The sequence below is a fragment of the Juglans regia genome, chromosome 7 (assembly GCF_001411555.2).
Source record: "Juglans regia cultivar Chandler chromosome 7, Walnut 2.0, whole genome shotgun sequence".
NCBI classification, from domain to species: Eukaryota; Viridiplantae; Streptophyta; class Magnoliopsida; order Fagales; family Juglandaceae; genus Juglans; species Juglans regia.
Window position 1 is genome coordinate 30482891 of NC_049907.1, and position 72089 is coordinate 30554979.

Sequence of the window (72089 nt, forward strand, 5' to 3'; positions counted from 1 at the left end):
GATGGCATTCAAAGATAAATCACTATCAAAATCTTGAAGGCACACCAACCATCTATCAAAAGACCAAGGCCTTCCTTGGATGATCTTCTGCCTGTCCTCACACTTCTGAAATTTTAACAAAAACTTGTTTTCACCCATGTCAGAGAATTCTATCCAGCCTGATGTATTCCATATCTTCGACATGGTCATCTTGAAAGCTTCTCGGTTGATAACTTTGTCTGCAATGACCATGGCTAGTAAACATGACCTTCCTCTTTCCTTTGCTTTGAGAAGGGTAGATGACTCCACCTTGATTCCTGACTTCTCCTGCTCAATAAGGCTAAAACCTTCCCAAAGCTTTGTCAAGTCTTCAGCCATCTCCAACTCTTCAGGCAAGGAAGCCCAACCTGAGAGACTCTACTCTAACTCGAGAGAAAAAACCTCAACCCCGTGAGGACTCCTTGCCATATGAAATATAAAACTGAAGAGTCATATGATCACACGTTCTATGAACATAAAACTGAATAATACCATACAGTATTTTTAGTATCATATTATATATAACTTATAACAACATTGTTTTGCTAGAAATATAATTAATTTAACTCCAAACATCCACATATTACTTATGGAAAAATCTACTTATCATCATTTTTATCATTATTATTTGATGTGGCATTAAATGATAGGCTCACAAGTGAAACATAATAAATAGTCTCCAATCATTTAATACCACATCATGGGATGATGAGAGGATGATGGCAAAAGAGATTATGAGTAGCATTACCCATTACTTATATGTCATTGGTATGGAGGGCACATGCAAAGCACATTCTTGATTCTCTCAATTCAATAAGTATCTATTTGATGTGCTAAACTTATTCAGTGGGTAAATATTTGAGAACACAATATATTTGTCTGTGGTTAACGTTCAGATTTAATTGTGTTGTCCAGTTTATAATTGTGTGCATGTATAGCAAATAAATCCCAATATAAGAATCAAAGGTGAATACAATCTATTAGACATTACCGTTTATTGAGCCATCACTAACATATCGATTAGACCCTTCATCATATGGATGTAATTAACTATAATAGGGATGATTGTCCATAACAAATTCGGAACATCTTGGCTTTCTACATAAGAACATAGATATCTCATAAAAATCCCCAATCCTTAGTGAATTGAGTGCATCTTTGGAAGGATGCAGTCTAAATTTGACGTAAAACCGATTTTCTCCTATCACAAGATGCCACGTAAAGAATGGACAAGTTTTAGAAATATATACATCACACATGATTATTTAGATCTACAATAAAACATGATAAAATGTAAAAGCATAAACCCCTAAAATTCATGTATAAACTCTTGAAATTCCTAAATTCATCAATGCATCCCATTAATTCATATATCATTAATTCATATTCTTTATAAAGCTATGCCTATAAAAGAGTTTCTTCAGAATCAGTTATACAACACAAGAAATTCAAAGTTAATTATATTGAACTTCTGAAGAGCTAGTTTTATATATATTGCAATTTTTGTCTTGGTACTTCTCTTTAATTTCACAACACCTTATCAGCACGAGATTCTATCCAACCATTGTGTTCTTTTAATTTTTGGCAAGATACTTGCGTAAAAGTTTCCAACTACTGTAAGTCTCTCTTATATAAATATTGATATCTACTTATTGCAATATAAGTTATTTTATAAAGTCTTGATATGATTTATATGATATTATATGGAGTAGAATGTTATCATATCAATGTGATGTATATTCTAATCTTCTACATATTTGTTAGTTTTAAATACTTCTTTCTCATTCAATATTTAATATATTTGTTATAAATCATGTCGAGTCTTATAAAATTCAAATTCGTTGCCCTCGATGTTTTTTGAAACAATTATTTATTATGGATCGTTGATGTTGACATTCATCTTAATGCAATGAATCATGGAAATATTATTAAGGCAGGAAATCAAGTATCCCTAGAGGATTGCGCTAAAGCAAGTTTACTTCGCCACCGTCTGTATGAAAAACTGAAAACTGAGTACTCACAATAAATGATCATTTGATTTTATGGGATAGGGAGAGATACGAGCACCAGAAGACTATAATCCTTCCAAAAGTTCGTTATGATTGGATACACTTGAGGTTGCAAGATTTCAAGACTGTTAGTGAAAATATAACTTTGCATTTTTTAATAATTAGTTCATAGTTGAAATTGTATCGAGAAAAAGTCATTGATGAGGATATGTTGAAAAAAGCATATACCATTTTATGCCCCGGATGTACTCTTGCAACAGCAATATCGAGAGCGAAAGTTCACTAAATATTCTTAACTAATATTTTATTTACTAGTAGCTAAACGAAATAACGAGTTATTAATGAAAAATCACCATTCTCATCCAACCGGTTCTACTACATTCCCTGATCCGCATAGAATCTTATTTCATCATAATAAAGGAAACTGTTGTCATGGATGCAGACATGGTAGAAAAAACTATCAAAATCAATGGGAACATACTTAACAATTTTTAAATAGAAATGATATATACTACCAAAAGTGGAACCACACCGTGATAAAGCGAGATGAAAACAAAGGCTTGCAGAATAAGCATATAAAAAAATATGAAGATAGATGTCACATTTGTGTTATGAAAGAGCATTGGTCACATACGTCTAAATATTTGGACCTATATCAGGTATCTATTAAGGAAAAAGAAAAATGGGTCGAAATACATTTTACCAACTATAAGGATCCAGAAGATCATCTAACTTATTTTGATAATTCAAATGGGATGGACCTAACTCATCTCAATATTTCTGATTTCTTTGTGGATCCTAACGAAACAATGATATTTTGATTAGTGATACATATGACCATAACAATTCATTTTCTTTATTTATTATGTAATCACATTTCATTTGAGTTGTTATCTTTTAATATATTTTGTTAAACTTTCTTTTGCATTAATAAAGTTTTGTACAAATTTTTGTTTATAAGGAGATATGGGTGTTATTGATGCATTGACCAATTCCAAGATGATTGGTGAATATTTATATACAGTTGTACAACACATAGGATAAAAAATATTTTTAATATTTAATATTAAATTATGCCAACGCAATACAATATCCAGGTTATGAAACTTGATTGAAGGCTCCAAAAGAGCCAATATCATATTATCAAACTGAACAAGATTTTGTATTGGAGATGCTTTTTATTTTTCAAAATCTAGAAAACATTTACGTAGTTTTACAGATATTCGTCGTAATGGTTATCATGTTGAAACCACTAATAAAGAAAGTAATGAATATCTTTACTTTACAATAATAAATTTGGGTCAAAAGCTCATATTTGAAAAACTATTAGCTTTCTCTTCTACGTTATATTATACAACAATAAAAACAATTAAATCACATGTTGTAGTGCACCAAAAGTGCTCTGATCCAAAGATTTTTATATTTTGGCATGATCATCTCGATCATCCAAGGTTCATCATGATATGTCAAATAATTAAAAATTCATATAGACATCTCTTAAAGAATCAGAAGATTAGTTTATCAAGTGGTAATCAATGTGTAACATGTTTCAAATGAAAATTAATTATCAGATCATCCCCTGTCAATGTAATTATTGAGTCACCATCATTTCTCTAAAGAATCCACGGAGATATATGCAGACATATACATCCACCATGTGAGTCATTTAGATATTTTATGGTTTTAATAGATGTATCAACTAGATGGTCACATGTTTGTTCAGTCTCTATTCAAAATATTGCATTTACTAGATTTTTTGCACAAACTATTAGATTTTAGGCTCACTATCATGATTATACAATACAATATATTCGATTGGATAATGGAGGAAAACTTACATCCAAAGTTTTTTATAATTAGTGTATATCAGTTGTGATTAATGTTGAACATCTTGTTGACCATACATATACTCAAAATAGTTTAGTTGAGTTATTTATTAAATGTCTGAAATTAATTGCTCGACTATTACTTTTGAAAACAAAACTATTTGTCTCTACTTGGGAACGTGCAATTTTGCATTCTACATACTTGGTTTGAATAAGGCTGACTGTCTATAATAAATATTCTCCATTACAACTTGAATTTGGCCAACTATCAAATAGTTGTCATCTTCATAATTTTGTTGTACTATGTATGTTCTACTTGCACCTTCCTAACACACTAAGATGGGTCCTCAACGTAGATTTAGAATTTATGCTAGTTTTTATTTTCCCTTCATCATTAAATTTCTTGATCCTTTAATTGTGGATATTTTTTGGCACTTCTTGAAGATTATCATTTTCGTGAAACAACCTTCCCACCATTAGGAGAGAAAAGTCACTCGTACTAGAAAAAAAACATAAAACACTTAGACGTTGTCTCATCTTGATCATCGTACAAATTAATATAAACTAGAAGTTCAGATGATCATTTATTTACAAGTTATTGCAAATCAATAACTGAATGCTTTCACTAATAATAATAAAATAATGAAGTCTAATATTCAACTACTAATATTCTAGTAAAGATCGATGTCCCTATAAGACAATCAAATAATATAGCAACTTATGAGTCTAAGATATGCATCAAGCATGGAAGATCTATCGGTGCTAAAGATAAGACTCTCCGGAAGTGAAAAGCACAAATAAAAGGAATTAGTACTCCTTAAGAGGTCATACCCATAAAACAGCCAACAATAACATTAGATCCATTTTAACTTTCTGTACAAATTTCTCGAAGAATAAAATCTCTTGAAGCGAAATCTTCAGAAGAGGAACATGTACTTGAAAATCACGAAATCTTGATACATTATGTTAGCACGAGATGATTATTTGAAAGAAATAAAGTTATTTTTTACAACATATTTTCATTTAAAAATGCTCTAGATATCACCAAAGATAATGATGAAACAAACAAAAAACCATCGAAGAATGTCGTTGTAGAAATGATTGGCAAAATGGAAATAAGCAATTCAAGCAAAATTATGTTACTAGCAAAGTGTGAAGTATTTATACTTATAACCCAAACACCTTAATGTACGATGTTTATTGGATATAAGTGGGTATTTATATGTATACGTGATGGGAGAAACAAAATTATGAGAAACAAAACATGACTTGTTGTACAAAGTTTCTCGTTTGAACTTGGTATTGATTATGAAGAAACATATTCCGATATAGTGAATGCAATTATATTCTGATTTTTTATTAGCTTGATAGTCACAAAATATTTGGATATATATTTAATGGATGTCGTTATTGCATATTTATATAGATCACTAGATAGTATAAATATATATATATATATATATATATATATCCTTTAAGGAAATAAAACGCCTAAAACATTTCATTCAAAATTCCATAGTATTTATTCTATCAAGTTACAAAGATCTTTATGTAGGTTAAAGCAATGTAGACGAATGTTGTACAATTGTCTCAGTTAATATCTAATAAAAGAAGAATTTGAAAATAATCCAATTTACCCATATGTTATCATTAAAAAGTCAGATTTTGGATTTGCTATTTTTCCAATATATGTAAATGATTTAAGTCTCGTTGTGACTCCATAAGAGTTCATGAAAACCACAACTAATTTTAAAAAATGAGTTTGAAATAAAAGATCTTGGAAAAACAAAGTTTTGTCTTGGTCTGCAAATTGAGCTCTTTTCAAATGAAATTCTTATCCATTAATTAACATATACAGAAAAAGTTCTAAAGCATTTTTACATGGAATAATTTCATTATTGAAGTACTCCAATGATTGGCCAGTCACTTGATGTGTAAAATGACTCATTTCGCTCTCAAGAAGATGGTGAAGAATTCTTGGTCATGAGGTTTTAGTGCAATTGGTGCTTTAATGAATCTTACAAATTGCATACGACTAGATATTGCATTTTTAGTCAACTTACTAGCAGGATATAGTTCTGCACTAATTCGAAGGCATTGGAATGAGATAAAATATAACCTTCATGGAACAATTTACATAGGTTTATTTCATCAGAAATGACTGAATCATTAATTAATTAGTTATACAGACTTAGGTTACCTTTCCAATTCTCTTAAAAGAAGACCACAAGAAAATACTTTGTTCACTTGTGGCAATATTGTTATTTCATGAAAATATGTTGAGTAAACATTAGTTGCTATTTCTTCCAACAACTCAGAGATTGTTGTAATTCATGAATCAAATCGGAAATGCATTTGGTTAAGATCAGTAATTCAACACATTTAAAAAAAAATTGGTTTATCCACAATCAAAGATAGTCCAACAACATTATATGAAAATGATACTGCTTAAAACACACAAATCAAGAGAGATTATATCAAATGTAATAGAACCAAGTATATTCTTTCAAAGTTATTTTATACTCATGAGCTCTAGAAGAGTTTCGATATTGATTTCAACCAAATATGATCCAATGATAATTTGGCATATCTATTCATTAAAGTATCACCAACTTTGATATTTAAGAAGTTGGGACACAATATTAAATTGCGTCAACTCAATGATTTTTCATCATAAACAATTAAAACTCTACATATTTTTAAAAGAGAGAAAATGATTATACGGATTGTATTCTTTTTCCTTTATTAAGATTTTTTTCACTGGATTTTCCTTTATAAGATTTTAACAAGTCAATCTTAAAGTCTAAGTTATACAAGAATGTTGTACTCTTTTTCTTTCACCATTAGTTTTTTTTTTTTTCCATAGAGGTTTTTCCTCAGCAAAGTTTAAATGTGGCATATTATTTTTGTTTGGTCATTGAAGTGGTTATAAATGTATTCATGAACTTGGTGGATGACTATTTAAATTCCATCTTTTAAAATTTTAATCCATTCATGTATTAACACTTGGAATTCTTAAAGTCATTAATATATCTCTTAAAGTTATTAATATATCTCATTAATTCATGTATCACCATTTCATATTCTTATAAATTGGTGTCTTATATTATACAAAAAACCGAAAATGGATGATATTGAGCTTCTATAGAAGTAGTTATATATAAATTACAATTTTTTTTTTTTATTTCTCTTACTACTTCTCTCTAATCTTGTAAAACCCATTTTTATATAAAATTTGAAGAAAAGTAACTCAAAAGTGCCTCCAATGGATCATTTATTTTCAAATCTATTTTACATTTTGCTACAGTGTTTAGCTACATTTAGCATGAACTATTTACAAATGTAAAAATATTTTATTTATTTATTCTCTTTTCATGTACTTTATCTCCCACAATAATTTCTCTTTCCTTGTACCTTTTTTTCAACAAATTATTAAATAATGTAATATAAAGAAAAAATAGATAAACTGATGTATGATATATTATAAAAGTTAGTATGTAAAATAAAAATAAAAGTAAATTTTAATGATATATTTTAAAGAATAAGATGCATAAACCATTGAGAGTCCTCTAAGAGCATCCTCATTGGATTGGCTAAATCCATCTTCAAAATTTAGTCAATATCACACTTTTTTACATTTACCTATTCCATTTAAATTCAATCTCCACATTGGATTAACCATTCACTATCCATATAATAATAAAATATTATTAAATTAATAATTTTTTTATTTAATTTATTTGTATCATATTTTATAATTCTACCAATTTAATATTAATAATAATTTAATATTCTAGTTGGAGTGAGAAATTATTATTTTAATATTTAGTAAACTAATTGTTGTTCTCTATATTTGACTAATCAATGTAATATAAATTCAAATTATTTTAGAGATGGCTAATCTAATATAGAATCTTTTTGATATAAATTATTTAAATTTTAACTAATCTTTTTATTTGACTAAATTAATGAAGGTGCTCTTACAAATATAACAATTTTTTATTTAACAACATAAAAATATCTCCATCAACACGTGTCAAGAAAACTAAAAAACAAAAAGACTCGAAACAAAAAGAAACCCATTCATTGCACGAGAAATATTAGTCACTGCCAACAGCGAAAACAACGAAGGGGCAGGCTTTTGCTTTGTCGTCATCCCCAGAAAATAAACGTATATGTTAACAAGTTCATTCTCTCCCATTGGGCACATTCTTCAACATCACGTTCGTTATTACTTTATTATACATTAAAACTAAAGAAAAAGACAACTGAACAAGTCGCTGTGTTTTCATTACGAGACGATGAAAGGAAAAAAAAAAAAGAAAAAAAAAAGGGAAACGGTGAAAAATGAAAAGGGAATCGCTGGAAGAAAATTAAAAATCAGACAAAGAAATATAGTTTTTAATACATAATGTGATGCCACTGATATTTTTGCTGTGTCTGTGGTGGATATGGCCGCTCGCATGGGCATTGACTGATCTCAAAAGCTGTAGTCTGGTTCAGAAAGTCTCTTGGTCAATGGTTTGGTCCCCTCTCTCAACCCCTTCAACCCGCCATTATCGCTACTCTTTTCTTCAAATACCTTATCTCCTTGATGTTTATCCTCTTCTTGTATGCCCTCGAAAGCAGGATGGTTGAGAATGCTATTAAGCAGCTGCGTCCCTCTCAGAGCATTTGTTAGTGGCAGATGACCCTCTGGTGTATCATCGTTCAGCTCCCAAATGAACTCTGTGGGAAAAGACCTGTAATTGTACTGCTCAACCTCCGTGTCAAGCTTCTTCATCCACCCAGCCTTGAGGAAAAACTTGGAGAAATCTCTATCTGCTTTCTCAAATATTCTCTTCTGGACGCTGTACCCGAACTTGTTATCGCTGTGTTGTCTCCAAAGGTCATCAATGGTTTTGAGGTCTGTTTCTGAGATGAACTGGACCTCTGAGAAGAACACGTAGCCACGTTTCTGGGCGGGCTCGCCTGCCAGAACGATGAGGAGGCGGCGGGTTTCTTCGTCGGCTTGCCGGAACTTCTTCTCGGAGAGGTGTTCTCGGAGGAGGTCGAAAGAGATTGCTTGGGAGGTGGAGGGCGTGGAGGTGGTGGGGGATAGAGAAAAGGGTACGAAGGAGGAAGAGGAGAGAAAGTAATGGGAGAGAGAAGTAGTGGTGGTGGTGGGATTGAGGAAGAGAGAGGAGGAGAAGGTCGTGGAAGGAGGATTAATGTCTGTGATATGGCGTTTGAGGAGAGAATGGCGATGGTAGAGAGATTGAAGAGAGTTGGTGGCCATTTGGGCTGATCTCTCTTGAGAGAGAGAGAGAGAGAGAGAGAGATGGAGAAGAAGAAGGAATACGATGAGGTGAAGTGTGTTGAATCAAAGTGTGAAGATAAGATATGAATGAAGAGAGCTGTACAAAAGCTCATCGGGAGAAATACCAAGTTGCATTTTGATTGGCTACATTTGGGTGAGGATGCATACCCTCTCTCTCTTTCTCTCTCTATCTCTATCTTTCTAAATATTAAGCTTTTCAATTAAATTGAAGCTATATTGCCAAGATACTCAGAGAAAGGGGTGGCAGGCAAGATAATCACAGGCTTATTATTATCTTTTATTTTTTTAAATATTTTTTTAACATTTTTAATTATTAAAAAAAATTAAAAAAATATATAATTTCACTAATAATATCTTTAATTATTAAATAAAAAAATTTTAAAAAATTAAAATAAATAGTAAAAAATAGTAAGCTGACAACAAAAGTGAAATAATCATATCACCTTTAAAATTGAATAAAATAAAGTATATGTATGTGATAGGATAGTAGTTTCTCAATTACTAAACGTAACTTTTCTTAAAATCACATTGTTCCTTATTGTGCTATTCAATTTTACTTTTTACTCCATGAGTTGTACGATTGATCAAATTGATTCCTTCTCAAGTTTTTGTTGACATATTAATTTGACATCATGCTACATGTCAAAAACTTTTAACTTTTTTAAAAAATAAGTAAATAAATAGAGATAAAGAATAATAATTAGAATTATATGAAAATTTATCAAATATAATACTTTTACGAAAAAGTCTTAAAAAACTCTTTAAATTAGAAAATTAAACATAAAAAAAAATTAAAAGAAGATTCAACCCTCAACGGTTGGCTTTTGATAGCCCAAATCGGGTCATACAACTACAAGAGATGGCTACCATCGACCGTACATTGGATGGCCCGATCGAGGTAACCAAATACAGGATAACTAGGTCATTCATGGATAACCTAGTTCGTTTCTTGGTCATACTTGATTTGTTGATATTCTTGATGTTCAAACTTTTATTATGATGACGAATTGAGACTCATTTATGTTTGAATTTGAGTTTACTCCATTGTTATGATCAAAATTCATAAACATGTATAGTCAATAAATAAAACCTTCGGATCAATGGTTGAATCAACTCAGCTCTAAATCTGAAGAAAACATGATGCATGCTCTATACCATTGCTCACTCTTACAAGAGAGCTGGAAGAAAGTTCTTCTTGACCTACAAATTGGTGAGCCCGATACACAGTTTGTGGATTTTTCTAGACAAATACAAGGGAGTAAAAAGGAGGACTTGGAGTTAGTGTTCCTGACTGCATGGAGTTGCTAGTATAAAAGGAATCAATGGATATTTGAAGGTACTAAACACTTGTCAACAGAGAGTGTGATCAATCAAGCTCTTTCTATGCAAAAGTTGTTTAAGCAGTGTCAAGAAAAATACAAAATGGATTCCACCTCCTCAGGATGTTGTTAAACTTAATGTGGATGGGGTCATGTTTCATGAACAAGGTTTTGCAAGTGTGGGGCTGATTCTTCGAGACAACAAAGGAGCAGTACTTATGGCAGCTAGAGAAAAGGAAGTGGCAGGGCATTAATGATTCATTTGAAATTAAACTGATTGCTATTCTAAGAGGGCTACTCATAAACTAGCAAGATATGCATGGAATGTCAATTCCATCAATGTTGGGTGGGGTTATGTCCCTAGTTGTATTCAACAAGTCTGTTGGGTTGATCAATATTTGTAATGTTTTTCTGATTTAATGAAAATGTTTCACATATAAAAACAAAAATGTTTCCATTTGTTAACTTTAAATTTAAAAATTAAAAATAAAATTCTTTAAGGGAATAGAAAATAAAAATTTTATATTTAAAAAAAAAATTAGAAAACACCCTAGAAAAGCCACTTAAGCGGCTGCAACCCTAGCCACCACATTTGGCCATGTTCTAATGACTAAGAGATGGCCAAAACTAGGCCACCCATGTGGTGATGTGTGGTAGCCCTTCCCCTCTTTTTTTTTTTTTAAAAAAAAAAAAAAATGGTTTTTTCCTTTAAAGACCAATTTTTTTGTAAAAGGACTTAGGTCCCGTTTGGTTTCACATATAGTTTCAACCCATTTTATTTTATCTCATCTAATCTAATCTCATCTCCATATCTAAATACCATTCAAATATAAATACTTTCTAATTTCCAAATTTCAAAATTTCAAATTTTAGCTTTTTCATCTAATTATTACCTAATCATTACAACTTTCTCAAACGTCCAAATAAGACACAAAAAATAATTTAATTTTTTCAAATTCTAAAATAAATGGTCAACAAAGATAGAAAGGAGATGCTTTACCTAGGCATCTTAAAGAAAATGGGGTGTTTGACCAAAATTTCCAAAACACATATAATTTAAAATTAAATGGTCAGCGAAGAGAATAGACAAAGATGTTTGCGCATGGTGAAAGAAATAAAGAGGAAGAAGTGGAAAAAAAAAAATGAAGTGGGGTTTATATGCTAGTAGTAGTGAGTGGAAAACACTTTGGCTGTTATAATGGATTTTTAGTTGGCTGTTGGCCGCTTCTAGGCTGCCAAGTCCGCTTCTTTTTCATTATTATTATTATTATTAAAATTAAAATTAAAAGTTTTAAATCTAATATGTTAAATAAAAACTTTTCCATGTGACTCACGTCCCATGTCAACTTTTTCTATTAAAAGACTAAACAAAGTCATAATGGATGAATTATTTTGACATGACCCCCCCCCCCTCCCCCCAAATGCGGATCTTTCAACCCACCACCCGTACTTTGCCGGACCACACTCCAGATAGACAAACACATAGATTCCACAAAGACCCAATTTCAGATTTTCAAATCCAAATCCCAAAATGTAAATCAAACTTCAATGCTAAATCTAACTAGGAATTTAAAAATAAAAAAAATAGTTATGCAGTGAAAAACATCTTACCCATAACCACGTCTTGGTCGTGGGTCTTTGGTTGTGGGGTTTTGCAAGCCAGGGCCATGGCTTGGTCCTAGGTCTCTAAACTCCCATAACACCACCCATGGCCAAGTCGTTGTCGTGGGTTGTAGTCTATAGAGACTGATAGCCATAATCGTAAATCTCTCAGCTACAACCATCTCGAGTGATCCACCGCCATGGGTCTACAAGAAGAAGTCTGGAAGAAGGAGGAGCAAGATGAGAAGGATATAGGAGACTTGGCTGCTGGAAGAGACGAACAAGAAGCGGAAGTGAGCAGAGGGAGACTTGGGAGAGAAAAGAAATGAGGGTCAAACTAGGGTTTTTTCGCTATATAGGATGAGGGAAGTAGGCTGGTTATATATAGGCAGATGGGTGCCCATGCCCTTCCCTACCTATTTTTATGTTGAGAACTGCTAGCTGCAGTCCGTAAAGGCAATCCCCGCATACACTATTGTTTTTCTTTTGTCCATATCATCTAGGTCGAATGACCAAAATGAGCCTTTTAGTACTTTGACGAAGAGAATTCACAATTCAAAACAGGAATCGTTTTGCCGCTGCCCAGCCCTACGCCTTCCAGATTTTTTTGTCACATTTGACTTTCAGCATTGTCCTCATCTCCTCCACCATTGGTCCACCGGTGTTGTGCTCAACTCCTCCACCACCATCAGCTGGTAACGTCGACCCATCTCCTCCACCATGATGCCGCCTGCTTGCCACCCCTCATTTCTCTTTCTTATTTGGTAATATTTGATTGAACAAAATGAACATGAAATGGTGGTTGATGGCTTGAAGGCTGGATCTTTAATTCCCAACTGTCAAATACATTTAATTATGGCGAAGTAAAAACTTGCACTCAAATCAGGGGAGGAAATGTTATTCATAATTAGGTGAGTAAAAGAACCAATGTCCCAATATATTGGCGTGAAAATTACTCTCCTGAAAGAAAGGACATATATGAATGTGTGTGTGTGAGGATTATAGTACACATTGACTTCCCTTGGGGGCAAGTCCCACAAATTCCAGGATCCTGACCTGCAAAAGTGAAAAACTCAAGACTGATCTAATGATCAATCGCCCTTTCCAAAGTTGAATGAGAGAAAATTCTTGCAAATTCAGACATGTGATAGGGACAGCGCTGTAGCAACCCTTTGGCACAAAGGAAGGGGATGACGCATGAGTGGGTGAAATTAGGGCTCGGTATCGGAGATGGACGACGAAGCTCAGGAGGAAGGGAAAGGGGGGAGTTCAATCTCAGGAGGAAGGGGGAGCAGTCTCTCACGAAGGGAAAAGGGGGATGGAAGGGGAAGGAGAAGGGGGAAAGAAGAGTTTCAGCTTTTCAAACTCAAAGTACTGAGACGCCGTCGTGCTGAACCTAAATGAAACGGGGAGTTTTTGCCGCATTGGGAGTGCGCTTCAGTCCCCGACTGCAACAAGAATTTCTCTCTAAAGTTTTAAGGTTTTTATTCGCCAATTTGGCTGGTAATACCAGGCGGGAAGTCTGTTCGATAGCCTGTGGTGCGAGTAGGTGGGCCGGGTATGGGAGCCCGCCCACCAAGCCAAGTTCTCATCATGGATTGTATGCATAGCTCTTTTGTCGACTAAGCTTTATTGCCATGTGTCTTTCCTTATTCTTCAGACTCAGAATCAGTTATTGGGCAACCAATGTGTTCTAACCAAACACATCTCAATATAATGGTGATCCACATATCCTTTGCATATAGTGTTTCATACAGGGCCATTCCAATAATGGATTAATAATTTTTGTAGGTGAACTCAACAAGCAGTAGATGATCATATCAATCTTTCTATATAATTTTTGTAGGTGAGAACTCAACAAGTAGTAAATAATTGTCAATCTTTCTATATATCTCATATTATTGATGGAAATAAAGTGGACACTCTTCGTTAACTGATCAGTAATCACCCAAACTAGGTTTTGTCCATTGTTACTTTATTAGACTAATTATAGAATCTATTGCTATGTCCCATTTTCATTATGGAATCAGTAGAGATTGTAGCATACTTTCCGCACGTTGATGTTTAACCTTAAGCAATTGATAAGTGGATCACTTACTCAGGTACACTACTATATCTCTCTTCAAGTCTCCACACCAATAGTTATACTTTAGATCGTTATATATCTTGGTTCTCCTTAGATGGATTGTATAAGGACAAAATGAGCTTCCTTATCATATATCAACAATCTTTCTCATGTGACCCAAACGTGTTCAAGTTCTTTCTCCTTTGCCTTCTCTATCAACTCAACAATGTTGGGGTCAGTTTTCTACAAATCTATAATATTGAAAACACTGGCAGGTCTTACCTCTTGAGCGTCCATTAGTATCTCTTCCATGGTTGGCACCTTTTCTATCCTCAATTTGCTTGATTTCACTGATCCAGCTTTCCATGTCCACCAGTAAGTCACCATCTCTACCTACACTTTTATACTTAATGCATCTACTGCCACTTTTACCTTTCTTGGGTGGTATTTGATCTCGTACTAGTGGTCGTTAATTATCTCTAGCCATCGTCTTTGTCTCATTCAAAATTTTCTGATTGGAGAGGTACTTCAAACTCTTGTGATGTGAGTACACTTCACAACTTTATTCTTATAAATAATTACATATCTTTTTGGATGTAAGCCTAAGAGCGCAACTTGAAATTCTAATGAATCTAACCCCCTAAACCATCCTTTCATAGGGTGGGTGCAAGTGGATTTTATGTGAGGGTGAATGTGTGTGCATAGAGGGAATTAGATGAAAATTTGTCTGGGATAGATACCATCCCAAATTTAACCAAGTTGCATTCTTTGGTTGGCAACATCTTTAAAAAGCATGTTCGTCATTGCATCAACTTTCCTATACAACTCTAAGTAGTTCAAACAAACAAAAAAAAGAGAAAAAGACTTGTCTAGCAAAAACCTGAAACATCCTGCTACTTTATAGAAGTGACAACGATCAATGGGGGAGAAAATTCAATTAGAATTTTCACTCTTTTCTTTTTCATTCTAATATTAGAGCTTATTCAACAATGATATAAGTATTTATGTGGTGCCTCTAACCTCGTTTAGGATTTGACGGAGAACTGTGGCGCCGAGAATGTGCTCCACACAGGTCACACCCCTCCCCTTGTGAATACTTATGTCTGCTCATAAGCTCGACACATGAGTGTGAAATTATTCATGGAAAAAAGGTAATAAGTAGGATATGAATTGGACCTACATATTTAGTACTAGAGATATCAATAGTCACCAAAATCAATGTCATAAATATCCATAAGTCACTAGATCTCAAACGTAACCAAAGTTATTACACCCCAACATGGGCACCAAGATATTTTAAAACATGACAACTAATTTATCTACAAAATCTTTGTCCAAATGGATATAGGTCCTCGTCTCACTTTGTGGGTTAAGATGGGTCCTCCTGCTCATATCCTCCCCCAAAGCATACATCTACATTAAAGTCTACGGTTCCAATGAGCGAAACCAGTGTGATACTACCATGGTGAGATTTCAAAAAATCTCTGCAAGTAAGAACCGTGATGATAAATATAACATATGTGATGATAATAAATATGATGGAACACCTCGAGCAATAGAAAATAAATTTTATATGCATGCCTTTAGATTCAAACATGGTGAGAAAATTGAGCAACACCATTCATAACTTTAAAGCCTTTAAGAAATCGAAAACAAAATATCGTACGTAAACGAGTCATGAAAATCTCAAGCAATTATAACTAATACAACTTCAATACAGTAAGACGTCTCTTGAGCACCCCATTCTTAACATAAATCCAAAGCTCATAAATCCTAGAACCCTAGGTCCTCCCATTAACTAAAATCAACTAAGGACCCCAAGCCCTCCCATTAAGCATCCTAAAACATTCTTTTTAATGTATGCACCAGGCCTCCCCTATAATGATCATGCACACACCCTGGCTCCTTTGTCACATCACAACTAATGATCGCGTGTGAGATTTAATTACAAGAAGTGCTTGGCTTCACATACTTATCCTTGACAACAACATTCTCTAGCCTCCACCAACAAAGTGACAATGACTATGGTACGAGAGCGTTACCGTTTCATTAGAGCATGTTGAGGCGCAACATCAACCTAGGTGACATCTTCCATCATTACACACTCCTAAGTGTTCAGGGAATCTCCACTGAGATAATGCCCCATTTTGGCATGGGTTGTGAGACAAACACACCAACACACTCTCCCGTGAAAATAGTCGTCACCCCTCTTGTACATTGTAACACCCATCTCCCCAGGTTTAAGAATAAAATCACTTTTAGAAATTCTCTGGGAAGCCGGAGTGCTACTGAACTCGACTTAAAAATATTTTCATTTGTTCTAAAAGAAGTGCCAGGTACAAAGATTCCTTATAATACAATCATTATTAAATACTTAAAATCCAAAAGAGAATCTACGAAATCACTTATTTAAAATCAATAAAGTCTCATGTACTTTTCAAAATAATTTATTAAACTGAAAATCATAAAGCTAGCATAACATAAACTATATAGGTCTTTGTCTTGCCTCCCTGGGCCAAGTCCTATCCTGCAGCTCCATCCTCATACATACGAAAGCCTTTTTGTATGTAGGTTTAAGACGTAAAAATATACAAAAATGAGTTGAATACTCAATAAACAACACATCATACAGTAAACATAATAAACATAGAATTTCTTGAGAAAAAAATAATCATACATACATACGTAAATAATATCAACATGAACTTATCTTTCACTTATCATAGGCCGGTACCCACTGTTAACCCCCGTGAGTTAGGTTTAGCGCATCTAAGTAGATTCTGATTCCACCCGTACCTATGGATTATGAAATCCATACATGGAAGGCACACTGAGTACACTACCAACATATGCAACCTGGCAATGCAATATGCCCATAACATCTGGTACCTTCTTCATATCATAACATAGGCCGTTATGTATCTTATCATTCATACTTCATCATAATCATACTTGCATACTTGTCATAGCATAGATTTCAAGTGAAATCGCATATTTCATAAAATATCATGATACATGTTTCTTCACATAAAATCATGATTTTTCATAAATATCTTAATGCATAAATCTTCATCTAAAATCATGCATAACTTTTCATAAATATTTTAATGCATAACTCTCACATAAAATATGACTTTTCATAAATATTTTGATACATAATTCTTCTCGTAAAATCATAAATTTTCATAATTTTATCATGACTTGGATACATAAAAATGAGCTTCCAATGGAGGGCGTACATGCAAATATTTTTATAAAAGACATGTTGTTTACTGTACATACATGTAAGGGTATGATCATGCTCCTTACCTCGTAGCATTAATCTAATATTTTTGGCATGAAATCAATCATGTGAACTAGAAGGAGAGAGAAAACATAAGGGATGTTGGTGGACTAAAGGTGCTCTGCGTGATTTTGGGTAAGCAGAAACTACACTAGGGCTTGAAGAGGAATGAGATACACATAAAGTGCATGGAGTTGAGCGTATATATAAGGAGTCAGTTTAAGAGTTTTAATGTGAAGATGATTTGTAGAATTGTAAAAAAAATTTTTTGGGGCATGAATCCTAGTGGAAGGTGGAGACGTGCACGACTTAGAGTTTGAGAAGGTAGTCGGTTAAAGGGTTTTAACGTGAAGATGACTTGTAGAGTAATATCCTTGTTGGAATAGGATACCGACGAGTTGGAGTTGGACTCGGTCACAATCATTCAAGAAAAAAGTTTGAATTTAAAAATATAATCTAGTAGTTCATTCAATGTAGGATTAGCAATGACTGAGACTGCGTAGGGGACTTCAATTAGTGATGATTTTAAATTGAAATAAATTTATAGTGGCCAATCTTTAAATTCTAACAAGGTCTAACTCGTTCAATAAATAATAAATAGAATTTAATCTAATTATTGAGCCTAATTAAAACTCATAATCAACCTCAATAATTTATCGCTCGTGGGCTTATCTAATATGGCCTATTAAATATAATTTAGGCCCAATAAAAATTATCAATATTCCAACCTTAGAATTATTGGGCCAGGTTGTTACATAAATATTAACATAAATCAGAGATATAATACCAAAAAGTTTTGTGGAAATTCAAGTAAAATACATGGGAAAGCTTTTTCATAAACATAAGTAGGAAATGTTATGAAAAATGCTTAAACAACATTTGAGTGAACATTGTATGAGCAAAATCATATGCAAATCAGAGTTGTAGCATGAGGGAATACTAGATAACAAGGAACCTTCTTAACATGTATGTAAGACACACATTTTTTGTAGTCATTCAGACATTTTGTAAACATCATCATGGCAGATACTTACTTGTTTAGTGAAGAATTTTCCTAAGCTTGGTCATTGTCGGGTTGTTTTTAGTCTGATGTTGACCTCTAGCATCCAAGTGCATGTTTGAGCTTTAATTTTAGGAAGTTAGGGAGGGGGAGAGAGAGAGAGAGTTCTGAGTCTTCGAAAGTAAGGACAGTGGGTAAAAGTGACGATCAGTGAGGTGAATAAAAAGGGAAAAGAATTCTTCATGGGTTCTTTGTAGCTTGCTAGGAGATTGGTCCATTGGTTGGCAAATTTCTGACTGTTCAAGTGTACATTGGATTGGGATGGTGGTAAAATCCGTAATGATTTACTCAGCCGAAGTTCAGGAGCACAACCAATGAGTGATGGGTTCTCCAAACGAAGTTGGTCTCATAGTCTGCTGTGGGTGAATGTTGTCCACATTGCGATCAGAACTGCTACAGGTACCCGCCATGGGGTACCTTTTGAGTAATCGGCTGACGTCAGTCGATATTATTTAAAAGAAAAAAAAACTCGATTTCAGACAGATGAAAATGCCCTCACGAGCGCCAAAACCATATCAAAATCAAAATATACCCCAGTGTGTTGTGAAGAACGAAGGTCTACTTGCTGGTACTTGCCATCGTCTAGTTGAACCAACCCCCATCATGGCATCGAACCCATCCCAGAAGAAACTGCATCGCTGTGCCGTCGAACCCACATCGCGCCGTCGAACCCTCATCTGCACTGGTGGTCGATTTCTGTGTTAGAGAGAGTGCCGTCATGGGTCTTCCCACAGTTTGATTCTATTTTCCTCTCTTTTATGCTTCTATTTTTCTATATCTTTGATTCTTTGAATAAAAGGTAGACCAAGGTTTGATTGTATTTTCCATTCGTAATTTTCTTTTTCCGCCTTTTGGCCGTGGGTTTTGTTCCCACTGCAGTTCTTTTTCCCACTGAAATGCAAGCAAAAATTTGAAAGTTCACATTAAAGTGAGAGGGGACAAACAATTTTTGCACCTAGACTGTAAAGTAAAAGCGAGAGCCACATTTTATTTTGTTTTATTTGTGATGTTTTGCACATACAAGCTAGTGCTTTTGAGCTAAGTAAAAGGATGCATATAAATATTTCATGTTGATTTGGAGAGCAAGAAAGCAAACACAGCAACGCAGCAGGTAAGTTTGTTAATAGACCTTGAATTTCATTAAATTGAACTACGAGCTCATGATTCACCACCACATCAGCCTATCTGAAAGATCTTTAAAAAGTTAATCGAAAAATAATTCTATCTGATCATCAAGCCCTGCACAGCCTGTGAATTGTCTTCAACGACCCTGTTAGCTTGAATGGTGCTGATAACATTTGCAATATTAGCTTGCAAATAGAAACAAGTAATGAAATTAATTGTCATATGCATTTATAAAAGAAAATATATAAGGATAGAATGACCATCCAGTCAACATGAAAACCAAGTGTCTCACATGATTCACTCCAGCAGAGCAAACACAAGACCTTCAAAATTGTTTCTACTTAATGACAAATTATAAAATTTCTCCAAGATAAATATGATTTTTCTTTATTAAACAGACATCAAATTGACATTTAATAGAGAACATCAAATCAGAAGCAAACTTCTTTCCCTTGTACAACAATTAAATAACATACTGAGCATATCTATTTGAAAGAAAGCAGGGGCGATATTTTTACCCGCCATGTTCCAAAAGCAACAAAACATTTTCGAGTACTAGAGATATTTTTAATGTCTTGGAATCATGGAATCATGGTATTCAAGAAATGATTTGGTTGCTTAATGGAAGCATAAGAAAGTTTTGTTTATTTTAGAGTTTTCATTCAGGATGGACTACTTGTATGGCCAATTTTAATTCCTCTTGTGGAATCATGCAGTTCATCCCCGATACAGCATGGAAAAATGAGAAGAACACCCATCTCTGCTAATACCATCTAGCTCAAATCCCCAATTGCGGTATGTTATATTTATATTTGTAAGACTATGTTGAGTTGATATTTATTTCCAAAATACATGAATAACTTGTGTAATAGCATGTTTGGACATACCATCAACTTATCCAAACTTTGAAAATTACATGCACGGTTACTATTGTGTTCTTGTATTTTTGTTTTTATAAGTTAGCCTATTTTTTATTTTAAGTTTAATGTCATTGATTTTTCGCTCTTTTTGCAGAATGCTGGTTACCCGACTCCTCTCATGACTATAAGCTCCGCTACGACCAGAAAAGTTGACAAATGCATGGAACCATCTGACTGTAGGCATAGTGATATTCCATGTACCTCTTCTAGAGTTGTAGAAAGTAAAGAAGATACAACAAATTCACAGGAAACTGAGGATGGCATTGTCGGGACATCTCAGTTAGAGGATGTAGTTGATGGTGATACGATTGAGGAGCCAAAGTCGTGGATGGAGTTTAATTCTTTTGAAGAATTAATGAATTATTATAAGCGGTATGCTAAGAAATGTGGGTTTGGGGTGATGACAAGAAGGACTGAGAAGGAGGATGATGAGACTGTTCGATATGTCACCCTTGGTTGTGCCCGTGGTGGGAAGGCCCGGAATAGGAAATTGAATGTCGCCAGACCACATTCGACAGGAAAAAAAGAATGTAAGGTAAAGATTAATGCCTTAAAAGTTGATAGAAAGTTTCAATTGACAACAATTCATAATATCCATAACCACGGCCTCAGTCCAAATAAATCTCGCTTCTTTCAATGTAATAGAGAAGTGAGTGACTCCATAAAAAGAGTCTTAGATATCAATGATGAAGCTGGCATCCGAATGAATAAGAGTTTCGGATCTCTCGTCGTTGGCGTTGGTGGATTTGAGAACCTTCCATTTTTGGAAAAAGATTGTCGAAAATATATCGAGAAGGCAAGACATCTACGACTTGGGAAATGTGGTGCTGGAGCACTTCAAGAGTATTTTTGTATGATGCAGTACAAAAATTTGGGTTTCTTTACGCTGATGGATTTGGATGATGACGGGAGGTTAAAAAATGTCTTCTGGGCAGACCCCCGTAGTAGGGTAGCATACCAATACTTTGGTGATGTGGTCACATTCAATAGTACATACTTGACAAATAAATATGGGATGTCATTTGCACCATTTGTTGGTGTAAACCACTATGGGCAATCAATTCTGTTGGGAGCAGGATTGATTTCCAGTGAGGATACGGAGACGTTTGTGTGGTTATTCCAGACCTGGTTGAAGTGTATGGATGATATAACTCTGAAAGCTATTATCATCGATTAGGATAGAGCGATGAAAAATACATTGCTAATGTCTTTCCAGAAAGCCGACATCGACTTTGTTTGTGGCATATACTGAAAAAAGTTCTTGAAAAGCTTTCCTCCTATGCTTCCTACAAAAGTGGGATGAAAAATACATTGATGAAATGTGTTTATGACACCCAAAGTGTTGAAGAGTTTGAGAAATCTTGGGATCAGTTAATCACCACTTACAACTTGTATGAGAATGCCTGGCTGAAAAGTTTATACACTGAGTGTGAGCATTGGGTGCCGACCTTCTTGAAAGAGTGTTTTTGGGCTGGAATGAGTACAATGCAGCGTAGCGAAAGCATGGATGCTTTTTTAGACAGTTATGTTCATACTAAGACAAACTTAAAAGAGTTTGTAGACCAGTTTGATAGTGCCTTGATAAAAAATTGAGAATGAAAATAGCTCGGACTTCCACTCATTTAGCGTTACCATTCCATGCATATCTAGATCTCCAATCGAAAAAAGATTTCAAGAGTTGTACACAAATGCTAAATTTAGGGAAGTTCAGTTGCAACTTACCGGCATTATCGATCTGGATCCAGAGTTACTTAAGAGGGATGGTGCAGTAAAGACCTATCTGGTACATGATGAAGTTCGTGTGGAAGAGTTTACTAAGTTGGTTAAGTATTTTGTGGACTTTAGTCAGAAAGATGCAGATGTAAAGTGCTCATGTGGTTTATTTCAGATGAGGGGTATATTATGCAGGCACATTTTGGCCGTATTTAAATGTAACGGGATAAAATCCCAACCAGAGAAGTACATTTTAGACTGATAGAGGAAGGACATCAAAAAGAGATACACATTAATCCATAGTAGCTATGATGCAGGGGATCAGCGGCCAGATGCTAGCAAATATTCAAGTCTATTGAAAATCTATTATAAAATGATTACTTATGCAGCAAGTTCAAAAAAATATATTGAGGATGTCATACATAAGTTATATGCTATGATTGACTTATATGGTGAGAATGAAGAACCCCCATTGATGACCCTCACTGGTGCCAATGTTGGTTGTACGACAAATGAGACAACCACAGTGGGTAGTTCAAAGCAAATACTCAATCCAGTAGTTGTTAGAGGGAAAGGCAGACCCCCATCTCTCAGGAGATCATCCAGGATGGAGAAAGACATGCAGAAAGTTAAAGGAAAGACGAAAAAAGTACCAGTAAACCGGAATCGTAAAAAGGTGCACCTTATTCAATTTTAAATATACATGTTTAGGCGGGTTATTTTATTAATGCAAAATCTTACAAATGGCCAATGCTACTTGTTTATTAGAGAAATGGAGGAGATACAGCAATGCTGAACATGTGCAGAAATTTATTTGGCCCTTCAGAGATAGATATGTCCAATGTTGGTTACGTGCAAGTATATTATTTTTTTATATTTATATTTGAGTTCTTATATTTATGTATTGATTTTTGTTATTTATCATCAGCATATTCAAGACAGATCAATTAATGTAATTGGTGGAGCCCAGCTCCGAGAAACAGTGGTTGGGAGTCAAGAAAGTTTAATATTTCTGCACTTTTTAGATTCGAATAGTAACATTGACATGACACTAATATTTGCATATTAATCCTTACAGATATAATTTGATTTGGATGGATCACAACCGATGCAAATTGGGTTGGACGGATCATAATCGGTGCAAATTGGACTCCATGGATCACAACTGGTTCAACCGTGGTTGGAAGGCCCAGAGAACTAATTTACATAATATTTGCATATATAGTTTGTGTGGTTGGGTATTTAAACATTTCTGTTGAAATTAAATTGGATATGGGGCTGCTGAGCCATGTAATCACTGTATGTAAGTTGATTTTTTGTAATCACTTTTTGTAAAATGGGACCTAGATGGATTTCCAGTTTATGAGCCATGTAATTACAACTTGTAAGTTGATCTTTTGTAAGTTGTAAATGTCACTTTTTGTAAATTGACAGATTAATGCAGATTATATTTTTACACATATTCATGTCACTTTGCAAATGTCACTTTTGGTAGATTATATTTCGGTGCATCCATTTCTTGAACAGATTTCCCCCAGGTGCATTTATGAGCCATGTAATTCCATTTCTGAACAAATTTCACCCAGGTGCATTTATGAGGCATGTAATTACAACAGATTAATGCATATTATAGTCCGGTGCATCCATTTCTGGACAGATTTCACCCAGGTGCAGAAAAGAATTAGTTTCAATTCCATCGGTCTTAGTAGTATTCAGTTTGAAAGATTTGTTTTCTGATTTTTTTCAAACAAGAATAGATTCACCCAGGTAGGGAATGTGCCTACACAAGTCATTAACATAAAAATAAAAATAAAGTTCTGACTTACACTTTGAAAATATTTTGAGTGTCTTAATCTACACAATCAGACTAAGTTCTAACATCACCAACATATAAACAATTTAGATACACATAGCAACTAACTTCTAACACTAATCCTAAGTCACTTATCGACAAGACAAGTAACATGCTACAACAAATGCAAAAGCCCAATACACCCGGAGTAGTGTGCATGAACGTCTTAATTCAGCTTTGTGTACAACAAGCGCCATCTCCTTGTTCACAACCTCCTCATTTCTATGGGATAGCGCCATCTCTCTCATCTCGATCTCATCTGCTCTTTTACAGAGATCAATCTTGCTCTTTTTGATATCGTCGAGTATCTTCTTCAGCTTTTTCTTGGTTCTTAACAGTTCATTGTAAATTTCTCGAAAATTGGACTTATTGTATTTATCCCCCTCTACCCACTTGAAATACTTACAATATAGTAATCCCTAATCATTTTAAACATATTTTGGAAACATGTTAGATGCACATAATAATAAAAATTTTATTAAACATAAATGTAGTTACCTTTGTGTTGTACTTAGGACACCCTAAGAAGGGTCGTCCTGGATTTCTTGTAGTATATGAGTATCACACTTGGGCTTCAACTTCACAAAAGCATAATAGTTGGCCCATATTTCGTTTACCAAAAGATGAAGAAGAGTATGTGGTGGATGATGACATATTCTTAAATTTAATCCAATAGAGTTTTTAGAAAAATAGAACAACCAAGTGAATAATTAATCACCATTTTAGTTGCTTGCTACCATAAATACAGTAAGCAGAAAAGATTAAAAAATCATTACATCCCAACGCATATTATATTAAATATTTCATCCCACCTTAACTCAAACACAACATAGCCCCATCCCACCATTTAGAGTTGACCATATATATCATAACAACATGATCTAAGACAACAAGAAAGAAGCAGAAGCTAATTATAATATACTCATAGTATCAATTTCGGCCTTGATGTTTGGAACATGCACATAATAATATAAAATGACCAAGAAGGAATGCTTCCATTATGGACAGCTAAGCAGTTCTATAAGTATTGCATATAGAGTTCCATAAATTTAATAGAATATCAAATGCTTCAGACTACAAACTAGGGAGAATAAAGAAAAACTTTTGGACTGCATATGCAATTGTTCAAAGTCTTGCATTATTCATGTACGTCACTACAAGAAAAATGACATTTTGCAGCGCTTATTTTCGTCGCAATTGTCCATAACACTTGACTGCCTAAATATAGCCTCACATTCAACACCACATGATTACACAAGTTATTATATCGTAACCACGCTCATTTTTTATATCCTATGTGACCAAATTTATATATTAACGAAGTTCCCAGATCTATGAGTCATTTACTAAGTTCATAGATTTTTGAGACTCAAATTGTTGCGATAAGTTGGGTGAGGTATGGTTTCTGGAGATACACTATTGGTCAATAATTACTACGCACATGAGTTATGCTTATTTGTTCCAGGAAACACTCTCAGTCAATATCACAAAGGAAAATTCAGATACTATGTGAATGTTAACACAAGTCTAATAGGACTTTTCAAGGGAACACTCATCTATTCCTATACAAAACAATAAAACCCACATTTGAAAAAGGAAGAAACAGATGCTTATCAATTAGTACTAAAGTCTCCACATGCCAATTAGACTTGAAATCATTGCTACTACTAATCAAACTAAAGGGAGAAGAATAAATGAAAGGAAACAATCAAGAATAATAAAAAAAAAAAAAACAGAGTATATATCGATTAGGGTTAGGGTTAGGGTTAGGGTTTCGAATCTAAACGAATTTCAAAATCAAATGCAATTATAATCTAAATCAAGTGCTATTTCGAATCTAAAAGAATTTCAAATCTCCCTTTAGGGTTAGGGTTTTTGTTTCCAGTAAACCTCCTCATGTGTATATACCTATTCAGTGATTTTGGGAACATCGAAATCGTTGGTTGAAGAAACACTACCAATGGCTGATTCGGTTTAAGGCATGCGAAGAAGAAGATGAGATCAAGAAGATGAGAACAACCTGAACCTCCCTTCGTGATTCGTCTTCTTGCACGTCGGCGGGGCAGCTTGTTTTAGCCGAAGAAGATGACCACCCATCGTACCTCCCTGTGTGATTTGTCTTTATAGCTTGCTTGGGAAGCTTACTGTGTTCCGTGCGGGGTTCCATGGCCATGTACCTTGTTGAGGTGAAACTGAGGTGTTCAATCGAGTGAGGGAAAACAAACAAGGAGGTGGGTTTCGAGTTTCATGATCAGCCAAATCAGAAGGAAATGAAAAGGGGGGGTACCGTTTCATGAGATGATGCGAACGCCGAACACACCGTTTCACTAATGCCATGTGGAGCCACGGGTACGCGAGGGTACCCCTCCCAGGTAAAAGTAGAATTTTTGTTTGCCACAAAGTCCTTTAGGTGAAAACAAGGAACTTGTGAGGGCACCCAGCACTCCCACATTGCCTCCAGGGACTTCCAACTTTCTGGGCAATCGCCTAAACTCATATTGCGTTCTTTGCCCACCCCTTTTTGTGTTTGTGCTGCACTTTGCTTGCCCATTGTATATTCCTTACTCGTACCACATTATACACATTTGTTATTTGCTCGCCCACATTATTGTTTTTCCCCAACGGCATATTACTTACGTTACTTAACCAAATATTGCTCATTTGCCTTTGCTCGCTTGAGTCTTTACTCGCCCAGATGACGCATTTACATATTCCAATTTGCCAAGCCTTTCCTAACCCAAACTAACTTGTTCGCCCAGTAAGACTTTCCCTAACGTTCGAGGAGGCTACGAGAGTCTATGCGGCCACGCGGCAACTGCGGAAAGGGTTCCTTCTAAATTCGGACGGGCTCTCGCATTTTCTCAAGTCTTGCACAAATTCAGGAATCAGGTATACGATAGCGGAATACCATACTGGCAAAAGGTGTATTTGATTTATTTATTTATTAAAAAGCGCATAATATCTTTATAAAGACAAAATTAATGCATCAACACGTGTTTTGATGATTTTATTTATAAAAAATAAAAATTAAAGAGAGAGAGAGAGAGAGAGCCTTTTCCCTATAAAGAGAGCCTTTTTTACTCGTGCAAAAATATTGATGAGTTCTGTTTTTTATAAGTGAAAACTACATGAGTTCATTTTGGTAATAGTTTCAAATTCACTCGTAGTCCTGTAGAGAAGTCCTCAATTTTTCACCATGTATTCAATCTTAAATCGAAAAAATAAAAAATAAAGGCATCATCTATAAGTTAATACAGCAACAAATCTAAACAAGATATTCAACCGAGCTCTTTTAGGACAACTATGAAGTTGATTCCATGATGTCACGTCTTTGATATCAAATATGATAATTCATGACAATTAAAATCTTTTAAATATAAGGAGTAACTTTTCAAGATAGCCATGCATTGGGGCAATATAATGCAAATCTACATGACTAGTCTCAAAGTCAAATGAGACAAGGATACCCCACAAGGTAACCCCAAAAAAAAAAAAAAAAAAAAAACCATAAGATGGATTGATGTTACAAGCATGTCCAGAGGTTTTTCAAAAGATAGGATCATAAATTGTATGCCACTGTGCTCTAACCTAATCTCTGGTGATGTGAAAATCACGGTTTAAAAGATGGGCTAGTTCTTTGAGTTCATACACAGATCATCTAACTGCACTGATGCGTTAACAGATAGCCTTCAATTATAACGCACTACTACCTTTAGACGAAAAGATCTATAATATGCATTTGCTATACCCTGTACAACTAGTCTGGCAGTTACTCACAAGGAAAGCCTCTCAATCTTCTGCAACACGCAAATTATAGTGCCGTGCTAAGCGACGAGCAGTTCCATCAGCCATGATACTATCTACCATCTCATACTTCTTGTAATTTCCTTTAAGGGTGTCCAGCTGCTGCTTTGCAAGTTTCTCTTCTTCTTGTAGTTGTTGCTGTGTGAAGAAATTCATGTAATCAATAAAGATTAGAGGATAGGTTGCCTCCGAGACACTATCTAATAAAGAACTACAACAAAATGCCATAAATTGCATCAAACTGCCAAAACTTACCTTCTGTAAGAATGCAGCTTCAGCAGCATGTTTGTTGGTAAGACGCTTCATTTTCCTAGCTACCTCAAAATCAGGATCATTTTCTTCCAACCAACGACACTGTATCCTTCTACCAGGCTTTATTGGGCGTTCATCAAACATCTCCACTTGGGCAGGTCGCGCCCTCACTGGCCTGGGCATCCCAGATATCATAAAAGGAAATTGGCATATCTCAGATAGAACAGCTTTAGCCTGCCTCACGTTCTCCATCTCCACCAATGCACACTCTGCAATGTTCCTCGGTCCCATGTAGTTTGGAATAAACTGAACATTTTTTACGGCCCCAAACTGATTTAGAGCAGTTCTCACAACAGGTTCAGTGACTTGTGGTGAGAGGTGATCAAGATAAATCGTTCGTTTCACCTTCTCTAAAAATGCAGCATAATCTGCTTGGGCCGCTGAAGATCCCATGTAGAATAAAAAGAAAATCCTAACAATAGGTCAATTTAAAAGGTTAGACAAATTGGCCAAATTATAATATTAAATGCAAACATTTATACAAATGTATCAGTAAAAGACAGAACATATCCACCAGATAACCAACCACTCAAGTAAGAATATATTTTAAAAAAGAACCTCAACAAGTAATATTTAATATTATTGACATACATAATGCTGCAGCAATTGTACTTATCAAAAGAATTCTGCAGAAATTGTAAGCTATATATGAGAACAGAATTCTGCAGCAGTGGTTCATGACTTCTTTGATGTGGTCTACTACCGATGAGAACGGAAATATTTTTTGAAGAGGTCCCATGAGTCCCCTCTCATATGGATATTGTCTTCTAGATCAGGACTTCATGAGAGCACTCTCTCACACACTAGGATCTCCTCTTTGTTAGTTGGCTGCTGTTTGTGGTTAAGTTCTTCATTGTGGCTGTTGTTTGGTAGTTGTCCTTCCATCCTTCGTGTTGGTTCATGTTATGTTTGATATGCCTATCCAGTGGAACCTTTTCTTGGCCATGTAGTAAATTTTGTATAGCAGTATATGGGGGTATGCCCCCACTATAATGTACTTGGGATCCTTCTTTAATGAAGCTGACCTTACCCAAAGAAAAGGAAGGACCTAATGGTATACGACATGCAGACAAAAAAGGTTCGCCTACAAAATAGAAGCAGAACACAGTAGGTTCACTTTCACAAAACTTCTCAACTCATCTCATCTAATCATTACAATTTTTTCAAATTTCCACACAAAATAAAATAAACAATTCAACTTTTTCAAATCTCAAAACAAAAATAATATTAAAAATATATATTCTAACAATATTTTATTCAACTTTCAATTTTTATCTTAACTCATCTCATCTCATCTGCGAAAACAAACGAGGCCCTAGGTCTACAAAATCTACAAAATCTACAAATGAAATCTGGATGCAGCCAAGATCTCCCCTATCCCTATATGGTAACTTCTCATTCATTTTCTTCAAATGTCTTCGGTTATTTGTGTCTAAATACATACTTGTCTATACATACCCACATTTTTTTCTGATAAGTATAAACACACATATCAAAAACAAAAAGAGACTAACTTAATTGATAACTGTTGCGGAAAATGTATCATTAAAAATGAGAAACCAATCCAAGAATCCAATCAAAAACTAGGAAAGGCATTAAGTTAAGTTTAGTTTTTAATGGCTTCATGATCCCCATTTTGAAAAACTTTGTTCTCTCACTTTCCACACCAAATGCATCATTCATTGTCTGATGGCTAAAGTACAAATATCTAGACATGAGACAACTTTTATGATGAATAACTATCATGCAAAAACTAAATTTATTTAAAACCCCACTTAACCTAACTCCTTGCCGAGGGCCTGTGCACCCCCGAGATTAGTCAAGACGTTGTTCCCGGACAACCGGTGTCAATAAAAAAAACTCAATTAACCTGAGGTATTTCCACTCTTCTGCCTTTTTTGTTTTACATTCCCAAAAAAAAAAAAGTTGCTCTTCTACTACATATATAAGAAATCAAAACCCAATTGGTAAGAAAATAGAGGGATACCAAGAGCATTCACTAAGGCTTCGTTTGGAAGTTTAACTCATCTCAACTCATCATTACAATTTTTTCAAATCCCAACATAAAATATAATAAACAATTCAACTTTTTCAAATCTCAAAATAATAATAATAATAATAAATAATAATATTCTAACAATATTTTATCATTTCAATTCAACTCAACTCAACTCAGATCAATATCCAAATGCAATCTAAGGTTAGCTTAATTCAACTAGTTTCAGCAATCCAATATCTTTTCTTGTTGCTTCATTCTTCTCAATAACCAAACAGGGAAAAACCAGCAAGCAACAGAAAGATCCAGACTTTTACCCTAATCAACAACACCCTAGACTATAAAAAAGAGAAAAATCATAAACCTAACGATGATTTGACTAAAAAATTGAATAAACTAGCGAGAGGAGTGAGAGCCCGCTGAGTTTTCGTTTGAAGGGTTTTGGGTAACGACGAAGAAATAACTGGGGATGCTCTTCGGATCAGAAGAATCCCCTTCCGTCTTCCGTGTGGGAGGGCGACAGACCGCAGACGGTCAGAGTGATGGTACGGCCACTCATATCTGAGAAAGAACAAAATAGCCAATGTTCGCTGTGTGTGTGTGTGTATATATATATATATATATAGAGAGAGAGAGAGAGAGAGAGAGAGAGAGTTAAGCTTACCGTGGGCAATGGGTATGTTAGAACCTTGCTAAATATTTTCTTCCTTGCGGGTTGGTTGTATGCAGGATGACAAATGGATGAATATGGTTACGTGTGAGAGTAAATGTATGGGCACAAGCTGTTCGATAAAAAGCAGTAGAGCCACACCATTCATTGATAGAGGTCCTTCGAGGGAGGACCAACCTCCATACAGAAAATACTTCAAGCTACAAATATTCCAGATCATTCGCACTCTACCCTCCTCCTACCTATATACCATCAAGCAACTAAGGAAAATATGAAGGACATAGGCCGGACCAAACTCTAAGGCCATGGGCCAGGCCAACTCTTAAGTAATTAAAAAGAGTCCAATTAAGTCCTATAGTAAAGAAACTATTGTTGTAAATGAACTAGGACAAAGGAATATTAAGAAGCTCATCGAGCAAGCCCAAGTTAATTGGGTTCATTATAGGGTAGAGTAGAGCAGTGGAGAGCGAGACTACTGGGTGGGTGCGGTGTTAGATTGTAACAACAGACGACGTGGCTACGGCTGGGCCGTGTGTGGCTGGAAGTGGTAGCCAGAATTGTGTTGGCAGTGGTATTTCATCAGTTTGTATCATCCACCATACTCTGCTTTCCCCACCACTTCACCATTTTTTTATTTTCATTTTCGATTTTATTTCGAGCTTTACAAATTGTTTATGAAATTAAACAATTTGAAAATAAACAATTTGAAAATATAAAACATGAAAATGAAAACATAAATAAAATATCCTAATAAAATGATGGTAAAATTATGGGTGCTATCCACATCTGTTGGGGCTGGGAACCCCCTTCCTGCATCTTGCCCCCTGAATGGGCGGGGGTGGGATTTACCCCCTCGAACCCACCCCCGAACACTAGGGGCGAGGTTCCCTGTCCGGATGCCAGGGGCGGTGGCGGACACCTTATCTGTCCACCTCCCACCCTGCCCAAATGGGCCCAAGGCCCATAAGCCTAGAACATGTTTATGGGCCATTTTGGGCCCATAAATGCCATTATACAAAACTAAAAAGTTAAATTCTTATTCATGATTAAATTTAAAAAAAGTTAACATAAGATATTACAATAATACAAATTAAAAGCTTGTATTCTACTAAGTTGCAACTAATAATCCTAAGCTATTACAATAATACAAATTCATCTAAAACTATTACAAATTAATTTAAAAATATTAGAAGCTTTCATATAATTTAAATGAATAATAATAACACAATTAAATAACAAATTGTAGCAAGATTACAATGTACTCTTTCTTGTCATTTGGGGTGGTCACGGTAATGGAAATTGGAAAGTGAGTGAGCTGTGCTATGAGACTGTGAGATTATAAAACCCGAAACATTAATAGGAAAACAAATTAGAATTACAAACTAGAAACAAAAATCATAAATAAAAACATTACATAGGTATGTAAAACTGATAAACATTAAAAGTACTAACCAATATCAATATGAGATTGAGATCAAGATGGGATCTTTGGGATTAGGATTGGACATATGATAGTAAGACTATATAAAAGCTAAAAAAAAGTACAAGAAAAACAATTAGAATTACAAATATTATATAAATACAAAAAATAATTAAGAGAGAAAATATACAAACCAATAGCAATGGTGGGTCCAATACACACGAAGTCACATTGCAACCGATGTAGAACTACCCTCATGCATTGCAGTTGACACTACAAAAATTAAATTTGAAAATTTGAAATTAATACCGGTTAAATAAATATAAATAAATTAAAATAATAACAAAAGCAAATCAATGAATTAAATGCGATTACCAGATCCAGGCTGATCACCACCCTCCTCCTCGTCGACCTCCTCAAAGTCCCCCATATCTGGAATATGAATTAGAATCCCTTTTAATCCAATTATGATTACAAATAAATGTCTCTACAGTGGTTGGAGACAATGAACTCTGGAATAGATCTAAAATGTGCCCTTCGTTGCTAAGGCTGACTCTGAGGCTGCAATACTAAGCGGGATGGCCAAAATACTGCTGGCTGTCTCTCCAATGACGAGATACTTGACAACATTGGTTTTCCACCAACGGGTAAATGGGTGCAAATTCGATGCCAAGTATTTATCCAACTCTGACTAGGCCTTTGCAGCATGACGAGCCAGGGGGTCCTGCACCAACCCTTCACCCCACTCCAACCTAAGCCTTTTACCCATCCAAACTTCAGGAGAAGGCGGTGCGATAGGTGTAGGTGCCGAAATATTACCACCCATGAACACATCAAACAATCTACCAAGGGTTTTCCTAACCCATGCCACAATATGATCCATCCATGTCTTCCCGTGCTCCAATCCCAAACCATACACCATGCCACCAATTTTGTACTGAGAGTCAAGAACAACAACCATATATAGGAACTGTTCATCCTACTCAAATCTCTCCAATATTTGTTATACTTAACCCTCATGCTCAATGTCATTTCCCGCAGCCTACTTTGGTCACTCTTGCACATGTCATCTAATTCTTCTTTCACCTTACATATTTGCTGACAGAAATACTTGGATGTAAGGTACAAAAAACTGGAAAGTTTGGTTGTGACCTTGTAGAAAATTCTCAAAAAGTTTAGAAAAATCTCAACTACCTCCCAATCATCATTAATAGGCTTGCCTAATCATCTATCATCTTCAAAATGTTTGACATATTGAATGTTTTCATCACTCAATAAATTAAAAGCACCCTTATACTCTTGGGCCGTCTCCAACATCAAGAATGTTGTGTTCCATCATGAATGTTGAGTTCCATCTAGTAAGAACATCAAGACATAGACCCTTCTTAGATTCAATACTTGTAAACTTCACAACAATCTTGAATTTCTCAAATCTAGTAGGTAAAAATCTCACTAACCTCACCGCACTTCTAACCCCTAAATCATCAAGATTTTTCAAAGCATCAATCACAATAAGATTTAAAATATCTCACATGTAAATACTCACTACTCATGATTGACTTATTGGCATCTCTAAGATAGTTCTTAAGATGCCCCAAAGTGATATCGTTAGAAGAGGCATTGCCAACTGTTACTGTGACTACCCGCTCCAACCTCCACCCCTTTATTGTGGCTACCAAAACACTCTCAGTGGTCTCACCCTTGTAATCGAAAATTCTACAAAACTTTATAATTGTTTTGTATAATTTTCAATCACAATCTATAAAATGTGCCGTCAAAGACATATAATTAAAAGTTTAGACAGATATCCATGTATCGTAGGTGAGGAAAACTCTTTGACCCGCCAATTGGTTTTTCAACAACTCTCTTTTCACACCATAATGCTTCCTAATATCCTTGGCCACCATGTGGCGAGACAGAAGGTTAAACCTTGGTTCCAAGTACTTTGAATATGTTTAAAACCCCAAATTGAAATGGTAGCTTGTTCATTATGACCATATGGGCTAGGTGTCTCCTACACTTCTCCAGATCATACTTTGTAAATCCCTTTGACGTTCCCCTACTCTCATCAGCCTTTTTTTTAAGTCTAATCTCTAGTCTAGATTGACTTTTCTCTTATAAAAATTTTAAAATTTGACTCTTTTTGCATTGTTCTTCTAAGTGAACCTTCAATCGGGATGTACCACGTCGTCTATAGTGACATCTATACACTTTACCACAATAGTTATACTTAGCTTTGAGGTTATTGGAGTCACCACTCTCTATTTTGATGAAATGTGACCATACAATTGAAACTTGTTTCTTGCTTGGTGGAGGCATGGGGTAGCGGTAAGAGTAGGTGTAGGGTTAGTGTTTGTGGCACTAGTAGGGATAGGGGTTTGTATAACAGCCCGCTAGAAATTCACTGATGGAATTCCTATTGATTTTAGCAACCTCGTGAAAACTCCTTAAGTTTTTACAAATTGACCAATCGCGCAAGTTTTAGTCTGTCAACATAGTCAGTGTTATCACTTACTATGATACTAGAAATATGAGTTTAATTATTTGAGATAGTTAGAAGTGTTAGAATGTGTTTTGGTTTACGCCATTAGACTCAGTTGATTATTTAGGATTTTATGGCGTAATCGTCAATTTTCTTAATTTCGGACGAAACAACTGTTCGAAATTGTGAAATTATTTTTAAGGGCACTTCGGGGTTGAATTTCGGTAAATGATTTTCACTATAGGTTAATATGAATATTTAGAATTTTTTAATACTAAGTTTATTATTATTTTTTAGAGTGAATAGTAACCTCGATAAGTGCATTTAGTGCAGTGTTTTCAAAATCAAGTGTGAAATGTCCAAATTAGGTTATAGAAGTTTTATTTAGACACTTGGAAAGATCTTAGCCACACATAGTGAATAATATTAGAGACTTGGCACAAAGAGGAACCATTAGATGTATATGTGAAGGAAGTCAAGGTGTGAGAGCATGCCACCTAAGCAAAGGTTTGTTTCATCTAATCAACCAAATTGTACCAGACCAAATAAGGTTTCAATCCTAGCGAAACCCTAAATGGTTGGAATCCAATTGAAATCCCAAAAGTTTGGTTAAAACCGAAATCCTAAACGGTTTCCCCAAACCCTAAAGTTGGCCTCCAAATCATTTTTAATCTGATTTCTAGCATTGTGTTTAATCACTTGATTAGATCACTTCCACATGCTATTAGTTAATCAAATCCTTGTTATGACATCATTATCCAACCTTTTAAACCTTGGAAATTTGATTGGGCCAAGAAAAATTGGTCTTAGGCTTAATAGCATCTCAAACCCTAACCAAACCCCATTTAAACCCCAAATTGAAGCTCACTTGGTTGGGGCCCACCAAGGCCCACGAAATTGGCCACCTTGGCAACCCTTCTTGAAGAAGTTTCCTCCCCCACATGGCAGACCATCCACTGCCATTGGCTGCACTCAATAGTGCCTTGATGTGAAGAAGAAATCCACTCCATCAACCTCCATCTCTCACAGCTGCTGCAGGCAGTCCTTGCTTCTCTCTATTCTCCACTTTATGTCACATATCCACCTCCAATCAAGGGTCATTCAAGCCCATAACCTCCCCCTCCAGGAGTTTAAAGTTGTGCAAGACACACTTATCTCCATTTTATCACTTCTTTCCCCCGTTCTTAGAGAGAAACCTAAAAGAGCTCTCTCAGACAGATTTCTGGGTCTTTTTGCATGGCCATTTTCGACCATTTGTATGTATTTCCTCACGATGATACCTTCATAACCGTTGTTCTTCTTTGAGTGTAGTTTTCATGGATATCTTATTAGTCTCATTTCATGCTCATGTGATTGGTCAAAAGTATTTTTAACAATGGAAATGTCATTTTGGGTATGAAACTGGAGAGTATGTTATGTTTTGGAAGTTTTGACCAAGCTAATGGACATATCTTGGTCCGAAAATTTTATGGAGTGTTGTTAACATGTGTTTATCAATGTTCATTAAGGTTTTGTTGTATGAATAAAGCTTTTGATGATAGATTTATTTAGATTTAGAAACTTAAAAACTGGAAGTGGAAAAACAGTTTTTGTTTTGTGAAAGTTTGAATATTTTGTGGTTTAATCTTATTCCAATGGCTTTGCTATTTTTATATGATGATCCTAAGCCTCTTATATACATGTTAGGATATTATTTGGAAGATATTTAATATTAGTTTTAAAGATATGAGTTTCTATGCAAGAGGATTTTGGTTAGGCCTAAGATTTGATGTTTTTGGGTTAGATCCATGTTTTGTTGAATTTTAGCCATGTAATTTTAAGTTTGATGGTTGGATCTTCTTTAGAACACATTTTTAAACCATGTGATGTTTTATTTTAAAGATCACATGTCTTTAAGCCATGGATCAAGAGATAGATCAAAGTTAGTTGAGAGAAAGTTTCTGTTTTGGACTAAGTTTAAAACTCCAATTGTTGTTTTGTGATTTTTGGTGACTTTGTTTGATGATTTAAAGCGTGGTTGATCTTAGGATGATGTTATGAATATGTTAGAAGTAAGATTTGATTTTTTTGGACTTCTTGGATATGTTTTTATTAAGGTCAAAACTTGTGATTTAAGGATTTACTTTTGTTAAAAAGTTTGGGTCCTTTTACAAAACGTTTGGTGTTGATGATTAGATTTTTCTTAATGGATTCTTTAAGTGTGTTTTTAAACTTAGGATAGGAAGATATTTGTTATAAAATTTTGGTTTAATCATGAGTTTTGAATTTTGAAAGAATTGAACCAAAATCAAGAGAAATTGCCTATGTAGGTTTCGGCCATAGTGAGTTTTCCATAGTTGTGAATGGTTTTAAATTTTTCTGAATTGATATTTGAGTTCAGGAAAAAATTTACATGAGGAATGTAAATTTTGGTAATTTTTAGAGTTAGGATGTGAAATCCTTAAGTTAGGGATGAAATGGTCATTTTTCCACATGTAGATGGTAAAATGACAATTTTGCTCTAAGTTGCCACTTTTCACATTTCTAATTGTTTGTAATTAATTTCTAACTTTTAGAATACTCTCTTACAATTCCTCGTGTTTCGCGCTTATTCTCGTAGAATGCGACTATCGAGGTAAGTTAACTCTTAACTTACTATCAGTTTTACTGTGTATTGTGGGTAAGGGAACTACAGTTTATGTTTGTATGTTGTTTTATATGCCATGTCATGCTATGCCATCCCATATTTATCTTTTGCACGAATTATTATTTCACGAAATACTTATCTATTACATAATATATTCCGTCTCATGTTACTATCTGTTGCAAGTATGTCACATTATGTATGTTATCTGTTACATGTATTTCATGTCATGTAATATTCATTGTCACATGTTATGTCATGTTACGAAATATTGTCTGTTACATGTTATGCCAAGTTACAAAATATTGTCTGTTACATGTATGCCATGTTATGAAATGTTGTTTATTACATTTATGTCTCAAAGTATGTCATGTCTGTTGTCTTACGTTCATGGCACGTTATGCTACGTCAGGACTTCTGTCTTTTATGTCACGTTCATGTCACGTCACGTTACGAAATATCATGTATGCCAGTTATTCATGTCAATCACGACCCTAAGCACTAGGATGGGGTAATATCCTAGTTGAACTCTTTTGTTCATACTGGAGTGTCTAATATAGGTGTGAAATTTCCTGGATTGATGAAGTACAATCAATAGGTTGCGAATAGGGCCTAACTAGCTGGTTAACGGAGCGCGCTAGGCATTAACGCCGATGGAGCCACACATTATATTACGTGTGTCCACAACAAGTGTTGCACAAACAATTCATGGGGTCACAACAACTGTGGAGCATGAAGTATGGGTCCACAACAACTGTGGAGCATACATTACGTGAGACACATTAATTGTGACACGTAGAATACGTAGGGCCACAAAAACTGTGGAGTATGTATTAACGCACTCACAGCTGGTATAGACACCTGTGTTATGATGCAGTAATCGGTAGGGACACACGACTCAAGGGGACCCGTGTAGCACCTGTATGGTCACTTTACGATCAAGTCTATTGAAAAAAATTCCAAGTTCATGTATTTCACGTTCAAATCATGCTTCACGTTATGTTATGCTCAAGTTCACGTTCACGTTATGTCATGTTCACGTTCACGTTATGTTTCAAGTTCACATTTATGTTATGTTGTGTTCCGTTCATGTTATGTTCAAATTCATGTTCAAATTATGTATGTTCACGTTCATGCTATGTTTCAAGTCCATGTTAAGTTTCAAGTTTACGTTCATACTATGTTGCTAGTCCATGTTATGTTTTAAGTTTACGTACATGCCATGTCACGTCAAGCTAAGTTTCAGTTTCAGTTCAAGTTATGTCATTTATGTCATGCTACATGTCAAGTTATGATATGCTTACTTATGACTTTGATTATGCATTCATGCTTCTACTACCATGCATGCATCATTAACCTATGTGAAAGTTTCCTGTTAATCAAATCTCACCGTGGTAGTCCCAACTACCATTTCTCCCGAAAGGTAGGCGATGTGTTAGGATCAAAGTAGGGAGTAGACACTGGCAAACTGGAGGAGGTCGACTAGACACTATAGACGCAACACAGAACTTGCAGCCTCCATAGTTAGGTCTTTGGATAGTATTCTGGCATCGTTAGTTGAGTTACGCAAGTTACTCAACGAACTAGCCCAATAGTGTATTTTGGTAATGTAATTATAGAGCCAGGTCTCTGTTGTTTTGTGATTATAATCTTCCGAGGCCCGTGCTGTAATCGTGGATGTTTTAAGTATGTATGGTTTATGTTTTAACTATTTGGGATATTATAAGTTTGGTGTATAGTATTACTAAAAAAAAAAAATTACGTGCTGCGAATATTGCATAATGCTAGATGTATATTAGGAACATTGCATCTTATATGTCATGAACGGGGGCAGATAACCTTGTGTTGCATGTCCCGACGCTTCGGATGTCTGTCCGATCCTAAGCGGAATCTGGGGGCGTCATAGTTTGGGTAGGGGTAGGAGAGCTACCACTAAAATCTGATTAACTATCCATTCCTGTTGACTCACCAAAATTTGAAATGGTGCAAAAATCTCAACAATTAAAACCATACAATCATGAACATCATAGCAGAATGGGGTTTCAATATCAAAACTCCAATATGTATTGGGTTTTCAATATTGAAACCCCTAAGTTAATTTAGGGTTTTAATCTAAAACCCTAAATTTACATACTACACATTACACAATTTATAATAAAAAATTCACACAACAAACAACCCAACCTCCACAGCACACAATTCACAATCTCATCCTCTAAATCCTCAATTCAATCTCATCCTCCATAACTCAAACAAAACTCAAAAAAGAAGAAGAAGAAGAAGAAGAAGAAGAAGAATAGACTCAAGATACTTATGGCGATGTCGATGGCATGCGACAGACAGACAGAGAGTGAGAGAGGATAGATCTGAGAGAGAGTGACTGCGTGAGAGACAGGGATGAGAGGGAGAGAAATATCGAGAGAGAATCAAGAGAGAAAGTGAGTAGCTCACGGGGTAGTTTTAGTTTATAATCAAAATGACATTGTTTTGATATATATATATATATATATATATATATATAGGTTAATTGTGTGTGTGTGTGTGCTCGCACTCGCTGGGAGGCTAGATTATAGAGGGCGGATGGGGGAACCGCCCTGCCCCACCCAGGTGGGTGAGAGGCCGGGTAGACCGGGGTGGGGTAGCGGGGTGGGGAGTCCGCTGCCCTCCCATAAGTAAAATGGTGGACTGGATAGCATTTTCGTTTATCACATAGACATTTTAGTTATGGACCATGCTACTTCTCCACCATTTGCCCAATATTTGATAGCTTCATTTGCTTTTTTTTTTTTTTCCATGTTTTGATTATTCTGAGTACATGTAAGAAACTTGAAATGTGAGAAAAATAAAATCAAAGATTAAATAATGGTAGAATGGAGGCTAAATGGCATTTTCCAATTTAAATGAGATAAAACTAGCCTCACCAATTTGAGATGGGTTGAAATCAACTCAACCCATCTCAAATCAATGATTGATGGGATCCACTACTTTTTCAACTTTCCATAAAAAAGTTAAACACATCCCAACCTAATTCATACATTCAAACACATATCTTAACTTATTTACATTCAAACACATCTCAATGGGATCCACAAAATACTATTATTTACGTATCAACTTAGACATGTGAGATCAGCTCAAAATCCAAACGCAGCCTAAATATCTTTCCAATTATAAATACTCTGCCAAGATCAAGCCCTCTCCACTTAACTCCCCCACTTCGAAACCTACACCTAGGGCTGTAAATGAAAAGAGCAGCTTGTGAACTGCTAGAGCTTGGCTCACATGTACTCAGTTCATTTAATAAATAAGATGTTCATAAACACTAGTATATGTTTGAATATTAAATGAGCAAAATGTGTATAAACTCAACTCGACTCGATTTATACTCATGAACAAATCTCATATAAGCTCGGCTTGATTCATTTGAGCTCGTGTTATATATGTATATGTTATATTTATTACATGTCAGTTATATTTATTCTTTAATTTAAATATTTTGAAATAAAGATTTTTATTACTTTTAATTATTTTATTTTAAGATGAGTATGCTTTAGTTTTTTAAAATATGATTTATTAAAATAAATCAAGGGTATTATTTTTAAGACTTTGAAATATTTTCTCTTAAGCCCTTTAATTTTATTTATTTAAGAAATGACCCAATTATTTTCTACCATTGGATTGGTAGGTGAAAACTACCCTTGAGGTGGATAGATCTCCACCATCCATTTGGTTCCTTGTGTTGGAAGGAGGAAATAAAGACTAAAATGCCATTTCCCTCCTCCAAGCTTACGTAGGAAGCAACCAAGAAAGAAAAAGAAAAGTCTTCATCTTCTCCTCCCAAGCTTATGTGATCATCTTTGACCAAATCAACTAGGCCTCGTTTTTTTTCAAAAAACATCTCATCTCATTTCATCTAATCATTACAAAAATAATATTAAAAAATATATTCTAACAATACTTTATTCAACCTTTTAACTTTAATATCAACTTATCTCATCTCATATGCGAAAACAAATGAGCCAAATCTTTTTCTTTTTCTATTTCTTTTTTTTCCTTAGACTTGAGCCTGTAGAAGCCATTTACTTCACTTTCCTCCCACCCATCGTCCAAGGCAAGCCAACAAAAGAGAAAAGGAAAAAAAAAAAAAAAAAAACTATTCTAAGGCATCCCCACCTCCCATCGACCCTCACCCAAGAGAAAAGAAATAAGTTTTTACTCCATTTCCAAGCAAGCTAAAGCCAATCCTCTCTTCTCCTCTCTCTTTTTCTTCAAGAAACCAACTCCTCTCATCATCTTCAAGCTTATGACTCCATAGCAAGGTAAGAGTACCCTTAATCATTCTAATTTGTGTATTTCGAATTTAGCCATGGTTAATCAAGTGGATTTTCTTTTGATATTTTTGATGTTTCAGTTTTTGGGTTTAAAACAATGATATCATGTTGCTCTTCATCCACCCGGTTGTCCCTCTATTTGGTCTTCCACTTGTGTTTTGGAAGGGGCTAAGAGCTTAAGGTAAAACTCCTAATTTGACTTATTGTTTTTATGTGATTTGGAAGCTTATTAAGTTGTTTTAGCTTGTGTTTTGGTATAGTTAAATTCTCATGTTGAAAATAAATATGTATGCCCTATTTTTGGCCCAAACCAAATGGTATTATAGTTGTTTTGCTATGTATTTTCCTATATTTCGAAAACACTATGTTGTTATTAAACTTGGTTTAATTATAGGGTAATGATTAAAGTGATTTTAAATTATATATGTTGGTATCATGTGCCTTGCATTGAGATTTGATTGGTAATCTATTTTTAGGATGCTAGAGGTTTGGTTTAGAAGTTTTGCTTGGTTCTATAATTTTATATCTCGCTTTTAAAGGTATTAAGTGAGTAAATCATAGGCTTAAGTATTTAAAGGTTTTAAAGTTTCTTAATGGGTAACTTTGCTATACTTTATGCTACTTTAATTTCAATGAGAGGTTTTATTTAAACTAATTAAATATTTCTTATGTGAATAGGTTATAGCTTAGTTAGTTTAGATATAAAAGATTACTTAGGCATGATGTATTATGATATGCAAAGCTGTCCAAGTACCCCTAAGCCTATGTCATGCCATGTCTTGATGTAAAAATAGCTCATTTATGTTATCCCTCGTTTGAGTTAAATTCTACTAACCCAAGAATCTAAAATATTGAAAAGTTAACCTTTTTTATAATGAGGGACCACAAGTTGATTTAAAGGGCATGTTTCCTAAGCTTGTTTAGCCTACTTGAGATGTCTAAATCTATTTCAAAACTCATTATTGAGAATTTCCAGATTTTATCTCCTAATGTCCATAACCCAAAGTGAGCTTGAACCAAAGAAACCTTGCTTAAAGCCTATGAATTCTTAATTACTTTTCATTTAAGCTTTTAAAATAGTCTTTCCATGGACAGCTAGCACGTCTTAATATTTAAGTTATTTCTTTTGTAAGTCGAGGTGAGAAGTAGACATTAGGTTAATGTTAAGCATAGAAAGGACGTTAGATTGTAATATCGTGTCTTTCTCTTTTAAAGGGAAGGCTAAAGAATATTGTATGAGTATTAACACGCTTATGCTGTTTATTGGAATATGAATATTGATGATGGAAGTATCAAGGAGCATAGAGGTAAATAGCTATGACCAGACTTCTTACACCAAGTTCTCTTTATGAAAGAATATCTCTCTCTCTCTTATTGCAAATGTTCTTCTATGGAAAGAGTAAATGAATATAGTATGTACAAGCCTTTTCTTGACAGCCCCTATTAAGCATCCTATCGATTATAATTGTGTGTATATGTATAAGGTAATGCATGCACGTAGGTTCTAAGTCATGAGATTTCCATACATGCTCTCTCAATAAACTTATTGATTATTCCTATATGTAATATAGCATGAAAATATATCTTGTTCATAAAAATGCATGTGCATCGAAGTAAGAAAGACGATAAAAATGTTTTGATTGCAAAGGAAAGGAAATGAATGTCTCATGCCTTATGCTTCAAGTGATGCTTTAAATGAGTTTTAAAATGCCCCTATGAACTGATGCTTTTAAATGACGTGAAGAAAGTGTTTTTAAAATATCCCTATGAACTGATGCTTTAAATGACGCGAAGGAAACATTTTAAGATGTCCCTATGAACTGATGTTAAATTGTCCCTATGAACTGATGTTTTATAGATGCCATGAAAAATGATGTTTAAGCTCATGCTTTTAAAATGATATTTCTTTATGAATGTACTGTTAAATAAAAAGATGATGTTTAAGTTCATGCTTTTAAATGACGTTTTCCATGACTGAACTGTTACATGAAAATGACTGAAAGGACTGCTTTGAATGAATGAACGTTTTATTGTATGAAAATACGTAATGACCATATGAATGAAAATGGTACCAAATGAATGGGCAGATTGCAATATCGGGTAAGTAGTACTGGTAGTACACCCAGTGCTGCCCCCTGACTGAAAGGGATTCCTAACCTGTGGCCACGGGCGGAATCTAGGTCTAAAGGAATACCGTTAACCCCAACACACGGAGCGTAATAGTATGTTCCGACCAAAGAAAGTGAAACATGAAAAGTATGGTTATTTCTTAAACTGTTATACATGAAAGCATAGTATTTCTTAAAATATTTATGCATGAAATTATGGCTTATTCCTTAAATTGTTATGCATGAAAGCATTGTCAAGATTAGCAAATGTTTATGTATGCATGTTTTCAAAAGAAAAGGAATAGATGCCTAGTATGTTCACTGCATGGTTAACTGCTTACTGAGTATTCGACTCATTTTTATTTTAAATGTTTTAAACGTCCAGGTAATGACGAAAAGGCTGGGGAGCAAAGAATTACTACAGAGGGAGAGACAGATGCTTAGGACCTTCCCTAACTAGAACAATTGTGTTTATGGATGATAGGTTATGTTTTTATGAACGTATGGACTCTGAGAGTCTTTTATGGACGAATGTTCGAATAGAATGTCCATCAGGTGTTTCCTTTATTAAATTAAAAATTTAGAGTGCACGTGTGTCATGTCCATGCCGATCACATGTTATTTGAAAAAGAAAATAATGAAAAGGAAAGAAAGAAACAACAGGCACGTACGTCACGATCCCGCCCTTCCCGGGGCGGGGTTGTGACAATATACTTAATTATATATTGTTAATTTATTTATAGTTTACCTTATTTACTATATTTTTTATGTTCCCAAAGTTTGTATAGGATAATTTACGTAATAATATATCATACAACTAGATATATTAAATAGTTTAGTTTATTACATTTCCCTTATGTATTATTTTTTTAATTTATAACTGTAAGTTAATTTAGTTTATAAAAAGTTATGCCATAAGAATTTTTTAATCGAAACTATTTGGTTGAATAGTTAAATGGTTAGAGATTTTTGTAAGATGTAAAATTATTTTATCAATCGAAACAAATCAAGTTCGAGCTCAAGTTACTCGAGCTCAAGTTGTTTGTTTATTTTAGTCGAGCTCATGCCGAATTTGAACAACATTAATAGTGAACGAGCCGAGTTTGAATGAGTAAACATGCTAATCATGTTTGAGTACCCTTGTTCAAATTGGACTTGACTCGGTTTGTTTGCAGCCCTACCTACACTATACCACTTCATCAGCTATTGAAGGAAGCACTTTTCCTTTAAAAAATTGCACCCCATGCCAAAATTTGATTCAAAGCCAACCAGCAGGCCCTTTAATTGCATCCACATGAAGGACTACTCCTATCACAAACAAATGTAGTATTTGAAAATCAACAATGGTTGGCTGACAAATGGGACTAATGTACACATTACCAATGATATGAAGAATTTGATAATATGGCAACCTTTCCAAATGAATGGCATAGTAGCAATGGGAAATGGAGCAGCACTTACCATTGAGAGCATTGGTTCAACAACTCTTTCTCACTTGAATTATAGTCATAAGTTTCTCTTTAAAAATGTTCTTCATTGCCCCCAATACTTCCACTAACTTTTTATCTATTAATAGAGAATTAGGCACCCATTGCTATTTTATACTAGGCATTGTTTGGGTAATAAGTTGATTTCAACTCATCTAATCATTATAACTTTCCCAAAAGTTCAAATAAAATATAATAAACAATTCAATTTTCTCAAATCACAAAACAAAAATCATATTAAAAAACTATATTCTAACAAAATTTTATTCAATTTTCAACTCTCATCTCATCTCATCTCAACTTAACTCATTATCCAAACCTCCCTTCATGATTTTTTTTATGTGAAGGACCTTCTGACCAAGGCAACGCTAATGGAAGGAAAAACTGAAAATAGACATTATCCTATTCTAACGAACAAGGACATAAAGGCCACAACAACAAGATTTTTACAGTTTTACTTGGAATAAAAGCCTCCTCCATGATGTCGCATCTTAGATTACTAGGGCATTTCTCTCTTGATCTGTATCTTTGGTTGTTAATAAAAACAATCTCTTTGTTTCTTGTTACAATTCAAATAAAGTTTTACTTTGTTGAGTCATGTTAGTTGGGCCAAAAAAAAAAAAAAATCTACTCATCATCTATGCACCACACTCTACACATGATTTTTTTTTTTTTTTTAATCTTTTTCCTCAGCAAGTATGTGGTGTAGAGATGATAGAAGACCTCAATTTGTTTAGTATGAATAATAATAAAAAAAAGAAATAAAAACAAGTATGGTGTATGGTCACTACAATAGAAAAGGTTTTTATATCGTTGCAAAAAGCATTTTCTCTACAATAGGAAAGGTTGTTATATTGTTGCAAAAAGTATTTTTTCGTTGCAACTGACTGTTTGCAAAGAACAATATCCGTTGCCCCACTTTCAAAATTGCCGCATTGGTGAATGTCTACACCAACGAGTTTTTTTTTTCACTGGTGAATGTCTACACCAAAAAGCCTTTTTTTCTTTTATTGCAAATGTATATCTTCTCGTTGCTATTGTCCATCTAGGGGATATGGGCAACCATTACAATTTGTCTTTTACAACAAAATATTTTATTTTTGCAGCAAATTTGGTTGTTGCAAATATACATTTGCAACGATTTATATTCGTTGCAAATGCATAGTTGCAACAAATTGGATTTGTTGTAAATGTATTGAAGCAACAAATTTCATCCTTGCAAATATGCATTTGCAACGAATTTGATACGTTGCAAATACATTGCAACGATTTGTTTTCGTTGCCAATCTATAGTTGCAAAGATTTCACTTCGTTGCAAATGTACAGTAGCAACGATTTCAATTCGTTGCAATGTAATACATTTGCAACAAATGTAAATCATTGCAAATGTCCATTGCCAAGGAACTGATTCACCAACGAAATGAGTTCATTGCAAATGTATTGAATCAATGGATGCAATTCATTGGAAATCATCATTTGCAACAATGTGCAATTGTTGTAAATGTAATTTCGCAACAACTTAATTTGTTGCAAATAGATATTTGCCACGATATACATTCATTTCAAATGTATTACAGCATTGACTTATATTCCTTGCAAATGAACATTTGCAACGATGTATATTCGTTGCAAATGTATTTCACCAACAAAACACTTTTGTTGTAAAAGTACTTCACATTATTGCAATGAATTGTTTTCCTTGCAAATTGTGAAGTTGCAACGAATTGTATTCCTTGCAAATGTGAAAAATATTTTTTGCCACGTAATCATGTTGTTGCAAATTCATGAAATTTGTAACAAATTTAGCTGCATTTGTCGTTCCAATTATTTTTGGCTTTGGTTTGTAAAAGGTGTTGGGTTCTGAATTTTGTTGCAAACGAGTCCAAATTATTTAAAATTTCAACAATGCATCTATATACCTGTTTTCCATTAGTTCACAATGCAATTAAACTCACTAGACAACTACTACATATACTTCCATGGGCTTATAAAGAACAAATATACTGCAAAGCCTCTTGCACCATTGGATTATTAAGATCTCTTACAATCTCATCTCACATGATCTATTATATCATTAGTAAATCCAAACAAAATATAACTTTCAAACATGTAGTGCACAAGAACATCATGTTCTTATAATAATGTCATCTTTATGTTTCATAATCACAGCCTACAAGCACATCCATTTCATTAAAAAAAATAGCACAATAGCCTTCAGACAAGCACTCTACATACACCATTTCATTACATTTCCATAACAATATAAAGTCATCATTAACGAAGGACACACAAAAACATTAATATGCAATTGCCCTATATATATAGTTCGAAGAGCAGTTGCATACAAATGTATAGATGCCTTAACCTAAATTCCAAGACTAATTCTAACAATTATCACCTAACTAAACTTCAGTCCAACTATAGTCTTGTTTATATGAAGATTATCTTAGCTATTGGAAGATGTCAAGTGTTAGAGCCTTAAGGTATGTTTTATTTTAGACCTTAGAGTCCTAGACTTAGGAAGCCCACAAGAGGAGCAAGAGGAAAAATCCCAAAAAGGCCCATGTGGATTTCAGTCAACTTGGTTGAAATTAGGGTTTGGAAGCCCAAAGTGATTTCTAAATGTTGGTAGAGGTGCCACATGGCACAAGAGGAACAATTTGATCTTTTCTAGAATGGAACCTAGGAAAATGGTAAGTGTGACACTTGTCCAGCATGCATGAGGTTCTAGAAGGTGTGAGTGGAAGATGAGGTCACTAAGGTTAAGGCTTACATGCCTACATGCAAGGACCCATTTTCCGAGATTGACATTTGTCAAAGCATGGAGAATGAGACCTTTGAAGTTCCAAGAAGATCTTACTTGGGAAGTGGAAATGACATGTTCAAGAAGAATGTTGGAAGAGCAAGAAAGGAGAGAGGGGGCGACAACTCAAGCTTGGGGAAGGCCAAGGATCACCTAGGGAAGGCCCAAGATCACCTAGGGAAGAGCTAGGATTTCGACCAACACAAAGAACACACACTCACTTGCCACATGGCAACCATGCACACAAGGTGCAGTTCCCAGGAAGATTGGGCTATGTGTTTTGACCCTTTTACCACCAAGTACATTGAACATAGACAAGTGAGGAAGGGCATAATGGGAAGGTGAGGCAAGAGAGGGTTTCAATTTTGAGGAAGCCACACACCACATGTAAGAAAGGCTTTTGGTTTTCCAATGCCATCCTAAGGAAGAAGAAGATACCCTTTTGTCTAGATGCCAAGTGGCATCCATGCACAAGCCTTTGGCATTTCAAGAAGGGATGGAGGCTTCTATAAAAGGGCATTGCCGAAAAGTTGGGAGGTCTTTTGATCAAGTTCTCAACTTTCTTTCTAAGGGATTTCGGCTACTACTATTTTCTCTCCAAGTTCTTATTCTCACCAACCAAACGCCACCATTCTCTTCACCATTTCGAAAACCACCAAGGATACTTCTTCAACCATTCGGCTAGAGGAAGAACACAAGGAGGTAAGAACCATTCCACCATTTCTTGCACATACACACATGGCCAAGAGGGAAAACAACACCAACAAGTTTCGGCTCTAGGGTTTTCCCACATGTACACACACATTCATTTTAGAAATTAGGGTTTTTCTTCAAGGAAGAACCCGAAAATATTCTTTTGTTTCAAGCTCTTGAACACAAAATGTAGAAGGAATGAAGGCCACGACCACCACTTAGAAGAAAGGCTAGGGTTTCTTATCTTTAAGGGTTTCGAATTCTAGGGTTTTTTTTCATGGGAAAGCATTTTCGAAAACCTTAGACACTCACCCTTATTTCGAGACTAGGGTTTCTCTAGTCACCTTCTAATATATCTTGCATATATTTTTCAGATTTGCTATTTTAATACTTCAGATTTTTTTAAAAGTAAACTTCCAACTTACTTTTGATAACGCTTGTATATATTTCGTGAACTCTTGTTTCTTATCATTGCTTGAATCTTGTTATCTTGTTATATGTATGCTCAATTTTGATGAAAGGATAAGATGCTATGGTTTTATGATGGTTTGTTGAAGTGTATTTCGAATATGCCATGTTAAGGTTTTGGTTTTGACATGTATATATGCTATGCATGCTTGTTTTTATATATGAATGTGTAGAAGCATGAGAATATGTGTTGTGATGATGAAAATCCATGTTTGGAGGACTTTTATGATTCGGCCAAGGCCATATTAAGGGAATCTAAATCTGTTTTGTGGTTGGATAAGTATGATTCAACTATGTTTACATGTATTCATCATATAATCACATGTTCTAATGTTTTCAAGCTATATTGTGAGATGCATATTGCGAATTGGACCATATGTGTTTTAGGTTGTACATGTTGCATGAGTATGATAAAGTGTAACATCATGTGTTCATGTCTCATGCATTGGAGTCTATGTTTTCAAAAAGAAAAGAGTCAAAGTTTGTTTTATCACGACCCCAAATGCTAGGACGGGGGAAATGTCTTAATGGAACTCCCTGTCCACTCTGGAGTGTTTAAAGTTGAGTGGAGACCCCTGGGTCGATGAAGTAAAGTCGACGGGTCTCGAATGGTTCCTTAAGGAAATGATACCAGAGCGAGATTGCACCTAAAGCTAGTGGGTGTTATACGATGAAGGTGAAGTAAGCGAACTATCGTAAAAGAATATGTTTATGTTATGACATAGTCATCTCGATTAAATGGATCGTTGGTTGATGCGCTAACTAGCAGGAAACACACGGTGCTTAGGGGAGCCGTGAGGTATCCATCCATGTGAATCATAAAATGAACAAGGTATTTGGGCTTCATGTTATGATACGATATGAGATGCCATGATATGTTATGTTATGCCATAATATATTATGAAAGAATATGATATGATCACAATATGAATATGTTATGAAATGATAAGAATGACATGAAATGTTATGAATGATAAGAATGACATAATATGTTATGACAAGAACAAGTACTCGAGCTCAAATGATATGAACATGTGTTAAGAAGTCTAAAAGATGAAAAGATGTTTTATGAAAAGTCTATGTTACATATGTCAAAGTTTTTACGTCAAAGTTCATGTCCATGCATTCATTGTGGTTTATTTGTATATGCTTGTAATATCTATTGTATGTTGATTGTTTACTTATTGAGATTTCTCAAAATCTTACTATGGTAGTTTCCACTATCATTCCCCATCCGGAATGGTAGAAGTTGTTGCAGGTTTAGACGACCATGATGAAACGGAAGAGGACGGTTCCCCCGAACACTAAGGAGGTGCCCAAGACCAGAGAGCTCATTGGAGCCCTTTTTATTGGATAGGATAGAGAACGTTAACTAGCTCATTGCCGAGACCTTGCAGCTCATAGAAGAGACGAAGAGGCTAAAGAATAGGGACAATGACCACTTTTTGGAGAAGAGGAAGAAGCCGAATTAAAGAAGTACCTTTAAAAAAGAAAAAAAAATGGAAGGGGACCATGGAAGTAGTGATAAGAATAAGACATGACTTATGGTGTTTTTTATGGAAACAGTATTTTGATGGTCCCATATTTTGGGAGTCTTTAAAAAAAATATCCACTTTGGGAGTACAATTATGAAAATTTAAACTTTTGGGATGCTTACATTCAGTAACATGATTATTATATTGCCACCGTCCTTATGTAGTTAAAAGAATTATCTACTACGAATTATTGCATACTGCTAGATTTATAGGTGCATTGCATCTTAATCGTCATGTTGAGTTACATGTCTCGACTCTTCAGTCACCGTCCAATTCCAAGCAGGAGCTGGGGGCGTCACATATTCCCACTAGACTCATTTATTTAAACTAACCCTAAAAATGATATAGTTAGTGTTTTATATGAAAGGCAGGAGATATCCATCATTCACACAAATTTTCCCACACTGGTGCATCCACCATATTTGACCCTTTTGCCAAGGTTGTTGCATGTGTAGCGCTTTTCTTATATTCCAAGTATAGTTAATGATGAAAGACATTGTAACTACTTTGTAGTTGTAATTCTACACATTCTATATGATTCGGGTTCTCCCAATCTAGTATGAAATCCGCCTAATAACGTATTGTATTCAATTATTGTAGGGGACAACAACAATAGTTAAGTAACAAATTATATGTTGGAAATAGGCTTGACTATACTCACCCTAACACACTGAATTAATTCCTCTTCCTCCTCTTCTAGAACAAACCTCCAGCTAGCATGTATCATATTTGAATGATGCTTCCCAATCCATGTCACTCTCTGGCTATAAATCTTTGCATTATCACATGAGGGTGAGGTATGCCCCTCAAGAATCACTAGCAGAATGGGTCCCATAGATCGAAGCTTCGTAAACATCCTCCCACTCGCTACCCCACGATGACCTTGCTTTCTTATTGGTTGCACTACATATAAGAACACGATACAAACAAGTTTTTATTAGAATAAATATATGAATATCTACATCCAGATTATTAGTAATATGTACATCATGCTCCATGTATCCACATATTCAGAGAATGTCAAACTGAATGTGCTTATTGGGCTCACCAGGGGGTTTGTGGTGGCAACTTCCACCATAGGAGCATCATTTAAGTTACTCTAAAAAACAACAACAGGTGGCTTTGTTGAGTCATGATATGATGTTGCAGATGTCGACTCATCGCTTACGGTGCCCCACAAAACATAAGCTCTCCTCTGTGGCTTTCATCATACACTAGGCTAAGTTTGAATATTAAGAGGAGTTGAGTTGTGAATAGTAGTATTTTGTGGGTCCATTGAGATGAGTTTAACTTTTAAGGTTAAAATGTATGAAGTAGATTGAGATGAGTTTAACTTTTTTATAGGAAGTTGAAAAAGTAGTGGATCCCATCAATAATTGGTTTGAGATGAGTTGAGTTTGGTTCAACAACCAAACATAACATAAAATGCCTTCAATGGAACGTAGTTATTCCCCCACAGGCATTGTCGCCCACCATACTATCTATATGCTTAAATATACATAGTATTTGTTGAGAGAACTGTCTTATAATAGCAGCCACATTAAATTATGACACCTCATACATGGTAATTTATATGACATGTGAATCATTATTAATTTAAGTATAATTAAAGACATGTCCATGGTTATATATGTTAAGCTACTCGAATCCACCTTGATGCACATCCCAACACAACCTCACGTCGAAACAAAAGTCCCCAAGCCACAACTTCAATAAACGATGGCTGGAGCAGTATGGGTTGAGTCCCAAACCAAAACTGCGACCAATGGTTGAAACAAAAGCCCCCTCCATAATAGCTCAAAACCCCCAAACCACAATGACCCCCAAACTTGGATATAAAGGCACCGAAGATGAAAATCAACTAGGCCCTAATAGGGAGACTAAGAATTGTTCGATCCTTCAGAGAAATTCTCGTCAGGGATGATCTTCACTGCAAATACGAACTAGAGAATGGTTGACACTAGAAACCGCCTTTGTTTGAGAGTGGAAAACAATGGAACCCTAAAATGAGGCTTTGGAAAGAAATTCGAATACAAAGAGTGGTGTGAGCTAGATATGTTTAAGTAGTATTTTCAATATATCCTGGATGGGCATGCTTCATTACTCTCGCATGAACATAGATTGGGTAAATTACAATATTTGGGCTTCCTATATTATTAACCCTTAATATAAATGGCTGGATCATTTTAGGAAAAAATGTATTTAAATTTTTCATCGTGAATAACTATGCCCAAATATCAGCTACCTATACAATGAGTAATACTTAATTATAATAAAATACTTAAACATGAATGTTTTCCTAAAACCGCAAAAATATGTTATTTTTGGACCAAGTTAATTATGTGTGAAGTAATCGATGGCATCGCTCGAACAGAACATCCACTCCATCTGTCGTTCGGACTACTCTACATGTTATTTACATACCATGCCTCACAGAGCCTATCAAACTGACGGGCCGAATAGTTCATCGTTCGGTCATCTCTCGAATCGGTTATCCAAATGAGATATCGTGTGAAACATCGTTCAAACATCCTTGCTTGAGGCTCTTTCGAACTAATGTATTTGCTTGCTATTTTGTTTGAATGACTGATGGTAGTTAAAGTATCTCATTCGAACGTAAACTGTTCCATCATCTGTTCAATAGTAACTGTTTAAATGCTAGGATGCGACTCGAGTTCTAGTGTTCGAATGACTATCTGTTCATCCACTTCGTTCAAGCCATCCAATTGCCTTTGTCCAATAAAGCATATTGGAGAAAATGCAAGGCTTCTTCAAATACAAATGATTATTTTCAACATAGATTTCAACAAATATCACAACACAGCCTATCCTATTCGAGAAAAAAAATAAATAGAGAAGATTCAACACTAGAGGATGGATTTTTGAGTTGTATCCACTAATAAGATCTAGGGTTTGATCCTGAAGCAAATTTTTGAGAATAGTTTCTGACAAGGAGGGTTTTTATTTAAGCACATTTGTGACTTAGGAGTCGATTTGTTCGTTGCTTTTCCCGTTTCTTCTCTTTTAATACAATATTGTTCATTCATGCTTACATTAATTAAGATTATCATATAGATAACTCAGTGTCATTATTTCACAACCATACTACAATCATATAACTCAATGTCTTTATGTTTGTAAGTTCATAGTGGACACTAACAACATTGGCTCCATTGTGATGTTTGTTGAAAGAACCCTTGTACGGGGTAATTTGTACTTGGGGAAGCCTTTCATTTTTCTCCCTTTCTAAAATGTTGCACACCAACTATTTGACAAAAACTGTCACTCACCACGAGGAATCGATCTGTTCATTGCTTTTCTGATTTCTTGTCTTTTAATACAATATTGTTCATTTATGCTGATATTAAGTCTATCATATTCATCACTCGTATCGTTATTTTACAATTATACTGCAATTATATAACTCAATCTCTTTATATCTATAAGTTCATAGTGGACACTAACATACATTCCTATTTTTTCATCCAACTTAGAGTTGGTGAGATTTGTAATGGGCTAAATTGGCTTACACCATTATAGTTCGAGCCATTGGATGCATTACCTAGCATATCTTGTTATGGTCACATGTTAGTTAGGATTTTTCCTCCTGATCTCACAAAATTAATAGATTATTCTCATAAATTTTTGTATGCAGTGATGGCTGGAGCAAAAGGTAAATGCTAAAGATGCCTGCTGGCAAGTTGAAGAAGCAGAAAACTCAGGCTAGACCTTTTTCAACCATGGGCAGTGATGTTGGTACCAAGTTCAAGAGCTGAGGGAGTGAGAAGACGTACTATGACAGGTTCTAGAACCGGCTCATACAAGATGAACGGACTACTAAGCTATCTGATCTAACGGATGAGGCTTTCAGCTTCATGATGAGTGTATGAAAGTGCACTCTAAATATCCTATTATTGGACTAAAATGCTAAAATATGAATAGAAATTATAGGAATTAATGTGTATTTTTTAACTGAGTTTCTATTTCCTTTGGGATAATCCAAAGCAAATTTTTATGTTTAATTTTAGGATCTATAGAAAGAGCAAGTCAAAGCCCAATCAAATTCAAAGGACTTTCTAGTGGGAAAGATGTTGGAACAATCTAAGAACTTTCAACGAGTGTAGGACTTATCAAATAAGGATAATGATGAGGTTTGAGAATAATGAGATTAAGAGAAAAAGTCGGAGTCCAAAACGTGCTAGAAGACATCTTGGACATACTTTAGTATTTTCATCATAACTTTTCACTCAAATATCGGATTGATATGATTCTTGATGTGCATTGGAAGTCCATCTTAAAGGGCTCCAAATTTGTCTCTAATAAGAATTTTTAAATTCAAATTTCTGAAGTGCGTAAGTGGCTGCCAACATGAGTCCTAGCGATTTTTTATGTGGGAATCATGAAGACATAAGGTTTCTTTCCTATCCTATATAAGCATATCATTAGCACGAAATTTGAGAGTTTTGAAAAGGAGGGAGAAGGCTCAATACTGAAGAACAAAACGACAAAATAATTTCTATGGCCGTCGTTTGCTTTATTTTTCTTTCGAGATTTTTGTTGTCCATTATATTTATAGGTAACTAAATTCCCAAGTAGAGTTAGGGATGAACTTGTGCATTATATGGTATTTTTAATTTATGTATTTGATTTTCAATTACTAAAACTCTTTTATTTTATCATTCTCAATTCATTGTTGATGTTTTCTTCTTCGAATAATCATAGAATTTATTCTGTTTATGGATTCAATCATGTTTTTTCTATTGAATGAATTAGCTCTTTGATATGTTTGGATCAATTATTTATCTATTTTGATTTAATTCTTTGCTGCAATATCGCTCTCTGAATATATTGTCGTCATTGGATTTTCTCAATAGTGATAATAATTTATGTATTTTAAAAGTGGTGAATGAATTTTCAAAAGTTTACATTTGGTTTTATTTTAGTTTATAAATCTATACATTCTGATTGGGAATTGAGTTCCCAATTGATTTATTCAATGAATTAAGAATAATGAAAATACCGGATTTGTGCAAGGGATTTTCAACGCTTTACTGTTCATCAAATTTGAGTACTATTTTTCGTTAGTCACTTTGCTTCACTTTAATTTGTATTTAAAATTAATCTTTATTCTCCATTAATCAATTAATATTTTTCTTTAGTTTCTTTGTTCCTTCTGCTATTTTTTTAATTTGTCTCTATGTGAAATCGACACCCCAAAGCTGTGCTACAACTACCAAGTTATTCTTTGGGCGTAATCAAATTTTGGTGCTGTTGCCGAGGAGACGGTAGACGAATTGCTAGATAGTTTTCCTTTTCAGGAGTTTGTAAAGGTGGTAACTTCATTCATTCTTTTAGCTTGCTGTATTATTTTTTTTCTTCTTTCTTTTTTAAGTATTTTTGTTTTTCTTAGTATTTTGTTACCTTGCATGCACAGATACATATACACATTGGGTAGATTTGCTTGTAATTCTGTACGAGAGTCAGAATCAAGTTTTTTAAATCATTTATTTGACAATCCATCTAGTCTCGAAGAGATAAGTTAACACGAAGATCAACCCACTAGAACTCTTCAGGATTACCTCCACCCTACACGCACACCCACACCATCATGCATCATGTTTCTAGCTAATACTCGCCAACTGGATTTTAAAACAAGGATGATACAGTTACTCCCTACTTTTATGACTTGGAAAATGAAAATCCATATGTGCACATTAGGAAGTTTGAGGAAGTAGTTGCGACTTTTCATAGTCAAAATGCAACTAATGACGTTGTGAGACTTAAGTTCTTTCCTTTATCTTTGAATGATAGAGCTAAGAGTTGGCTATACTCGTTGAGATCATGATCTATTGGGTCATGGAATGAGATGACTCAGGTCTTCTTTAATAAATAATTTCCCCAGTATAAGACCAACGCTTTAAAAAGGCAAATCTCCACATTTGCACAAAACGACAGTGAGACTTTGTATCAGTCTTGGGAGAGATTTAAAGAGTTGTTGAGTATGTGTCCTCACCATGGGTATGAGAATTGGCATTTAGTGAGCAATTTTTATAAGGGACTTACACCTAGAGAGTGTCAATTTGTAGAAATGATGTGTAATGGTGAGTTCTTACAGAAAGATCCTGATGAGGTCATAGAATACCTAATTGAGCTTATTGAAAAAACTCACACTTGGACTGGACCTAGTGCTACTGAGAGTACAAATAGGTCACGACCTACAGAACACTCAAATGGTGGTGCAATTTACCATCTCGGGGAAGAAGATAACCTAAAGACTAAGGTTGAGATGCTCACTAGGGAGTTAGATGTGTTAAAGACTAAGGACTTAAAGCCAACACATGTGATTAGATCATGTAGAGTCTTTTGGACCATGTTTTGTGTGTGCCGGGGTAGATCACCTGGCCCAAGAGTATACCACACTTGTTGAAATGAGAGGGATGTATGAGGAACAATGTAATGCCTTACATATGTACAAGAAACCTTTTACACCTTACTCTGATACCTATAATCCGGGTGGCTCAATCACCCTAATTTTAGTTGGAAGTCTGAAAACCAGCCGCCTGCACAACCCTCTAGATCATATCCTGTACCATATCATGCACCTTCATCTTCTAGGATTCCTTTAGAAGACACTTTGCATGCTTTTATTGAGGCACAAGGTAAGATTAACCAAAAGTTTGAATCTTTGATTACGCAGCTTGTTGAAAAAAACAATGATATAAAGAGCCAAATGTCCAAATTGATGAGCTCCTTGAGTGTAAATGAGCAAGGTAAGTTCCATTCTCAAGTTCAGTCCACACCTTATGGTCAACACATGGCACAAGAGAATTTGAAGGATGTGGAAAAGAGTCAAGATAGTAGTGATGTCGAGCTGACCATGGAACCTGAGGTGACATAGTCCTATTAAGGTGCCATTCCCTCAAGCTTCAAAATCAAGTAAGCAAACTCTGGATCCTAACAAACAATGAAATCCTAGAGAATTTAAGGCAGGTAAAAATCAATCTTCATCTTTTGCATGTGATTAAGCAAGTTCCTACTTATACAAAAGTTCTCAAGAATTTGTGTACAGTTAAGAGGAAGTACCATATGAAGAAGACAACTTTCTTGACAAAGCAAGTTAATGCTCTAATTGAGCAGTAGATTCCTCCTGGTTGCACAACCATTGCATGCAGCATTGGAAATCATGAGTTTGGGCAAGCTTTGCTAGATTTAGGAGCTAGCATGAATCTAATGTCATATCCTATTTATTTGCAGTTGGGGTTGGGAGAAACAACCAATGTGGTATTACAATTGGCTGACTGTTAAGTCAAAGTACCCCAGGGTATGGTAGAGGATGTTCTACTTCAAATTGAAAAATTTTATTATCCTGTTGATTTCCTAATCCTTGACACTAGCTCTGTTGTTGATACTACTTCTAAAGTTCCTTTAATTTTGGGTAGACCTTTACTTGCCACTGCTAATACTCTTATTAATTGTAGGAATGGACTCATGAAGCTGTCTTTTGGAAACATGACTCTCGAGGTGAATATCTTCCATATTGTAAAACAACCAAAATATGATGACAAGAGCCACCAGACATACATGATTGACTCACTCATGGATAGAGGAGTTTCTACAACTCATGACTTTGATCACCTTGAGTGTTTTCTTGTTAATTCTAAGTTTGATTCTATCAGTGATCCATCTGATGTAGTTGATATTTGTGCTATTTTTTATAGAACTCAGGATTATGACACTCGGGCATGGCAAATGAAGTATGTGGAGTTGCCTGAGAAAGGTGAAAAATAAATTCCTTCAAGTGTGGCAGTACCCAAAGTTGAATTGAAGCCTCTGCCTAAGCATTTAAAGCATGCTTTCCTTGGTCCAGGTGATACTTTTTCTGTTATTATCTCATTTGAATTGTCTGAATCTCAAGGTGAGAAATTAATTCAGACCCTAAGTGAGCATAAGTCAGCCTTAGGTTGGAGCATTGTTGATATAAAATGTGTTAGTCCTCTGGTCTGTTCTCATAAAATTAATTTGGAGGAAGGAACTAGCCCTCGTAGAGACCCCCATCGTAGGCTTAATCCCACCATGAAAGAAGTGGTGAAGAATGAAGTGTTGAAACTATTAGATGTAGGAATCAAATATCATATTGCTAATAGTAAATGGGTAAGTCCTACAAAGGTTGTTCCTAAAAAGTTAGACGTTAGTATGGTGAAGAATAACCTGGGAGAGTTAGTCCCTACAAAACTTGTGACTGGGTGGCGAATGTGCATTGATTACAGAAAATTGAATGCTGCCAACCGGAAAGATCATTTTCCTCTCTCTTTTATTGATCAAATTCTTGAACATGTGGCTGGTCATCATTTCTATTGTTTATTGGATGGTTATTCTGGTTATTATCAATTGAAATTGCATTAGAAGACCAAGATAAAACCACTTTCACTTGTCCTTATAGTACTTATGCTTTTCGTAGAATGCCATTTGGATTGTATAATTGTAACACCCCGCTCCTTCCTTCTGACCTAAGCAAATTCGACTGCGAGCCTCGTTATGCATGCCAAATCTTGATGGCGTGTTTCTAAAGATGTTATGTGATTTCTAAAGTACGTCCAGCGTTTTAAATGCCTTGAAAATATTTATATGGGGTATTTCCAGTATTATTGAACTAAGCTTAATTTTAAATAAGAAAATTATAATATTTTTGAAGAGTTCCAAAAATATTATAATTGTGGGAAATCATTTTTATTAAAACGATTTTAGTTATTTAAAATATTGTGAGATTTAAATTATGTTGAAAACTCTTATTAATTAAATGGTTTTATTCTTTTAAATATATTAAATAAGACTTTATCGTTTAGAAGGAATATTATTTTATAAACTAAAGTTTAGTTTAAATAATATTCTATCTTAATTTCTCTCAGTGCTTTTAGTTAAGTTAATGTTTACGCAATTTCAAATCAGTATTTAAAGCCCACCGTTTGATCGTTTTGAAGTTCCCAAGATAAAGGGTTAGGAATAAAACCCATACCCCTCTCTCGTTCCCCCTCACTTTTCCCTTCCTTCTTTCTCTCCTCCCTCTCCCTTCAGCTTGCACTGCACGCCCCTCTCCCTCAGCCGATTCTCTTCTCCTCCAGCCCAGCGCCGCCGCACGCCGCCCAACCTCACCGCCACAGCCGACGTCTTCCCCTCACGCCGGCGAGCACCTTCCCACCACTAGTGAACCCCACGCAGCCCTCTCCCTGTCTTCCTACGATAGCCCAACTGAAATGGGTGAAAATCTCCTCTTAGTGCCGCCGTTGTCAACCAGGGCTACCACCGACCACCACCACGAGCACCCCTGAGCCTCCCCCTTCCTCCTCCCCTTGATCTGAAGCCGATAGCCTCTCCCTAGACCGCATGTACACATCTCTTCCACGCACGGGTTCTCCATACCCACGGCCGAGCTCCGCCTCCCACGGCCACCGCACCACCACTAGAGGCTCCTCCTCTCACCGGCGACCTCCCCTAGCCACCCCCATGCCCAGTCGAGCCACCTAGCTCCTCCCCACTCTCTCATGGACTCTCCCTCATGCACGGCCTAGATCTGCCACCACCACAGCTCCACCAACAACCCCCTAAGCCCCTTCATGATCAACCCCTTCCAAACATGCACCTCTAGCCACCTCCAATGGCCAAAACAACCACTATATGTGGGTTAGCCGCCACGTATGACCCTTCCGACGTCATCAACCGTGCTGGCCAGCGAGCGACGCACGGGTTATCCCGTCGATGGTATAACCCTCTCTCCCTCATTATTTATGTTATATGTTGGTTGGTTAGATTGTGGACTGTGCTGTTAGTAATAGTGGAGTTCGTTGTGTAGTGAAGTGTTGGGCGTATCTGTGTAATGTGCTTTGAAGTGTTGTGGATTGTGTTGTGAAGTGTAGGTGTGAAGTGTGGGTGTGAAGTGTGTGCTGTAGTAGTGATGTGGCGTAGCGTGTGAAGGGAGTACACATGGAGTGTACTTTATGTGATGGAGTGAAGCACCATATGGCACGTATGTCGTAATGGTGATGTGGCGTAGTGTGTGTGTGTGTGTGAAGGGAGTACACGTGGAGTGTACTCCATGAGGTGAATCAATACATCGTGTGGCGTGTCACAAAGATAAGGATGGTTGCGTAGTTGATGGGCGTAGAGCATGGTGAGTAGTGTCGAGAACTATAGAACAATGTCTCAAAGTAGCTATGATGTGGCTTGTAGTCTGAGGTGACAGGTGTCATCGCGTTTGACTTATGGCTGGGAGTATGTGCGAAGTGACAGAATAAGTGTAAGAGTGCACATCAGAAGCATGACTGGAGAATGTCACGGAATGACATGATTAAATCAGAAGTCATGCTTGTGATGGGTGATAAGTTAGTGTAAGAATGGCGTAGTAAGAACATGACGAGATGTCACGATGTGACATGAGTACGTGAGGGACCGTACTCATGATGAGTTATGAGTTAGCGTAAGAGTGACGTAGCAGAATGTCAGGTGACGTGATAAGGTGACAATGTAGTTTGAGAGTAGTCTCCAGCTATACAACGTGACGTATAGTGTAGTTATGAATAGAGTCTTGTCGTGTTTAAGTATTGGGATGAACTGTCAAGAGGGACGGGTAGCATGAAGAGTCATGCTAGCCGGGTTAAGAGAAGGTTGGTATCGGAGTATGATGCTTGTCCCTACGAGCATGTGATCAAAAGATTATATGTTGGTCTTAGGTGATAAAGGGGTAAGGTACGTGTGTAATCTGGTTAAACACATGTGCCGGATGGATTTACCATGTGTAATGGGTAATCTGTCCTGAGCATGGTTACACGGTGCTTAAAGCCTCAGAGTTGGCTTAGAGCAGTGTGATGTGTATGGATGGAAATGAGGATTTAGTGTGAGCTAAGGTGCATGAAGGTAGTGACAGGTGTATTATCTAGAATTGGGATGCGTGACTCCGTCGATCATAATCATGCGACAGAATGTGGCCAATAGGAATAGTAAGATGAAGGTCTCAGTGTCTTAATCCGAAGGTGAATCATGAATTCACTTTAGTGGATGAGCACTCGAGGTAAGACCTTGAGTTTGGAAGAGATAGTGATCTAAGTAGATTCTAAAGGGTTTAGCATAGTAAAGGGCACGTAAGAGCATGAGATAGAAGGAGAGTGTTTCAAATTGAGTGTAGTTATATTCTAATTTTAGTTGCTTATGCATTAGATAGAGAATAATGTCAAGGTTATGTGTATGCATGTAGGTTGTCATCTGACACTCACATGAACGGACTGCATGAAATGAGTATGGTATGTAGTCCAAGTAAGTATTACGTTCATACTCTTCTAGAGTTTTCTAAAGGATATGAAAATGAAAATGAAACGCTTTTCCTTTACAATACCTTACGAAATGACGCGAAATATGTTTTACGAAAGCATGCTAAGTATTCAAATGTATACGTATGTACGACCCTTCTTGGCAGCCCCTTCTTACGCACCCAAAGTATTAAGTGTATGCATGTGAATGGATGACTATACGCAGTACCTATTGTATGTATTTTCTACGAAAAGAAATATTGAAGTTGATGCCTCGTACTTTAAGCTATGCTTTAAACGACGTGAAGAAAGTGTTTTAAACGTCCCTATGAACCAATGTTTTAAGGATGCCATGAACCGATACTTTAAATGATGCCATGAAAGATTATGTTTAAGCTCTTGCTCTTCAATGATGTTTCTCCATGAACGAACTGCTAAATCAAAGGACTGAACTGAATGAAAGGACTGAAATAAGATGCATGAAAATACGTAACGGCCATATGAATGAATGAAAAGGGTATCAAAGGAATGGGCAGATTGTAATGCCGGGTAAGTAGTACTAGTAGTGCACCCAGTGCTACCCCTGATGAAAAAGGGATTCCCAACCCGCGGCCACGAGCGGAGTCCAGGTCTAAACGATCGCTAACCCCAACACACGGAGCGTAACAGTGTGTACCGGCCAATGAAAGTGATAAGAAAGAATGTATGAATGCATGAATGCATTAAACTCTTGAAGAAATGAAGGCTTTGACGAGAGATACATTTTACGAAAAGAAAACCTTTTTAAAGAAAAATCCTGTCCAGTGACGTTTTCAAACGAATGCACGTATGCATGTACATATAGTATGTATGGTATGATGAATGTATGAATGAAAACCTATGTTATTATATTTTAAATTTATGAAGTAATGCTTACTAAGTATTCACCTTATTTTAGTTTTTATGTGTGCCCCTCCCCCCCACAGGAACTGAATGAGCAATACGAGTCAGGATGGATACGGCCCAAAGGGAATAGCATGGAAGTCTAGGCATGAGATTTTTAACTAAATGAGATGCCTTTTTATCTTAAGATTAATGTTTGCCGTTGTAAACCTCTTTTATTTTCAAAACACATTTTATTTTATAACGTAGAGTCTTGCACCATGGGTATGGAAGCAAAAAGTTTTAAATCGAACGGTAATTTCCCGTCGGCTTTTCTAAAAAGTCTCACCACAAGGACGGGCGTTACAGTAATGCACCTGCTACTTTTCAACGTTGCATGATGGGCATTTTTAGTGACATGGTTGAAAATTGCATGGAAGTTTTTATGGATGACTTGACTATTTTTGAATCTTCTTTTGATGCATGTTTATTGAATTTAGAGAGAGTGTTGACTCGTTGTGAGGAGAAGAAATTAGTTTCGAATTAGAAAAAATGCCACTTTATGGTACCTTTAATTGTCTTAGGGCATATTATTTCTTCTAGGGGGATTGAGGTTGATCAATCTAAGATTGAATTAATCTCTAAGTTGCCTACATCTAGAACAGTAAAGGATGTGAGATCTTTTCTTAGTCATGCGGGCTTTTATAGGAGATTCATACAGAATTTTTCCACCATATCTAGACCACTATGTGACCTCCTAGCTAAAGATGCCTCATTTGAGTGGACACAAACTTGTCAAGAGGCATTTAAAACGCTAATTGACAAGCTTACCTCAACACCCATAATGCAGCCACCTGATTGGACTTTACATTTTGAGATCATGTGTGATGCTAGTGACTTTGATGTAGGTGTTTTTCTTGGACAACGAAGGGAGGGGAAGCCTTTTGTCATTTACTATGCCAGTAGAACTCTAAATAGTGCTCAGATGAATTACTCCACCACTGAAAAAGAGTTGGTAGCTGTAGTGTTTGCTTTGGATAAGTTTCGTGTTTACTTGATTGGTTCTCATATTATTATTTTCATAGATCATGCATCCTTTAAGTACCTTCTTACAAAAAAGAATGCTAAGGCGCAACTGATATGGTAAATTTTACTTTTGTAGGAATTTGACATCACCATCAAAGACAAGAAATGAGTGGAGAACGTAGTGGCTGACCATCTATCGAGGCTCACATTTGAGGACACCTTTGGCCACCTACCAATCATGGATGATTTTCCCAATGAGCATATACTTTCTATTACTTCTCTACCACTGTTTACTCATATTTTGAATTATTTGGTTGCAAGTGAGATACAGGTGGATTGGAGCGCTCAGGACATGAGGAAGTTCATGATTGAGATACGTAATTTCTATTGGGATGACCATTTTCTTTTCAAATATTACCCTGACCAAATTTTAAGGCATTGCATCCCTGATGAAGAGATTGCTAGCATCTTGGAATTTTGTCACTCCCAAGCTTGTGGGGGCCACTTTTCAATGAAGAAAACCACTGAAAATTTTTGCAGTGTGGATTTTACTGGCCCACCTTGTTTAAGGATGCAAACATCTATTGTCGCTCATGTAAAAAGTGCCAAACGTTAGGAGTTATATCCCATTGTAATATGATGCCCTTAAACCCAATTTTAGTGATTAAAATTTTTTATTGTTGGAGCATTGATTTTATGATACCATTTCCTCCTTCTTTTGGATATCAATATATTATTGTGGCAATAGATTATGTGTCAAAATGGGTAGAGGCAGCAGCTTGCAGGAGGAATGATAATATGACGGTAATTAAATTTCTCAAAGAGATTGTGTTATCTTGATTTGGTACACCACATTCTATCATTAGTGACGGGGGTACACATTTTTGCAACCGTTCTTTTGAGACTTTGATGAAAAACTATGGGGTGGTACATAAGATTTCTACTGCCTACCACCCCCTGCCAAGTGGATAGGTAGAACTTGCAAACAGAGAAAGTAAGCAAATTCTAGAAAAAAGGTCAACCCGGATTGTAAAGATTGGTCTTTGAGACTAGTTGATGAGCTTTGAGCCTACCGTACAACTTTCAAAACTCCCTTAGGCATGTCACCTTATAGGCTTGATTTCAGAAAACCTTACCACTTACCTGTGGAGCTCAAGCATCGAGCTTATTGGGCTATCGAGCATTTCAATTTTGACATGGGAGAAGTAGGTAAGCTTAGAAGATTTCAGTTGACTGAGTTAAAGGAGCTGAGAAATGATGCTTGTGAGAACTCTAGAATCTATAAGGCTAAAATGAAAGTGTTTCATGATAAAAATATTTTGAGAAAAATGTTTCAGCCTAATGATCAAGTGTTCTTATATGATTCTAGACTCCATAAGCACCTAGGAAAATTTTGGTCTAGGTGGACTGGCCCTTTTGTAGTGAAGAATATTTTTACAAATGGGGCGGTAGAAATAGAGGATCCTAAGGATGGTCGCATTGTTAAAGTAAATGGTCAATGCCTTAAAGTATTAATTGATAGGCAAATTCTGGAAGTGGAAGACATTCCACTTTTGAATCCTGTCTATCAACCTTGACCACACCATGCATGTATGTTTTTCTTTATTTGTTTTGTTTTATTTTTGTTTTCTATTATTTTCTTTTGTTTCCTTTTTGTTTGCTGTTGTTTTCTTTCTTTTCGTTTGCATGTTAGTTTTATTTTGTCATTTCTGGTTACCATATTTGGTGCTTAGCGAGTTACCCACGTCACTCATCAGGTGTATTCTACCATTTTGAGTTACTCCTCATTTAAATTTGATTCTTAAACATTGAGAACAATATTTCGTTTAAGTTGGGGGTGGTGGTGCAAATTCTGTATTTAAAATGCTTGTTGCAACTCTATGGCATATTTTCATGTGTCAATTTTTTTTTAATTTGCATCACACATGCATTCTTTTCACATGTGTACTCATTCTCATTTATAGACATCTTCGTGAATTCTCCAAACCCACCATAATCATTTTTCACTAAATGTGATGCCTCAAATCCTCGCTTGGGATGGAACGGAGACTTAGAGTGTCGGGACATGCAACACAAAGTTACATACCCCCGTTCATGATAGTTTATATGGAAAGAATCCTAGTATGCAACTAACAGTATGCAATAATCGCAGCGGAAATAAAAGGTTAAGGTGAAAAATATGCCAAAATAACTAAAGCATCTCAACTTCATTAGATAATCATCATGTTCGAAATAATAAAGTAGCATAGACTTATATATAAAGTCATATCATTATCTTCATGCGATCTAAATCATAAATGACTTCGGCTATGAATATCAAAATTAAGTCCAGCTTCCTCTCTAAATCCAACTCCTCCTCAATTATGCGAATCCAGTGCTCCATCAATCTCATCCTGGTCGATTCCTGATACAGCTTCTATCATTCCGAGTGGAATGATAGTGGTCCCATAAAAGGGTGAGATTTACTCGAAATCTCAGTAAGTTAAACAACTAACTAACATAAAGATAAATCAATCATAAAAAATGATAAATATGCAATGCATAAGAAGCAGAAAAGTAGTATACATGTCTCCCATCCAGATTCCTCAATATCTTTTAAAAATATGGAGACAAGGGTTTTTGGTCAGAAAATAATTTCGTCATCATTTTTGAAAAGACATAACTTCTTCGTAAAAATTTCATCATCATAGACTTACATCATTATCTTAATTAATAACATAACGTGCGGTAACATCACAGTTCCCCGTATGCACTGTGAGTACCTGCCGGTGACCGTAGTATAACTTAGGTTGAAACTATGTTGTATATAGACTCGTTCTCAATGCATTGGTAAATATAACATATCATCATGAAAATTCATAACGTGTACACCCACCAGCGTTAGGTGTCATAACATATTGACTTCGCAATGATGTTATTTAAAAAGAACCTATTCGAAGCCTATTGACTATTCTTCGACAACCCAGTGGTCATCATTCCATTATTAAACACTCCAGAGTGGATAAGGGAGCTCCACTAGAATAATTTTCCCATCCTAGCCTTTGGAGTCGTGATAAAATTATTTTCATGCAATGTTTTGAAAAATGTTTTTCATGTAAGTTTCATGAAAAATGACATTTATATGCAATATACTAAAAATAGTAAAAATATCACATGTCCTGTAAGTATGCACTCAATGTATCATATAATATGATATTTTATGCTCAAAATGATAATTGAAATATGAATGAACATTTATCAATAATTCATAAATAATTTATCAAGATGCAAGTTAGAAACCTACTTACAAACTTTCGGGAAAATTCAAAATTAGCATTGTAGCTGCGCAAATCGTGTGTGTGTGTATACTAAGTTAGAGTTAATACTCTTATGGATAGGTTCAAAATCAAAGGTTTCAAAAAAATTAGGTATTTACAAAAATACCCCTAGACTTTTAAAAATTATCATTTAGGCCCTAAATTTTCACTAATTGCAAACGAATTCCAACTTTATCCAAATTTCATGAACATCATATTTTTGGCATTCTAAAACCATTTATGCCCTTAGATTTTCAAAATTTAAAGTAAAACTTATCCAATTAGTCTCAACCCGTGGCATGCATCCTAATTGATGCCTATGTGTATTTTCAACTATTAATCCCTATGAATGCATGCATATGAAATTTTCTTTAATCACTAATGATCACTAATGTATTTAGGGACATTATGAATTCCAATTCTACAGTAATCAAGTCCATCCCAACAATTAATCAAAGCTAAGAACTCTTTAATCACCAATATGCTTAAAACCGATTCATGCTTGATAATCAAAACAAGATAGATTTAAAACCTATCATGACATGCTTCTAATCACAAATTTAACCTTCCATGATCATGTTAGGATAATTATAGATCATATCAAATCATGATTAGGACATTCCACAACTAAATTTCCAATTAAAAACATTCAATCATTCAAACCTTCCTTTAATTGACCCGGTTTTGCATTAAGCATCATAACCTTCTCAAAACTCAACCAAATTTCATACCAAAAATTTGAAACAAAGCTTAAAATGATAGCTAAGATTAAAAGGAAGAAAACTTACAAATTTCATGGTCTTCCAAGCTCTCTAGACTGCCTTACACAAGAACACTCAAGAACTCACCAAAACTCACTCGGTTTGCACTCTTTTGATCTCTAAGAGGGGGAAATGCTCCCAAGACTCAAGATGATGCTTGGAGCTGTGGTGTGGGTGAAATGAGAAGGGTATGGAAGTATTTATAGGTTGCCAAAGGGTGAGGAACGTTGGCTTGGGTGCTTGGTGATTGGGCGAAGTGGGAGGTGCTCAAATATGGAAAATTTCTAGATTTGCTTGCATGAACTTAGGACACTTGTGCAGAATGAAATAGTTCCCTAAACCACCATCATTTCCTCTCCACAGTAGCTGCAAGGGTCCTGTAGATGACTCCAGGTAGTGGGGCATCATTTGGATGGCAGAAGATCCCTCAAACCACCCTTGAAAACAGGTGGATGGAGGTGGTTTTGTGATGGCAGAAAATCGATTCGGTTTTGGATGTTTTTGGTTAGCAACAATGAGTCAAAATACTTCATGATGGCATGGGAATTCTTGGTGATTGGGTGGAGAAGGAGGTGGCGTGGGGTGGTGGTACAAACCATGGCAGGAGGCTGGTTCAAATTCAATCCAAATGGTTTCTAAAAAAACTATACTAAGGTGCACCCAGTTTGATTCTTTGAGTTGGTTGATGCAACCAATTTTGTCCAAGGCTCAAACTGAGTTTGGGAGGGTCTCATGAGATGTTTAAAAACCATATTACCCTTGAGGAAAAACCACAAAAATGTTGGGCCCAATGGCAAAATAGTCCAAGCATTACAAAGAGCAATGCACAAAACCAATTGGAGCATGGCTTGAGCTTGTTATGTCATTTTTCTTAATGACATGTGGAATGGTTTAGCTAAGGTATTAACATGGTCTAATCATGGTTTAAGGTAGTATTAATTCAAGAAAATTTGAATTAAAAAGTTTAAGAAAAGATTAAGCATGATTAAGCTTCAAAGCATAGCTTAAAGTGCACTAACCTCAAGTATGATGGTTAATTGCCTTAGCCAATTTTCAAAACTTCATTTGGGTACTTTGAGTGTGATTCGGGCTTAAGGAAACCAATATTATGGTATATTGGGTCTTTGTTCTTTGAATGGTAAAATGAGTCCAAACATGACTTTGGGCCATATGAGCTTTAAAAAGGCCAAGGGTCCAATCTACACCAAAAGTCTTATGCTTTCCTATACTTGGGCCAAGACTAGCCTTGATTTTCTAAGAGGTTTGTTCAAGGTTTTCTTGGACTAGGCCCATGAATGCACTTGAGTCCTAAAAAACCTCACCAAAATTACTGATGGGCTTGCCTCTATAATTTTTAACTTATTAACACTAAGTATCAACATTAATGCTAATCCCACTATCAACCTTAATGAAAGTGATTAACCAAAAAATAAAAGCCTAATCTAGAGTACCTAAGGGTTAATCAAGAGTTAATTAAGCAGAGTGTTACACTGAAGCATTCACAGAACCCCTAATGCACTTATCCAAATTTTATGATAAGATAGTGATTTGACATATGTATCTAGAGAACTATTTTGCTTAAGTCTTTATTTGTGAGTTTTGGAGAGGATTGAGAGCTTACAAATGCAGTAAATTGTGATAAGTGTTCATTAATCTGTTGAATTGGACACTTCTTTTGAGAATATCATTACATGGTTTGTGGTAAGATGGTGGATATACTTGGAATATAATGAATGTCAACTTAGAATTAACGTTTGAGTCTTTCAAGCCAACCCTTTGAATTATAGATCCCTAGTCCCCAACTTTGAGCCAAGAAACACATATAGCTTTTTTTTTTCATATACCTACATTATCCATACCTCTCCACATTGTAGTATAACCTATACACTAATTTTTCCTACCCTTGTTACTTCCAAGTGTGTACTAGATGTGGAATTCTTTTTTTTTTTTTTTGCAAGGAATAGAAAAAACAAAAAAAAAAAGAGAAAAAAAGAGAGAAGAACATGAGTTACAAGGTGTTCAAGTGAGTGAGTTTCAAAGGCAAAAATACCAGGGCTGAGTAGAAATAACAGAATATCAGGATGACATATACTTGTTCATCAAATTGTTGAGTTAAAAATAAAAAAAGTGACAAATGAACAAAAAAAGGCATTATTCGGTGATTTAAAAGGTTGAAGAGTACATCAAGCGAGAGATGTGGTTTATTGATATGTTCATTAAGGTTCCTTAGGTATGTACTTGGAAGGTTTTGAATCTTTTTCCTTTTCTTGTCATATAGCCTAACTTAAGCCACATTACAACCTTTTTGTTTTGACCGTTCTGATCACAAGTAAGCATGTGGAAAGAATGGTTGAATTCTCATTTGTTAGTGTTCCTATCATAAGATCAATACTTGCTTGTTGCTTGTTCATAATTACCTAAATCTCCATGTGATTGTGTGTACACCACTTGTCAACTCCATAGAGAGAACCCTTACACGAAACACTATTATACTCATGAGTTATGGAGTTGAACTTTTTGCTTAAGATGTTCTTGATGTTGAATGTGTCAAGGTTAGTGGAAAAATGGTTATGGCTTGGAGAACACACACACTCTGTGAATTGCTTTAAGCGGATTGATCTTGATGGGTTATTGGATTCCTTAGTTTGTTTTGATATATGAATCTAGAAAATGTGAATTGTTGGCCTATGTTAGTAATTCTCATCTCTTTCGTCTATTTAGTATTGAAATTGCTAGGGACAAGCAATAAGCAAGTTAGGGGGGTGTGATAAGTGTACGAAAGTGCACTCTAAATACTCTATTATTGGACTAAAATGCTAAAATATGAATATAAATTATAGGAATTAATGTGTATTCTTGAATTGAATTTCTATTTACTTTGAGATAATCCTAAGTAGATTTTTATGTTTAATTTCAGGGTCTATAAAATAACAAGTCAAAACTCAATCAAATTCAAAGGACTTTCAAGTGGGCAAGATGTTGGAACAATCTAAGAACTTTTAATAAGTGTAGGACTCTTCAAATAAGGATAATGATGGGGTTTGAGAATAATTCAGATAAAGAAAAAAAGTCAGAGTCCAAAACAAACTAGGAGATAGCCTGGACATACTTTAATATTTTCATTGTAACTTTCCACTAAAATTTCGGATTGATGCAATTCTAGATGCGTTGGAAATCTATCTTAAAGGGATACAAATTTATCTCTAATAAATATTTCTAAATTCCAACTCCTGAAGCGCTTATGTGGCTGCCAAGATGAGTCCTAAAATTTAAGAGATTTTTTATGTGAGAATCATGAAGACATTAGAGTTTGTTTCATACCCTATATAAGCATATCATTAGCACGAAATTGAGAAATTTTTAAGAGGAGAGAGACAGCTCAGTATTGAAGAACAAAACGACGAAATTAATTTTCATGGCCGCCGTTTGCTTTATTTTTCTCTTGAGATTTTTTATGTCCATTATATTTATGGGTAACTAAATTCTTAAGTATGGCTAGGGATGAACTTGCACATTAGATGGTATTTTTAATTTATATATTTGATTTTCAATTACTAAAATTCTTTTGTTTATCATTCTCAATTCATTGTTGATGTTTTCTTCTCTGAGTAATCATAGAATTTATTTTGTTTATGGATTTAGTCATGCTTTTTCTATTGAATAGATTAACTCTTTGATTATGTTTGGATCAATTATTTATCTATATTGATTTAATTATTTGCTACAATATCGCTCCCTGAGTATATTGTCATCGTTTAATTTTCTCAATAGTGATAATAATTTACGTATTTTAAAAGCGGTGAATGATTTTTCAAAGGTTTACATTTGGTTTAATTTTAGTTTATAAATCTATACCTTCTGATTGGGAATTGAGTTCCCAATTGATTTATTCAATGTATTAAGAATAATTAAAATACTAGATTTGTGCAAGGGATTCACGACGCTTTACTGTTCATCAAATTTGAATACTTTTTATGTTAATCACTTTGCTTCACTTTAATTTG

The 72089-nt window shown here is 35.3% G+C and overlaps 2 protein-coding genes, 1 long non-coding RNA gene and 1 other non-coding gene across 5 annotated transcripts; 1 reads left to right on the forward strand and 3 right to left on the reverse strand.

Moving 5' to 3' along the window:
• Positions 1 to 8025: 8025 nt before the first annotated feature.
• On the reverse strand, positions 8026 to 9283 carry LOC108979945 (tetrapyrrole-binding protein, chloroplastic). The gene has a single exon (XM_018950748.2). The coding sequence runs from the start codon at positions 9129 to 9131 to the stop codon at positions 8334 to 8336; it is 798 nt and encodes a 265-aa protein (XP_018806293.1). The 5' UTR covers positions 9132 to 9283; the 3' UTR covers positions 8026 to 8333.
• An 18179-nt stretch (positions 9284 to 27462) lies between these two features.
• On the reverse strand, positions 27463 to 31112 carry LOC108979922. Of its 2 annotated transcripts, XM_035692701.1 has the most exons (4): positions 30889 to 31112; positions 28820 to 29312; positions 28172 to 28640; positions 27463 to 28054 (listed from the first exon to the last, which is right to left on the reverse strand). In XM_035692701.1, coding segments are annotated over exons 2-4 (624 nt in total). In that variant the 5' UTR covers positions 28822 to 29312; positions 30889 to 31112; the 3' UTR covers positions 27463 to 27901. The 2 variants fall into 2 exon arrangements, with proteins under 2 accessions (XP_035548594.1, XP_018806269.1); XM_018950724.2 differs by lacking the exon at positions 28820 to 29312.
• A 10542-nt stretch (positions 31113 to 41654) lies between these two features.
• On the forward strand, positions 41655 to 44458 carry LOC118348975. The gene is made up of 3 exons (XR_004801886.1): positions 41655 to 41738; positions 41831 to 41931; positions 44244 to 44458. It is a non-coding gene; the product is annotated as an uncharacterized LOC118348975 (long non-coding RNA).
• A 12299-nt stretch (positions 44459 to 56757) lies between these two features.
• Positions 56758 to 56865, reverse strand: LOC118349086. The gene has a single exon (XR_004802079.1). It is a non-coding gene; the product is annotated as a small nucleolar RNA R71 (small nucleolar RNA).
• Between the last annotated feature and the right edge of the window lie 15224 nt (positions 56866 to 72089).

Excerpts from the sequence above, each read along its gene's own strand:
- LOC108979945 (XM_018950748.2), bottom strand. The coding sequence starts at position 9,131 with ATGGCCACCAACTCTCTTCAATCTCTCTACCATCGCCATTCTCTCCTC.
- LOC108979922 (XM_035692701.1), bottom strand. Across the intron at positions 28,055-28,171 it reads AAGCTGCATTCTTACAGAAG|CAACAACTACAAGAAGAAGA; the intron begins GTAAGTTTTGGC and ends TTCTTCACACAG.